Source organism: Aulonocara stuartgranti (genome assembly GCF_965226115.1).
Source record: "Aulonocara stuartgranti genome assembly, chromosome: 1".
Taxonomy (NCBI): Eukaryota; Metazoa; Chordata; class Actinopteri; order Cichliformes; family Cichlidae; genus Aulonocara; species Aulonocara stuartgranti.
Window position 1 is genome coordinate 672,549 of NC_138939.1, and position 72,089 is coordinate 744,637.

General features: G+C 45.1%; 1 protein-coding gene across 6 annotated transcripts; it reads left to right on the forward strand.

Moving 5' to 3' along the window:
• The first annotated feature begins 20,558 nt into the window (after positions 1 to 20,558).
• tshz3b (teashirt zinc finger homeobox 3b) lies at positions 20,559 to 50,024 on the forward strand. Of its 6 annotated transcripts, none has more exons than XR_014278614.1 (2): positions 20,559 to 21,100; positions 21,306 to 21,477. XR_014278614.1 is itself a non-coding variant. In XM_082545369.1 (2 exons), the coding sequence occupies exon 2, from the start codon at positions 46,222 to 46,224 to the stop codon at positions 49,813 to 49,815; it is 3,594 nt and encodes a 1,197-aa protein (XP_082401495.1). In that variant the 5' UTR covers positions 20,566 to 21,100; positions 46,190 to 46,221; the 3' UTR covers positions 49,816 to 50,023. The 6 variants fall into 6 exon arrangements, 5 of the variants coding, with proteins under 5 accessions (XP_082401495.1, XP_082401494.1, XP_082401493.1 ...); XM_082545369.1 differs by lacking the exon at positions 21,306 to 21,477 and adding an exon at positions 46,190 to 50,023 and having other exon boundaries at positions 20,566 to 21,100; XM_082545368.1 differs by lacking the exons at positions 20,559 to 21,100; positions 21,306 to 21,477 and adding exons at positions 21,487 to 21,648; positions 46,190 to 50,024.
• The last annotated feature ends 22,065 nt before the right edge of the window (positions 50,025 to 72,089 follow it).

Sequence of the window (72,089 nt, forward strand, 5' to 3'; positions counted from 1 at the left end):
AAATTCAAACTTTCTTTCTCTGAGCATTGCACCCCGTGCCACCCATCCCTCCCGACACACACACCATAAAAAATTTGTTTTCTTTTAAGGGCAGTTGAAAACAGGCAAGGGCTGTGTGCTAACTGAAGCTACACATCTGGGATTATTTGCTCCATCCCAGTTACAGTTGTTTGATGAGAGAGGTTCACCAGTTTTGCTCTATGAGTCGGAGAAACGAGTAGATTCAGGCTGAAAAAGACAGCTAAATGTTGAATGATTTATAAATAGCAATAGGAATAAATGATTCTTATGTTTAGCTTTCTAAAAGAATCAATACGATTATTAACGACGGTGCCATACCAGACAGTGAACGGCATGAAGCAGCAGCTGAGATAAAAGCCTATAATATATAAATATTATATTATATATTATATATATTATTATATTATATTATAGTATAAATTCTATTCATATTCTAATATTTACGTCCAACTGGAAAATTACTTATGTGCTGTTATTTTTGTATTTTGTAATTTGGTAATGAAATTATATTTGGTCATTTGTTAATGTGTTTATGTGGCTTCTTTTTGCTCCTTTTTTTAATGATCATGTGCACTGAATTACCCTCTGCCTTGTTTGTGTATATTTCTCTTTTAGCCCAAGAGGCCGGCAGACAGCGCTCACACTGTGAGTTTCATTTTTTCTCCCTGTCATGAAATTTGACTGAAAAGCTTCACATCTGTCGGGAAGACAAATACTTTCCTCTTTTAACTTAAATGGGTTGATTTTGACATTATTGTAGCTGTGTGATGTACAGGACACAAACCGAGATCTCGGACTCACTGAACATTGGGACATTTTGTGAATTTCTTGTATTAGTTGTTTTAAGCCTTTATAGCCAATGGGAGCGCCCGTCTGTGTAACTATTTTTAAATTTCAGTAGAATTGCAACCAAATACATTAGAATAATAATGCCTTTTTGCACACAAAATGGGAGGAGCCGCACTTACATATCACCCGTTCAATAAATCCCAAGTCACTGTTTCCTTCCACTAATGAGTTTGCGTTCATTGACCTCCAAAGCCTGTCACACCTCCACTGGTGCTGTTGAAAAATCACCTTTGACTTTCTGTGAAGCAGTTTTTGGGACACTGAGAATTTAGATTGTATTGTTGGAAATTGTTTGTTTTCAAATTCAAATTCAAATTCAAATTTTTATTTGTCACGTACACAGTCATACACAGTACGATATGTAGTGAAATGCTTGGACAACTGCTCGTGACCTAAAGAAAACAAAAAAGGAAAAGGCTATGAATAAGATAGGAAATAAATATGAAAAATTAAAAAGGGTAAATTTAACTAGGAAGGAATAAAATATAAATTAAGGTTAAAAATGAAATAACTGTACAACACAAATTAGAATGAAGGGTAAATTTAACTGGGAAGAATAAGATAAAATATATAAATTAAAGTTGAAAATAAAATAACTGTACAACAAAATACACAATATAGAACTATATAAGAATGTATGAAGAAATATAAATAAATATATACACAATAACAGCAGCTGTACAAGTATTAACCAGAAATGAAGAATATAGTGACCAGTGTTGTGCAAAACCAAAGTCCAGAAAGTCCAGTGTGTGTGTAAGAACCATATGTGTGGGTCAGTACTGTGTGGTGGTGTGATTGAGAGACCGTATCGCCTGCGGGAAGAAGCTCCTCCTCAGTCTCTCTGTGTTGGTCTTCGGGGAGCGGAATCGCTTTCCTGACCTCAGCAGAGAGAACAGTCTGTTGTTGGGATGGCTGAGGTCCTTCACCATCTTCCTGGCCTTGCTCCAGCACCGCCTGCTGTAGATTGAGTGCAGGTCAGGGAGCTCGGAGCGGATGGTGCGCTCAGCTGACCGCACAACCCTCTGTAGAGCTCGTCTGTCCTGCATGGTGCTGTTCCCGAACCAGGTTAAGATGTTTCCCGCCAGGATGCTCTCTATGGTGCACGAGTAAAAGTTCCTGAGCACCTTGGAGGGCAGTTGGAAGTCTCTCAAGTCTCTCTCAACTACATCAAGTTTTGATGTAGTTGTTGTTGTTTTTTTCAAATTGTACACAGTTATACCAATTTTAATTTTTGCTACAGTTTATAAAAATGAGTATTTCTCAAAAAAATGAAAATATAAAAACGCTCAAAATAAATCTCCTCTGATTTAATGCTATCTCGTGCAACCTTTTTTCATACACTTCAGTATTTCCTGTATCTAGAAAAAATATGTGTTAACAAAACAAATAAGATTTTCAGTGCCTTTGTGGTTTATTGCACTTTTAGTCATTTATGTAGTTACTAATGGACTTACATATATATATTAATAAAATCTGGGACATAAAGGTTGTATTGATGCATAGCAAATTGAAATGCTCCAAAAAAATAAGCTCTGGCAGACTTTGATGGTTTACAGTATTTCTGTATTCTGCCATCTTTATCATATATATGCACATATGTGTCTGAAAATAAGCAAGGTCACATCTCTTAAATTGAAATTACTTAGTTTGTACTGTGTTAGTGTACCAGTATAGTGTATGGGGCACGCCAACAAACTGAGCTCTGTAAAGCTGTAAATACTATTAATTAAATAAAATCTTGGCCATCCTACCATTACATCACTTCTGCTAAACAGAGGTTGTAAAAGGTGCGGTCTAACCTTAAGGACCTTTGCTCCGGTGGGATTTATGTTCGTCAGCAGAGTTTTTACTGCGACGGTTGCCGAGTGCTCAGATCGGCTTCTTTGGGAACATTTTCTCTTTTCATTTCACATGGTAAATTTTTTTTTGAGACTACGAGTTTGTGCACATTTTCAAGCAAAAGTGTGAATGGTGTGCTCGAGTCATGTGATTAAAGAACAGAATAGGAGGCGGTTCACTCTCGCCTGGTTGCTGAAACCTATTAAATCAATGACCTGCGGGAGGTCGCTCGGACCGGCAGACAGACTCCTCGTTTCTACTGCTGCAGACTTTCTGCATCAGTGTGTGTTTGACTTGTGTTCTGGATGCGTGTTGAGTGTGTCGGTGCGTTCTGCTCATGTGTAACTGCCGCACCTCTGTAACGCACACACCGTCCAGGAGTGTCAACTCAGGAGAGCTGTTGGCTTCCTCTGACCTTTATAGCTTCCCCTGCTGTGTGTGTGTGTGTGTGCGTGTGTGTGTGTGCGTGTGTGTGTGTGTGTGTGTGTGTGTGTGTGTGTGTGTGTGTGTGTGTGTGTGTGTGTGTGTGTGAGTGTGTGTGTGTGTGTGCAGCTCCAGTCAGATGCAAACATACATGCAGGCATGTGTTCGCAGCGGATTCTCTGTTTCTTTTATTTGCTGTAATTGGAAAATAATTCAGACCATGTCAGCGAGAATCGATTAATGAAAAGACAGAGGGAGTCATTAAAGGCAATAAAGAGGGAGAGGTTATGATGAAGATGGCATCATGGAGAGACACAGAGGAGACTGTGTGTGTGTGTGTTCATGCTACAGTATTTTAATGTGAAAAGATCAAATAAAGCTGAACAGAAGTGATTGTTTCTCTCTCTGGAAGCAAAGAAACAAAATGCATTTTTAAAGCTTTAAAGACTGACAGAAGTATTTTAATATTTCTTTCTCATAATGTTTGGAGTGAAAAGTGCCCGGCGGCGACGCGCTGAATCATTCGGATCATTCAAAGGCTGATTATACGACAGCGCTGCGCTAAAATACCTGCAGTCCTTTAATAGCACAGGAGCCTACCACTCATCTGAGCACCATAAAGCTGCCACGGGAAACAATACTGCTCCTCTCCTCAGCGCCGAGGTTAATGGCAAATGGGGCTATGGCTGCCGGTGATATTGTTGGATAAATGATTATTGATTAGGTAAAGGTTGAGCTAATCATTAGGCTTCATCCATTTTACGGACTCTCTCCATGACCTTTCTACCGGGCCTTCTTGGATCACCGGGATATCTCCATGCAATGATTTGATAGGGCACAGAGGAGGAGGAGAAGGAGGAGCAGCGCTGATCTGATGGAGGACAGTTACTCCACCTGTTCACCAAACATCCAGCTCCTTAAAGACCTGATATATAAATACAGGACAGGAAATGTGATTTTTACGCAGAGCTGATGCACACTCAGGTTAAATTAATTAATTAATAGACTTTAGTCTTTATTGTCATTGTCACAGGTACAACGAAACTGAAAGTGTTCTCCGATCAGTGCATCATGCATAAAAATATGAAATTTAAATAAAATCAAAATAAAATACTGTACTAATAAGAATACTATACCTAGACAATGGCCTGAGCCCCATGCACAAACAAACATTCACAAACCTTGGTCAGTGCATAGATCATTTCAAGAGCGGCGTAGTGATCAGTATTTTGTAGCAGCACTCAGACGTGTTTTTGCAGTTGAGTAAAAGCTGTGTTTGAGTGTATTTGTCCTTTCAATGATTGCTCTGTACAAACAGGGAGTGGCTGGGTGTGCGGTGTCTTTTGAGACAGCGTGGGGAGAGGGCAGCCAGTGACCCTCTGGGTGGTGTTAATGACCCTCTGGGGTGCTTTCCTCTAACAATCCTAATTTTTTTTACCTTTCAATAAAGAATTAGTTTACAAAACTGGCACGAACAGCTGGATGTTTGTCTGTTTTTAAATTAAGCAGCTCATTTTTTATCTGGTGTACCTGCAGAGGTGGAAACTGTTTCTCTTTTGAGATGTTTTAATACAGAGTAAAAGTAATATTTAAAATAGTTAAGAGCCTTTTTCTTTTTCATTTTATGCCCTTCTTTAATACCTGACTCTTCACAATAATCTAAAGTATTTGTGCCTCGAGTCCTCGTCGGACCCACATGTGCAGCTGTGAGTCTGCAGCTGTTCTCCAGTGTTTTCTGCAAGCGTGCAGCTGAGGGGAAAACACCCGACGTGAAACATCCGCTCTGAAACCCCGACATGGTGACGAGGAAATGCTTTGCTCCTAACAGCTCTATTTATTGAATTGAAGCAAATATTCCTGGCAGCGGGATGCTAACGAAAGCCAGAGTTGAGCTCACATCTGCAGCCAATCAGAGCCCTGCGTTCCTTCTTCCTTTCATTTGTCCACAGAGCCGAGCGCCGGGAAACACACTGTTTATTTGAAGTAATACTTAACTGCGACTACTGCATGCAGGGTTTCTTCTCCTGCTCTCATGACTACACCCATGCACATTTATGAAAACGTCACTCTGAGACGCAGGGACTCCAGAACATCAGCGAGTAGAAGAAGAACAGCTGGTTTGTCTTTGATGATGTCACTGTGTACGCAGACATTGAGAACATCCACGAAGACTGGGACAGTGAGTGGAAGTCAGATTAAAGGTTCCTGAATAATGAACTTGAATATTTGAAGGCGGACACCTCAGTCACAGCACACCTGTCTGGATCCATCCATCACAGATTATTCTGGTACCTCCTGCTGAAGTTACCTGAGATCAGGTGTGGTGTCTGTCAGGTGGCTTCAGCTGTTCTGCAGTAACTGAACCTTTTTTTTGTTCCGTCTCCCTCCCTCCCCTCCCTCTGTCAGCGGGTTCTTCATGTTAAATAGGGAGTTCTTCGTTCCCCACTGTTGCTTGCTCACAGGGGGCTGTCTGTTTGTTTCTCTCTATTGTTGTCTTTACCTTACAACATGAAGCACCTTGAGGCGACTGCTGTTCTGATTTGCATGTGAAGTTGAATAAAGTTGAATGAGCTTCGATCTGCAGTCAGATAAGAATCTGTTTCACGTTGTTGGATATTACGCTTCATTCTATCGCTCACCTGCTCACAGAGAGACAAAATCAGCTCAGTAACGAAGACCTGCAGCTGAGGTCACATGACTGCGGCACACTGCTGACTTACGGTGGGATTTTCCTGCTTTGTCTTTGATCCTGGTTTATAATATTTTCACAGCTTTAAGAAAATAAGAAGATATTTAACTGTGTAAAACACACACACACAGTTTTCAGTAAAGAGGTTTCATTTTATTGTTTTTGATTTTTACTATTCCTGCGCTCAGGGCACGCTCACTAACACAGTCCAGCTTCACTTCCTGATTAATAAAAAACTATGAATTATTATCAGATTACTGTTTTTCTGATCTCCTTCAGCCTCGGTTGAAGAGCAGCGGGAAACAGATGAATGTAAACTGCAGCTCAGAGAATAAGGACTTTTATTGTGAGATCATCACGTTACCCCTCACAGGTCCTGACCCTGTCCTCTGAGTAAATGTGCAACTTGACATAAAAACATAACTAATATGAAAAATAAAACTGACCTTCTGTATGACTGTTTGAATCAGCCTACAGACACACGGCTGCAGAGGAGGGCTGCGGCCTGCAGTCGCTCACCTCGAGACGACAAGGGGTCGGTGACGGTTCAGGTCAGGCTGTTTGACCCGTGTGTGCTACAGAGGAACAAGCAGATTTTTAACGCTCCCCTTGGTTCTCCTGTAGCACCTCCACCCAAGCGTATGTGGCGCTCGGCTTCACTGTGACTGCAACGGGAGACGAGGCCAGGCCGTCTGCTGAGTAGTTAATGTTGCTGATCAATTTCAATTTTGTTTAATTTTATTTTTCTGAATCAAGTCGGTCAAAAAAATGTTTATAGTGTGAATAAGAATTTATTTTTTTGATTTCAGACAAACTGATGCTCTTTAAGTGTAGTAGTAGTATTTTAGAGAGTTGCAGTACTACTACATGCACTTTAAATCTGTTACAGACTAAAAAACAATCTTAATAAAGTTATTCTTTGTTTTTTGTTTTCTTTAATGTTAATAAGGACACAATGTTATGCAGAGATGCACGTGTAATAACAACTTTATAGACAAATGATACTATTTACAGTCTCAGGGGGAGTGGGGGAGGGGCGTAACAGGAAGTGTCAAAGTAGCGTCACAAAGGAGCAGCAAGCAGGGGCGGGCCTCGGGCGGTGCTACCTGTGATTGGCAGATCTCCACCTCACTTGTCTGGTTTCATAAAACTAAGGTTGACACAATGACAGGACTGCACTTAGGCCCCGCCCATCTTTGGTGCCACGCCAGCTTCCGTACAAGCACCGAGCCCGGGGTCAGAGCCGTTATCCGGTCCATCTGGACTGCAGTGCTGCTGCCTGAAGCTGAAGGGTTCAGACTATCCTCTGATCATTCCAGGACACATTAGTGTGAGCTCATACAGTTATACCTGTGTCTTCAGGCTACACCCGGGTCAAAGCCAATTCATCTGCACTTCCCATCACTTCTCCGAGCCAAGAAAAGAAATCCCTGACACTTGGAGTATTGTTCCTCGGCTCGTTTTTTCTTCTATCACTTACTCCTCATCCTTTCTTCACCTCTCATACCCCTGCCATATTTCATTTAAATATTTCATCTAGTTGTCTTGCGGCTTCTGCGGCTTGCCAAGTGTCATCTGGATCGCAGCGACGACATGAAAGTGGAGCAGAGAACTGCGAGAGCGGGAAGAGCGGCGGCTCGGTCGGCTCTGAAACGTCTGCTGGTGATAAGAAGTGAAAAGGTGGAGAAGACGGGGGAGTGATAACTAATGTACTTCCTGTGTACTTCCTCCTCTCTGCTGTCATCTCCACCCAAACACACACACACTCACTCAGACTGAGAGATTTAACGATGTGTGTGTGAGTCTGATGTGAAAGTGGAGTAGTGCGTGATGCGCGAAAATTCTACTCAGCAAGCAGCAGCGTGTCCGCTGGCCTTACAGGTTTGCACGTGTGTGTGCCCTCATACCTCCAGCTGAGGTCTCCCAAATCTGTGCACACCACAGAAGAAGAAGCCAGGGCGGTCCTCGTGCTGTAGTTGAACTGCAAGAAAGACAAACACGCTTCAGCTTTTAACGCGTTTCTCCGCGCTGGCGTGTAGCTTGCCGGACGCCTCGACATGCACCGCCTCCCTTTACAGCGCCATAAAGCGAGGTGTAACAGGGCAGCAGCTGTGTTCCTACAGAGTGTGAATGAAATTCATGTTGCTGCTGCAAGGTGTGTTTCATACACAAGGAAGCAGAACGTGTGTTCAAAGGCAGACGCCCCCTTTATCACCCAAACATGTATTTGTATCAAATAAACGTAGAACAGCTCAAACTGACGTCTTGAGCTTTGACCGAACCGGCGTGCCACTGCCTCCTGAAAACCTGATGATCCAGAATCTCTTTGTTCCTTTTGTTGTTCAGAAACGTCAGGACCAGCTCATTATTGCTTCAGTTTTGTCACAGTGAAGAATTTTCTGCAACATTTCCCGTGAGCATATACGTAAAACCAGTTTGTATCTGAAAAATAAAGTTTTAGATCCAAGGAGACATCAGCTCGTCACTGATGTTTGATTTATAACACACAAGCTGATGTGTCATCCTTACAGAGAAATCATGTTTTCTAATGGTAATATAACAGTAATACCACGCTGTGTGTGTGTGTGTGTGTGTGTGTGTGTGTGTGTGTGTGTGTGTGTGTGTGTGTGTGTGTGTGTGTGTGTGTGTGTGTGTGTGGCAAATATAAACACACACACTGTGAGGTTTCTGTTCCGCTTGCCAGGCTGCTCGCTGACCCCCCACAAGTGTGTTTGGCCTTTCAACTTTGCACTTCCCCCTCAGGAGAAAAGCTCTGCTCTCTGCAGAAGCTCTGAACATCCCAACACACACACACTGATCTGGCCTTTGAGTGAGTGGATTTAGCTTTGCGGGGTGACTGCAGTCAGACTTGTGGTCACCGGAGTTACAGATAAAGGGATGTGTCACTGCCTCCGTGTGTGTGTGTGTGCGCGCGCTACTGGACGGACACGTGCACAGAGCTGGCACTGAGCTCCTGAGTCCTCAGCTTAGCACTTGATCCTCTCTCTGGGAGGCTGACACCTCAGACAGAAAGCCTTTACAAACTCCTCTGGACTACACACACACACACACACACACACACTGACACACACACACACTGACACACACACACACTCACACACTGACACACACACACTCACACACACTCACACACACTCACACACAGCACATCACTGAGCGTGGTCAGAGGCATGATGATGGCGATCTGCTGGTCAGCACATGTCTGCCGTCTCCGCGCTTCGTCGCCGTCTGTCCGCGCAGATCAAACTCAACCTCTGAGCATTTGAGGAGCAGGCGGCGTACGGAAGCCTCCGCGTTCCTGAACGTGCCAGAGCTACGAGTCCTTGCTCTGTGCTGAAGTGGAAAATCATTTGAGCAGATTGACCTCTCGTCTTCTGGCCCCGGGGCAGGGCACACCGCTGGCCGTTTCAGCCCCAGCGCCAAAGCACTAATTCAGGCAGGCGTGGAGCAGCCGTGACACCGACGTAGATGTCAAAGCAGATAGAAAGCGCAGAGGCCCGAGGGCCCCAGCTGCCCGTCACTGAGGAGAAAGTGTGGCCGGTGCACCCCGGGGTGCCTGCATTTAACACAGAGACAGGGTATCACTTCAGAGTGTGTGTGTGTGTGTGTGTGGGGGGGGCAGCAGGCTGACGTGCAGCAGAAGATTTTCTCACTGGCTGAGAAACGCTGTTGATAAATGTGAGGCTGGATTCACTCGGTCTCTTTAAACCTGTCGATATTTATCAGAGGCACTGTGATGAGTCCGTGTCTCACAGCTGTGCTCAGCAGTATTCATAGTTTCCAGTATTCCAGTCGTAGATTTCAATCTTGACTTTTTCAAATTTGTGGCATTAAACTGAATTTAAAAAAAACTTTTGTGGGAGCTATATTGCAACCAGTGGTAATTTAACCAGAACTGGTTTTTTTCCCCAATTTATTCTGATCATGTAAAAAATACAGAACAAAAAAGGTTTAAAAACCTTAAACACACTCAGCTGTCTTCAGAGACAGAGCAGAACCTAACACCGTCAGGTGGAGGGAGGAGCGCCGATGTGTTAGGAGCGGAGCGCTCTGCAGTGTTTCAGGTTTTCAGACACATTTCTACAAAATTCATATATTGAAAGATCATCAGTGTTTCCTTCATAATATTGACATTTGTGTCAAAACGAAGCCATTAATATGCCTCAGATCTGCGGGAACACAGTCCCAGCTTACAGCAGTGATTTTTCCTCCATTTACACAAGTTGTAAACACAAGAAAAGTCACCTCTGGATTTAAAGCACGAGTCCCTTCTGAACTCTGTACTGCACTTCACTGGACTCCATTTTCATTATGCTGTAATGATGCTGTCTTCCCTTCAGGAAGTGACTGGTGCCTCTAAACGAGGAGGGAGGGCTGGCTGAGAGTGGCACCACCACCGTCTCATTGAACATAATTAATAAAAGCAGCCTGTTCCAGTTTAAGAGGCTGATTAATGCCACAGTTACACGACAGCACAGAGTGCACACACAGTATGTGCCTTAACTGCCATAATGTAATAATAAGAATAACTGTATTTGTACAGCACTGTTACAAAGTGTTTCACAGTTTGACAAAAATTACACATTAAAATTAAGCGTACACAATCAAACATACAACACACATGGTCTAATACACATTCTCATGCACACACACACACAAACATTAGAAGAGCCAAAAAGCTAAGAAGCTAATGTAAGAATAGGTTTTCAGAGGTCGTTTAAAAGATTCGACCTGAATGGGGTGAGGAAGGCTGCTCTAAGGATCAGGAGCTACAGACTGAAAGTGTGATCACCTCTGGATTTAAAACCACAGTGTGAGACAGTCAGGAGACCTGATCAGAAGATCGGAGAGGCCCGCTGGTGTTTAATGACATACAAAGTCCATGAAGAGCTTGTTATGTCATTAATAACAGTGTGACACGATCGTGCAGGGAGGTGAAGAAAGAGGAGGGGCGATGCCATGAAGGCCAGAATTCTGTGATGTTTCTTGAATGATATGAAAAAAAGACTGGATGAGCTTTGAGATGTGAGATTTCAGACGCTGGTCAGAAATAATGCTGAGGTTCTGCGCAGATGATCAGTCCTGACTGACCTCCTTGGAGAAGCTCTGAGGGCTGAGTACAAGAACTTCAGCTTACCAGGACTGAGATGGAGGAAATCTCCAGGCAGACCCGGACCACCGGCACAGAGGTCAGAGGTCACTGTCACAGTCCTTTCGGAGACCCAAAGAGTAGCCAGGTGTCATGTTCCTGGGTCATGCGACCCAGTGTTTCTGAGTTTCATGTTGTGTTGATATTTCATCTGTATTCCAGTTTCTTTTCAGTTATCTAGTTATTCAGCCATGTTTAGTTTGCAGTTTAGTTCATGGTTTATCAGGTTCCCCTGTGTGTCATGTCTACGTCTCCATGTTTCCTGTTTTACTTTGAAAGAATCCAGTATGTTCTTTGTTCATTGTATTTAGTTTCCCTTCCCCTGCCCTGTCATTAGGTTCATGTGTGTCAGTGGTGTTCCCGTGTGTTAAAGTTCCCATTGTTGTTTATTGTGTCTTGTGCAGTGTTGGTCAAGTTACTTGAAAAAAGTAATCAGTAACTAATTACTGATTACTTCCCCAAAAAGTAATCCCGTTACTTTAATGATTACTTATTTTCAAAAGTAATTAATTACTTAGTTACTTAGTTACTTTTTAAAAACACGATTTACAACCTGAATAGGTGATAAAGCGATAGATCTTTCAGCCCAATTCTACTTTTTCTACATAATCCATCATACTAGGGCTGCTCGATTATGGCAAAAATGATAATCACGATTATTTTCACTGAAATTGAGATCTCGATTATTTGACGATATTTATTTAACCCTTTAAGACCTACTATACAAACAAGTCCGCCAGAGCTTATATTATTTTTTTACATGTTGTAGTGCCATTTGTGGGAGCATTTCAAGTTGCTATACATCAATACAACTTTTATAGCCCATATTTTAATAATATGTATGCATTAAGTCCATAGTAACTACATTAATTGCAAAAAAGTGCAATAAACTACAAAAAAATTAAAAATTGTTTTTGTTTTTTTTTTACATATATCTCTACTTGGAGAAATTTAAGAGGTTTATCCCTCAAAACTTAAAATACAAAAAAGTTGCAAAAAATAGTTTACAACAACAGGAAATTTATTTTGAGTGTCTTCATAGTTTTATTTTGGAGATACAGCAATTTTTATATACTGCAGGAAAAACAAAAAAACAATCCTATGATGCAAATTTGCAAAGAAAACAGTAGGTGCATCAAAATAAACTATTTCCAGCAGTGCAATTTGAGTTCTAAGCATCCCAGAAACTATTGAGAAAAGTCAAACATGACTTATAAAAGCACCAGTATAGGCTTTTAAGGCCTACAAGTAAAAAACTACATTTTCCGCGAAAATGACGTCACTTCCGGTTTCGGGCAGGAAATGGCGGACATGTGCGAAGTGTTACGAACAGCTGATCGGATCGGCAAAACGTGTTTCTGGAATATTATGTTTTTGTTCATGCAAGCGCTTTTTATGCAATTTTTGCAAAGCTATATGTGGAAGGAAACTGTGACCTAGGACAAGCTGATGGCATAAGATGTAAGTACAACTCCTCCAGTTTCATATGCAAAAAAAAATTGCGCTAGCTTACGCGGTTCAGGTTCTACAGGGATTTAAAAATAGTTACACAAAACGGAGCGTGCTGCTCTGACCGGCTTTAAAGGGTTAACAATAACAATGTATTGAATAATGACTTTTAAAAATAATATAAAATAGTGTGCAACACCACTGAAGTTTTTTTTTACCTCTCTTTTCAACCAACGGCAGTCACTCTCCTCTCCAAATAACTTCTGCTTAGCTTTCCGAGCTTCCCTTGGGTCCTCTTAATCAGCGGTCTCCAACCTTTTTTGTGCCACGGACCGGTTTATGCCCGACAATATTTTCACGGACCGGCCTTTAAGGTGTCGCGGATAAATACAACAAAATAAAACTAGTACCGGTACCGTAAAAAAGAAGATTTATTCATAACACACGTGAAAAGACCCAGGAAAACCGACTTAACAATCAAAACGATAACAAAATAACGCTGAAAACCGATAAAAACCCTGAAAACCAGACATTTCATACCTAAGCCTCAACTCTCGCGGCCCGATACCAAACGACTCACGGACTGGTACCGGTCCAAGGCCCGGGGATTGGGGACCGCTGCTCTTAATTGTTGTGACACGTGTTCGAAATGCAGAGAGGTGCGCTCGATTTGCCACACGAAGCAGCGCGAGAGTAAAGCATGAGGGAGGGGCTAATAATCGGCTCAGTCATTTTTAATGATCGTTGAAAGCCCAGATTGTAACCGTGATTAAAATTCGATTAATTGAGCAGCCCTAATGTGTGTATGTGTTAGTCCCCATAGGGAAATAGTTCCTCTGCATTTAACCCATTCACCCAGTGAAGCAGTGGGCAGCCATCAATGCAGCGCCCGGGGAGCAGTGTGTAGGGACGGTACCCTGCTCAGGGGCACCTCAGGGTAGCCATTCAGTGGAGTCGAACCCCCGACCTTCCGATCATGGGGCCACCACGCTTCCTACGGAGCTATCCGTCATGCTGGCCTCCACCAGCATGATGGGCAGCATCATGCTGGTGGAGGCCAGCATGACTGTTGGCTTCACCCTCAACTCTTCAACCACCCTCGTCTTTTCTCCCCTTTTCTTTTTCTATTCCTCTGCTTTTTTGCATAATGCAGGTAATAATGTGAATAAACAAATAAATAAATACAGTGCTCATACTGTCAAAGCTGATGTGCTTGGCACAACAAAGCATGCGGACCATGATTCTGCTTCCAAACGTGCCGGACAAAAAGAGATGACGTTTGGATGACATCATTATGTCGTTAGATGCTTTATGAAGCAATCTGTGGTATCTTAGGTCTTCTGTATCTGTTTGTATCACCCAATATGTGCAGAGATGATCGTTATATCATACTTAATATTAGCGATGGCTAGGGATGGGTACCGGTATCTGTTGCCATTATGGCACTGGTTCTGACATAAACGGTAGTAACCAGACCGAAAAGCAGCGCACATTTCGGTGCTTTATTTCGGTGCTTTTTTTTTCCAGTGATGTCATACACTTTGGATTCTAGCCAATCATTTTACCTTTTCAAGGATAGTAGGCGGGCCCAGGTACGTACGTTCTTTTAGAGCAGAGCTACAGATTAAAAATGCCCAAAGCGAAGTGGTCAAAGTCTGGCTGTACTTCACAGCAAAAGATGCAAACTCAGCAGCCTGCAACAAGTGCTTTAAGGTGATACTGTGCAAAGGAGGTAACTCCTTGAATATGATGAAACACCTGGCGACGCATAGCGTTTTTTTAAAAGCCAAGAAATACACCGTATGTGATAGCTTGCTGCGAGACCTCACACCCTGCACGTCTACTGCGCTTGTGGTGCCTGTTATTGGACCCGGAGTTAGCAACATCTCCCAAGAACCCAAAGAGGAGAGTCCTGGCCCCTAGCCCTGCCAGTGTAGCAGAAATGATGAGGATGATGATGCAGCAGCAGCCGTTCCTCTCTGCGTGAGTAGCTTAATGTTGTTTGTGTGTAATTTACGTTGAGTAGGCTAACCACGTTATTACATTAATGCATGTAAGGTGAACTAGCAAACATCATCATAGCTACATGCGGCTGTCTTCTTGTTTGATGGCAGATACTCCCTTCACCCTGGCCAAAAAGGCTAAAATGACCAAAGAAAAAGTGGAAAAAAGCTAAATATGAGAGGTTTTTGGACAAAGTTTGTGTTTTTTCCATTGATTAAGCACTGCTTCCAGCCAAGAGTGATACTATATAACCCCTATAGCTGCAGAAAAGGCTAACATTATTGTCTTTTTACAAAAAAACAGCTACACATGAGAGGTTTTTGGACAAAGTTTGTGTTCTCCATTCTTTAAGCACCGGTTCGAGCACCATTTAAGCACCGGCACCATTTCAAAAGTACCGGTTTGGCACTGGTATCAGATAAAACCTAAACAATACCCATCCCTAGAGATGGCTGGTGAATATTAAGTATGACAGTGGGAATAGTGCACTCAGTGTTGTCGAAGGCTGCACCAGCTGTAAGCAGTTGATGGGCCACAGTTTTCTCTGGGATTTAAGAAACGAGTTGAAGTTTGCAAAAGGACCTGCAATTAGTAATGATCTAAACCAGCGGATCACCCAGATGATCGTGACTGACTGATAACGGAGAAGTCAGGGGAGATGACCAGTAGAAACTCATGAAGAGCTCTGGGAGGAATAGTGTCCAAGGGGCAGGAAACAAGCAGAGTAGGTTGAGCCACACTGAACCTGTACGCACTGAGGAATGTAAACTCAAAATAAATAAGTATCTTACGTCTGCCTTTAAAGCCCTTAAAATGAATCAAATCTAAGTGTGTGCGGATGGTCAATGGATGTTTGATAGTTGGTCAATGGATGTTCGATAGTTGGTCAATGGATGGTCGATAGATGGTAGATGGACAGTCGATGGATGGTCGATGTATGTTCAATAGATGGTTGATGGACGGTCAATGGATGGTTGATGGATGATGGACAGTTGATGAATGGTAGATGGACGGTTGATGGTAGATAGATGGACGAGTGATGGATGGTTGATGGATGATGTATGTTCAATAGATGGTAGATGGACGGTCAATGGATGGTTGATGGATGTTCAATGGATGGTCGATGTATGTATGTACATCTTTCAGCGCAGTTTTTAAAACCTTAAACCTGGTCTCGTGGTTTGCCCAGACACTGAACGTTTTAGGGAAGAATGCTTCTTCTCATTTCATTTTCAAACACTTAAAATGAAACGAGAAAAATTTTGACGTAGACATGGCTAACCCACATCAGATCTAAGAGGCAGACAGTGTTTGATGGGAGGCGTTTGGGAGGAAGAGATTTCCTTTCACCTGTCAGCCACACTGGGTATTTGAGTTTTTCATTAAATTGAAAATTGAAACATTCAGCTGGAAAAGTTTAATCAGGGAGGGACGCTGCAGTATCTGAACATCTCTTCATCGCATGTATGAAAAATAATCTCTCTGCATTGAACTCCAAACATCCACCTGGTCAGCAAATGGAAAGACTGTGTACAGGTGTACGAGAAACAGTAAATGGTTTTTAAATAATCTGCTTGTTTAGTGAGCGGACAAAACCAGCCAAACCAAATGGTTACTGAAAGCTGGAGTAAGTTATTGTGTTACACTCACTCAAAAAATTATTATATATTTTTACCCCTCAGTAAACATGTGAGTAAAATGCAACTGAAATATATAATATCAAAGTTTATTTATTCCAGTAATTAATCATTAAAGTTTATTTGATATAAACTGACTGCACACGAGTCAAGGAAATTTATTTTACCACGATTCATTCAAAGGAAATTTTTTCTCAGTACTTTTACATGTAATTAAATTACCAAAAGCCAGGGTTTTGGGCAGATTTTTTTGTGCTGTGGCCTAAATCACCCTGATATATTAGAATTAGAGAAAGACCTGAACTGTTTTAGCAAACATCTGAGCTTTTTTTGACGCATGTGAGACAGAGTGAATATTTCCTGTTTTGCAAAAAGAATATATTTAATAATAAAAATGAATTATCCGGGTTAGTCTTCGGATTTTGGTCGTATTGTGTCTAACGGCGACTGAGACCTCAGGGGGTTCATTTAGGCCTGTGATGGAGCCCCTGAGCATGGCTTTGAGAAACCCCCCATGTTTGCAAGCGGCTCAGTAATGGAGCACAGTGGCCTGAAGTCTGTCCTAATGACTGTAACACATGTGTGTCTGGCTCTCAGCCCTCTCATTAACGTCACTGGACACTGTATACTCTGACTGTGTGTGGATGATCTCATCTCCTCTCAGAGTGCTCCGCCCGTGGCTGTGGATGTGTCTGTATTTACGTGCGCACCCACTCACGGCACTGGTGCGGACGCTGTGTCGAGGAGGCCGCTCGTACCCGGAGACAGCGATCGCGTCTCCTGCAGGAGCTCCATTCATGTTTTAATGTTTTTCTCAGTGTTCCACTCCACAGTGAAAGGAAACAGAAATGTTTCTGTTTCCTTTTGTTTTGCTTACAGATGTTGAAGCTCCACTTTATGAATATGTGTGTGTGTGTGTGTGTGTGTGTGTGTGTGTGTGTGTGTGTGTGGTAAACAGGGTGGCTTGCTCTGTGGAAGAAGGAATTTCCTCCAGCAGTCCCCATCAGTAATAGTGCCTGTAATGAGCTGCAGCTGTCAGCCTGGTTTCTGCACACACACACACTTCCACAGAAAACACACACTCGCAGTGAGGAGGAAGCAGTGAGTCACTCAGCGGTGCGCCGTCTTACTGTACGCTGATAAAAACAAAGTCATCAGACACACAAACTCTTCCTGAGAAATACCTGCAGCCAAAAATATCCTCACCGCACTGCCGTAAAAACACACATTTTCCTGCCTGTTCTCCATTGTGTGTGTTTGTGTGTTAAATGTTTTAACGTCGCTTCATTTTTTTACCTTTTAGCGTGAGCGTTAGAGGAGTCAGAGTGACGGCTCGGCGGCTGCAAGGACACAAAGAAACGCTTCAGATGATTTTCCTCCTCTAACGATCCTCGTGCAGCGAGCAGATTCTCATTTCACTAAATTTTTAATTCTCCGTCCTGCCAGAAAAAAACCCAGCACAGCTGACTGAAACGTGCTCTGAAGCAAGGACGCGTCTCTGCTCGGCCGACAGGAAATCTGAATGAACGCGTCCCGTCCTCTCTGAGTTTCAATCGAGTCCAGTTTATCCAGTTTGATTTTTTTAAAAACAAGTCAAAATTTGAAAAAAAAAACAAATGCACCTCTGCCACCAATAAACCAGAGACAAACAACGAACAATATCACTTTTAAATATTTGTTAATATGAAAATACAGTTTTTCTCTCATATGTCTGGCAAGCAGGAGGCTGAGACTGGTGGTGTATTTTTCTGACTGGTTTCCAGTTAGAGCAGGGAGAGAATCCCGGGAACACAGATCCATATGACACGAGCAGTAACCTCTGACCCCTGTCCACGACTGAGAGGGACACCCAGCTTCATCCTCAGGACCTGCTGCCTCATTTTTATCACTTTTCTTTGCATTCATAAAAATTCATGTTCCTGGGGGAGGAACCCTCCGCCCAGCAGCAGTTGTGAAGCTGAGATGTGGAACGGCGAGGAGCTTTTAAAAGCTGCCGAGGGGTTTAACAAGTTCCCAGTTTGTTTCTGATCAGGTCTGTTAGAAAAAGCCTCTCTGAGCGCCGCTCGAGCATGCTTCCCCCGATCGTGGAGAGCATTTTTTCTGTTCTCAATGCCGAGTTCACAGTTTGGATTTGTGGGGAATCATCTGAAGGCTTCAGCCTGACCTGCACCCTCCCCCCAACAAACCAACATAAAGATGATGAAGACGATGAAGACGATGAAGACAACGATAAAACTTCGAGCGGCGACTTTGTGTTCCCGCTGAGCCTCGGCTCGGTTTGCGACCTACCCGGCCCTCCGTCTGTGACCTCTGCCGGGTTTTATCTGGTTCCAGTTGAACGTTGGAGATCAGACTTTAATTTTGAAGGCGCAGCGCGGGACAGTGATGAATAGGCTGCATCAAGGAGGGCTTAAATTACCCCACTCCCTGGTGGCAGCACTGACCAGAGGAGAGCAGAGGGGTGTGTGCGTGTGTGTGTGGTGACCTAATAACAGCAGACAGAGAAAGAAAGAGGGCTGGTCAGCACTTGCCCCCTCAACCCTGCTAGCTCCGCAACTCACCCACAGAGGAAGAGGAGGAGTGAGGACAGTGTGGGTGGGGGTGTCTGTGTGTGTGTGTGGGGGGGGGGCTACCTGCCCCTTCAGCTCCTTCTGTGGGAGTTAGGGAGCTCTCAGGTGGAGAGCCTGTCCTGTTTTGGTTTCATGCAAATGTGATTTTTTTCTCTTCTCTGTAAAATAAAAGCACAAGCTTGCCAGGTTTCTTTTTTTTGTCTTTTATTTTGGAGGCGGCGGCCGAGACGGTGGGATGAAGCAGCTGGTCTCAGACTGCGAGGGGCCTGCAGAGATTATTGGTCTCATTTTTAGGAACAGATAACGAGAGAAATTCCATCTGTGCTGAATTTAAGTTTCCTGATTTTTAACCATTTTACTGGGAAAATGTTTGCAAATGGATCTACCAGAAACTGATCAGTTTACTAGAAGATCATTAATAAACTGATCAATTTGATTTCTGTGTGAACATTAAAATTATTTTCAGTCTTTAAAAATATCAACAAACTGTGTTTGAGTCATTTTAAACTGTGAATACTAAAAAACTGCTGAGAGTTTTGATTTTGGATGTCAGTTTAAGTGAGCTCAGAGCTCCGTGAACACTTTCGTCCGTTGTTTTTATTCATGTATCATTTTCACCCAGCTCACAAATCTGTGTGTGTGTGTGTGTGTGCGCGCGCGCGCGCGCGTGAATTAACAAAACAAACCCATAAAAACGTCACCTCCATCAGTGACCCCGGACAGGTTTCTGAGTTTTTGCGTTGTTTTAAAAAAAGAACAAACTGGAATCTGCGCAAAAACTGCGTAAAATCCGACCCGTACACACACGCGCACGCAGTAAGGCGTGTGTGTCGGTTTTCCCCGCATGCTTAAAAAACCATTAAAAAACTTTTCTGTCTCTAACTTTGAAAATCATTTCCTGTTTTCCAAATAACTGCGGATGTTCCGCACACTTATGCCGCATTTTTTCAGAATAAATCTGTCACGTGCACGCGCAGCAGAAAAGGCTGCGGACATCTGACGTTTCCTCACAGATGAACCCGCCGCGATACATGTCCTCACCCCCCCCCCCCCTCCACAACAACAATAGTAATGATTATTATCATTATTATTATTATAGTTATAATTATTATCATTAATATATTTAATAATAACTATTATTCTAATAATAATTATTATTATATCAATAATTATAATTATTTTATACTGACATTATTACTAATATTATGAATAATTTTAGTATAACAATAATTATTGTGATTGTTTGTATTATTGTAATATGTAATTAATATTATTCTTTTTTTTTTTGTTGTAGAGAGAGGAGCAGGCAGGCGGCTGTGCGGCGCGCGCTGATGTTTTCACGTGAAACAAAAAGTTTAAACCAAATTAAAAATAAATAAAAGTCCAAATTTAAATGAAGCTGCTGAGAAACTTTAAAATCAGAAGAAAAACAATCTGAAAAAATTACTTTGATTTCAACATCTCACACACACACACAGTGCACAGAATCAGCTAACATCTGTGTGCACATCTGCCGCAGTTTGACTTGCAGACTAAAAGTACCTTTAAAAGTGTTAAGGCTACGCTTTCTACAAACACACAGCTGATCGGAGTAATCAGATTACTCTCAAACATGTGAAATATCTTTGAATAAAATCTAAAAATGTGTTTGTTCGCTTTCAGTTTGGTCAGGTGAGGGTTAAACTTTGTTTCCCTCATAAACACGCGCGTGTTTAGTGAGTGTGTGCGTGTGTGTGTGTGTGTCCTCTCCGCGTGGCTCCGTGTTTCTCTGATTCACAGAAGAAGAAACGCAGCTTTGATTTCCCAAAGTGGACCGTGTCAGTCAGCGCGTGCGCGTAGTGGGAGTGGTGTGTGTGTGTGTGTGTGTGTGTGTGTGTGTGTGTGTGTGTGTGTGTGTGTGACACTGATGGATGCGCCAATGGAGAGACGGACAGATGCTGGGGCGGATCTAACGGAGCAGCAGCAGCTCGCGCTCAGTCCGACACACACACGGGACACTCACCGGGTCTGCGCGAAGATCCGAGCGCCGGAAAACCTCCTCCTCCAAACTTTGCTCTCGTCCGCGAGCGGCTCCGCGCCTCCTCACCGTGGCCTCACCTGAGGGAGCTCACCTGCGCGCGGACACGGCTCCTTGTTCTAGCAGGAGCGCAGAGGGAGGCGCTCCTGGGCAGAAGGAGCAAGTCTCAACGGCAGCCCGAGCCTCCTCCTCCTCATGCACATTATTGCAAGCAGGGAGATCCAATCAAGCACGCATCTCATCGATTCACGCGCACACGGTGAGTGAGGGACTTGTCTTCAGCGGATTTTTCAAAGCGGACAAACACCTCCTCCGGTCCTCCGGTCCTCCGCTCCCGGTGCAGAAGCAGTTTTCTCTGGATGTTTGTTCCCGCTCTGAAGAAGTGCGCGTGATCACCGGGAGGCACGCGGCGAAGTCCCAGCCCGCAAAGTAAGTGTGTGTGTGTGTGTTTGTGTGTGTGTGTGTGTGAGAGAGAGAGAGAGAGAGAGAGAGAGGGAGAGAGGAGGGAGCTACGTGACGCCGCTCAGCGCGGAGCTTGAACCGGAGACGAAGCGCCGCTCAGTGCGCGCGCGGCAGGTTTGCGGACTTTGACTGACGCAGTCCTCCGGTCTGTCCTCCGGTTTTGTCCCCGCAGCTCGCCTGTTGCAGCTCGGACTCATCGGCGACTCAAGAGGCGGAGCTGCTCCTCCTGCTGCTGCCGGAGCGGCGCGCCGAGGCTCGGCCACGGACCGGGACTCCCGCCGGTCTTCCGTCACCTCTTTAAATCTCCTTTCTGCAGTTTTTGCCCCCCCCCCCCCGCTCCCCACGCACCCTCACCGCTCTATGCGGGAGTCCTGAGAGCAGCGGGGGGGCACATTGCCGGAGCTCCGCGGAGCCCCCGGGCTGCCTCGGATCAGCGCCGACTCAGAGCGACTCTCCGCCGGACTCCTGAGCCGACATGCCGCGGAGGAAGCAGCAAGCGCCGCGGCGCGCCGCAGGTAAGCCCCGCTGTTTGCCCCCCTCCGCTAAGCAGCTACTTTTCATTAATATTTCCCCACTCTCTCACACACACTCGTTCTCTCACACACACACTCCAAACACAAACACACACACTGTCATACACACACACTCTCACACACACGCGCTCTCACGCACACACAGCATCTCTAGTTAAAAACAGACAGCTGGATTTATTTTTCAGATTTTTACCGTTTTAACCCAACGTGTGTTTGGAGTGTGTGAGAGTTTATTTTGAGTAAAATATTTTTATTTTGACACACACACACACACACACACACACACACACACACACACACACCTGTAGGCTGCATGTTCGATGAAGTGAATTTTCAGAATAAACCTTCAGCTCTTCACACATGTGACCATCAGCTTCCAGCAGAGGTCAAAGGTCAGTATGAGCTCTAGGAAAAGGTTTGGTCGGGCTCAGTGTGGACCCAGCACCTTGGGTCTGCCGACTCCAATGGGTTTTTTGAGGATTACCAAATAACCGACAGAAAACAAAGTCAGATTTATCTTGTTCTTTTTTAGTTGATGGATTTTTAAAACATTTTTCTCATTTTTAGTGTCGTCATATTTCTGAGTTTCTCGTTGTTCCTCCGGCCGTCGATTTATCCTCGATAATCGGGGGCCGGTCATTCCCGGCCCTCAGATTTTTCCACCTCTGTTTTCTTTCCCTCCTCTTTCAGTTTCTGGGAAAGACTTCTCTCCCCAAGTAAAGATTAGTTCACGGGCTGCAGAGCGAGGAGGGAGTGATGCTGGAAAAGAGCTTAATGGACAGTCGCCATCTTTGATTTGACGCCTGATTGATCACCCGTCACCCGACCGGGCTTTTGATCTGTTCATTCCCAATAATCTCCTCCTCCTCCTCCTCCCCCCAGACAGGCTGAAGTCACGTCGACCTCACAAACTTCAGCGCTCACCTCGTTCTGTTGTTAGCGCTCTGCTTAACATCTTGCTGAATCACAGATCATTTTACGATGACCTTTAACCTTTGGTGTTTGGCTTTAACTGGAGGATTGCTGAGCGCGCACACACACTGTGGTGTTACAGATGTGAGGCTTTGCTTCATATTTGATTCAATCGTCTGAACGCTGACAGCCACATTCATCAGAGGCTCTTATGGTCAATCAGTGCTGGGGGGTGGGGGGGTAATGGACATGCCGGGAGGGGTTAAAGCCGCGGATGGATGCAGAAGCTAAACGATGGATTTCTTTCTTGAGAATAAACGTGCCTGCTGAAGGAGGAGCTTCATTTCAAACTAGCAGCCACGTCCTATTTTTTCTCCTCCTCTCCTCGTCCTGCAGCTGCGAGCTGAGCGGTTTTGGAAGATTGAGTTTGAGAGGGTGATGTCAAACTGGTTGCCGTGTGGTGACAGAGTTCTGGGAGGATGATTCGGAGTTTTGGGCCGAGGAGCCTGCTTTTCCTTCGGCGTGTTCCGCCGTGACGCTGATCTGTTCCCTGAGCAGCACGTGTGCTCAGGACACGCTTGTCTGAGGTGAAAGTTTGGTCGTGCACGCCACAGCAAGCTCACAGCACGCGCTCCACATGCGCAGACTGTTTTTACTGGACGCCATGTTTCTCATCTAAAAGCACATTTGTGTGTTTCCGTGTCAGTGTGAGGATGTTCAGAGGATTGTTCCTGCAGGCCAGGGCGGCGCGGTGGCGCAGCAGTTAGCGGCGTGGCCTCACAGTGAGGAGGTGAATCTGATGCTCCTTCTCTCACTCACATTTTCTCTTTGTAACCAAACCTTGCCGTTTTCTTGGCGTTTACATTTTTGAGTCTCTGCTGAGCTCTTCTGAACATTAGACCCGTTTCTTCTCCCCTTCACCACCCGACACACACACACACACGCTTCCTGCCGTGGTGACGGAGCGCGCTCAGCTGTCTTAAGAGGAGTTGTTTTGCCAGCTTCATTAGCGTTGTGCTAATTAGCCGAGCAGCTGATGGATCTGTGACAGGCCTAATGATTGGAGATGACAAGCTCCGCACATTGTCACGCTCGCCAATTAGCTCTCCACCATCGCTGGATTTAATCAACATGATCGTACGCCGTCCTCATTTGCCTCCCGTCCACCCCGCCGCCGGTGAGGGTTCATTCGAGGTGACCGTCCTGAGCAGGAGGCTTTATTTTTTCCGAGCTCGTGACATCAGCGGGCTTTTGTCCCCAAGCTTCAAAGTCACACTTCATTGTTCTCACACAGGAAGTTCCACCATCAAACAGCACAGCGCCGTTATTTATCCCCAAACAAAAAAACGCCATCATCAGTGAGGCGCCTGCACGTCTTACATTTGAATTACAAGTCCTCACACACACACACACACACTCTCGTGTGAGGACAACAAGTCTTAGTTCATAGGAGTGTGTGTGCGTGAGTGTGTCATTGTCTCCGTGATGTAACGAGATCCATCGTTAAAGTTCAGCTGGTTGAGTTTGTTTAAAGTTTGAATGATTATCTTCCAAACTGCAGCTTTTCATCATAATTCGGTAAAATCAGGTGACGATGAGGCTGAAGATCATGTGACTCGTGATGTTATGGGTGAGCTGATCACTGTGAGGCTCAAACGGAGGGAAGGTTGGCGCTTTCCTCGGTGTGCGACGTCTTTCAGTAGAAACGATTCAGAGACTTTTTGAGCTCCAAAAGTCACGTCAAGGTTTGTCAGATGATCTTTGAGCTCTGGTTAGTCGTAGAAACATGCCACTCGTCTCTGATTTATTTCACCTGTTAGTGAACAGCACACACACGCACACAGACGCACAAACAGACACACACACATGGCTGCTGAAGACGCTCAGGTATCAGAGGTCGGCCTTTTTCCTCGGGTTAAGGCGATGTTCACAAAGAACCCCGCGCCGTTTTCGTGCCCATGCGCTCAGCTGCTGCATGTTCGGTCGCCGGTGAACCAACACGGGCCACACGCACGTTTTCCCTTCAAACGAAGCTGCTCCGGGTCTCTTCATCTCTGGAACCGCTGATGACTGTTTTCTTCTTTTGACTTTGTTAAAATTAGATTTTAAGCAAAAAAATTGAAAATGCCAGACGTATACCACGACTCGGATGTTCGGCGTCCTCGACGGCTCGGCGGACGACTGCAGCAGTTAGAATAATAAAGTGTTGCGTTCTCAAACACAAACTGTTGAGCTGGTTTTTTGCAGGTCTTAGAAAACAATGTGAGGAAGGAAGCCTGTCTCCAGCCGATGGTTTCCTGATGTCACAGAGTTAAAGTGGGAGTGGCTTCCACCGCCTGCTCCAACATGGCCGATCTGCAGCAGCTTCAAAAAAGGCCGTAAAAGGATTTTTAAGAAAACACGATCTGATCACGAACCAGCGTTATTCTGGTGACTCGATATCTGAGGGTCTTTTTCACGTCCGGCCTGCCCTAATCAGGCGGTAACCACGGTAACAATGCTACAAACTGCTACATATGGACATTTGATCGCTGTTTCACAGTCGTTACGATGTTTCCACGTCATTATTTGTTTGACTCGCACACTGTGATTGGTTCCTTAAAGCTGTGATATTATTGGTTCCCCAGCCTGCAGGGCGCTCACTCGTACGTAACCTCGTCTACAAACCGTTCGATTCAAATCTCAACAACAGTCACCTGAAGGTGTTTATAAAGTAAAGACCTGGCAATCAGAAATGGGAAGCAAAGAGACATCCATCAGAACAAGGATCATGGGAATCCCCCGGCAGCCTACGTCTATTGCAGCATAACTAAGGGAGGATTCAGGGTCACCTGGTCCAGCCCTAACTATATGCTTTAGCAAAAAGGAAAGTTTCAATCTTAAAGGCAGAGATAGTGTCTGTCTTATGGTGAATGTGAGTGGATCTCAGCTGAGAGGACACATCTGAAACCAAACAGGAAGTGTCACCATCGTGACACCATCAGTTTCAGGCGGAGAACTTAGAAGTTTACCTGAAAAATAAAAAGCACATTTCCGGAAAAATAAGGAAATGATGTGTTGTGCACAAAGAGAAGGACCCAAAGCAAAGCAGGTTTGGTGTTTTTGTGGTTCTCAGACTCAGAGACGTAGCCCTAAAATTTGATCTTTATCTGGAGTAAATATATGAGGTCAGATGAGCTGTGAGGTCAGAGACGTGTACGGGAATACGCCACGGTCTCTGAAGCTCGTTCAGCGTGAGGCTGGAACACCAAGGCCGTCGTCTGTGACCCGCTGCGGTTAAACTCGGCCCCTTAATGAAGCATTTGAAGCTGGCGGATGCTGTGATTGTACCGTAGTTAAATATTGGATCACAAGGACGGACAGGAAGCCATTGACACTGTAAAGCAGATTATGCGCACAGGCGGGAGGAAGCAGAAAGGAACGAAGAAGCCGGCGAGCAGACAAACGACAGTCACGGGGGGTCCCCCCCATTCCTCCAGGATAAGTGGCTGATGGTTTCTAAACAGTGTTTCTTCTCCTTCTCTCTCACAATCCTCCGTCACGGCTCCCATTAGGTTGACAGCTGTCAATTAGCCTCCCTTGGTCTGGCGCTCTGCACTTTATTGCCGGCAGTTGATGCTGTCATTCGCTCCCAGTTTCGCCTTGAGCGTTATCACGAGCGCTCAAACAGTCGATAGCTGATGCATCAGCAGTTATTTCTTAAATTGGCTCACAAGGCTGCATCCGCTCCTCCTCATTTCTTCTCCCCCCTCTCCTCTGTCTGCTCCCTGCTCACCTCCTCTTCCTCTCCAAACACCCTGGTGTGTGTGTGTGTGTGGGGGGGGGGGGGGGGGGGGGGAGTCAGAACAACAGCAGCTAAAACATCAGCAGTGTGTGTTTAAAGGGAAATCGTTTTCATTCTTGAAGCGACACAGAGAAGACGTGACGGAGGGAAGAATGGCAGGTGTGTGTGTGTGTGTGTGTTCAGGATAAACAAGGTTTCTGTGACACACACACACACACACACTGGTCTCACAGATTATTACTGAGACAGCTACACAGCCTGCTTTGAGATTTTCTTTGCTCCCACGCTCTTCATCACAGAGGGTTCCTAATCATCGTCATCATTTCCCTCAAACTCTGAATGATGCTTTGAGTCTCTTTAAGAAGCTCGGCCGTTCCTCTCCAACTGCTGCCTTTATTTTTACGGCCCGTTAGACTTCCTGTCATGCTCAGGAGACACATCGAGAGACGAGAGGCCCAGTTGGAGGATGAGTTAGTGTTGAGACAAGGTGTGTGTGTGTGTGTGTGTGTGTGTGTGTGTGTGTGTGTGTGTGTGTGTGTGTCTGTTTTGAGTGTCATCTGGGCTCAGCTCCAGGTCTGGTTTCTTCTTACCCTCAGTGGGGGTTCCCTTTATGTCTGCGAAATGTGTGTGTCCTTCGCTTTCCCACGGAGGCTTTGGCCTAACCCAGACGAGACTGGCAGCCATCAGTCTGTGTGTGCGTGCGTGCGTGAGTGTGATGAAAGGCAGGAGAGCCGGCAGCGAGGACCCGTCTGAAGGTCTGGTAATCAGGGCCAGCCTAAGCTGACATCCTCCTCAGGCTGACAGGGCCTTCCTCTTCAGTCCACAGACACACACAGATCAGAGCCTCTGAAAGTTTTGATCTGAGTGCCGTGTTTGTGAGCCAGCACTGAGCTGAAAGCAGGCAGGAAAAGTGCAGCAGAACTTTATTTAACTTTAAACTTATTAATATATCAAATTTATTGAGCTTTAACCTGCAATCAGGTCAGAGGGCAAAGGTGAACCTGCTGCGAGTTTTACTTTCTTACCTTGTTGGAGGGCTTTGATCCTCCATCAAACAGAAATCTGTACTCTTTCAGATTTCGTCCCAGAACAGATCAGCAGCTGTGGAGGACGTCCGATCATTGTTATTCCAGTTTCGTCCCTTTAAGAGTGATTCCAGGCTGTGGATACAGTTTCTTTGTCCGACAGTGTCTCCACCACGCAGTGTTTCGCATCCTCTCTGAGGATGAAGCTTGGGTCGTTCACAGACGGCCAGTTTTGGTCCAGAGTAGCTGATCACTTCCTGTTTGCGGGTTTGTCTTCGGGCTCTGCTTCTTTTTTTTTTTTAGTTTTTAACCATTCAACATCCCAGAAAACCCCACTGTACGCTCAGAGCGCCACACACAACGATCTGCATGGAGCAGATGAGTGTGTGTGTGTGCGTGTGCGTGCGTGTGTGTGTGTTTGTGTGTGTGTGTGTGTGTGTGTGTGTGCGTGTGTGTGTGTTTGTGTGTGTGTGTGTTTGTGTGTGTGTGTGTGTGTGTGTCTCTGTGTGTGTGTGTTTGTGTGTGTGTGTGTGTGTGTGTCTCTGTGTGTGTGTGTTTGTGTGTGCGTGTGTGTGTGTGCGTGTGTGTGTCTCTGTGTGTGTGTGTGCGTGCGTGTGCGTTCGTGCGTGTGCGTGTGTGTGTGTGTGTGTGTGTTTGTGTGTGTGCGTTTGTGCGTGTGCGTTCGTGCATGTGCGTGTATGTGTGTGTGTGTGTGTGTTTGTGTGTGTGTGTGTGTGCGTGTGTGTGTGTGTGTGTGTGAGTGGAGGCAGGTGAGAGAGAGAGAGTCGTCCATGCTGAACGCAGGGAGGGGGCGAGGAGGAGGAAGGCTGTTTTATTTTCTACTGTGAGGGCCTGTTGCTAATTAATGTTTCTTGGTCGGTTTCTGTCGGAGCTGAGTAATGTTTTTGATCTTTATGCCTGATAACTGCATACCTAATGAGATTTCAAAGCTGGTGGAGATGGGAGTTGCTGCTCCCTGCAATTATTGACAGATGCCTTTTCTCCGCCACTGGCTGCCGCGCCATAAATCCTTCCTCAGTAATGAGCTTGAGAAGTGCCACCCTGCCAGTGAGCTAATGAAACCGAGCAAGGGGGGCCGTGTGTGTGTGTGGGGGGGTGCAAAAGAGTGCATCACACTCCTCTGACACATTTTTTTCTCTTTAAATGCACTCTGCAGATGTCAGCCACCTTGGCTGCCAGAGAGAAAAGAGGCAGGGGGAAGACGGCGAGCCAGGAAAAAAGCGAGACAAAGCCAGAGTTTGGGTTCAGGTTACAGCCCCGTGTTCAGGCCATTTGTCTGCGTTTGCCTGTTTTATTTGAAATACTAGCATCTCTGTTGCCAAACAGGACTGTGATTGATACCCCCACCCCCTCCCCGCCTGCGATTGATACCCCCCTACCCCGCCTGCCTGCCCACATCCACCAGCAGCTTCTCCACCTTTAATTCTCAATGAACTCTTCTTCTTCTTCTTCTTCTTCTTCTTCTTCTTCTGTGTCAATGAAAAAAAAGTCAGCTGCATAGATAAACACCTGATACAACCAGCAGCCCCCCACCCCACACACACGTGATGCTGGGCTTCAACTGAATGCTGGAAAACCAGCTTCACAAAAACTGCAGACGTGTTGGCCATGCTCGGTTTGTAGAAGTCAAATGTGACTTTTAGTCTTGAATATTTTCGTCACCCTTGGATTCACTAACCCTAAATCCAGCGCCCAGTGTTCAAATCCAGTGAAACCAAATCCAGAAATCTGGTCGTTCACAGGAAGACCAGGATTATGTGATCGTAGAAGATCAAACTGGATCCAGTCGGAGTTGTTCTCTGCGTTTCAGCAGGATCAGGATTAATATCAGTCCTGATCCCAGCAGAGGACTGGATCCAGACTACGTAACAGGAAAAATGAAATAAAAACTGGAAGTGTATCAAACGACTTTGTACATGATAACTGTTTTCATACATTTGTCAGTTTATTTATGATGCTCTGTACTTACAGTTCATAGATAAATGTAAGATACCACAAACTGTGAGCTGTATGGTAAAATCAAGGTTATGAAGTAAGAGTTTAAATGTGATCACAGCAGTTGAGTTTGATACCCACATAGCAGACATAATGACTGTACAGGGTGGCCATTTATATGGATACACCATAATAACATGGGAATGGTTGGTGATATTAAAGTCCTGTTTGTGGCACATTAGTATATGTGAGGGGGCAAACTCCTCAAGATGGGTGGTGACCATGGTGGCCATTTAGAAGTCGGCCATCTTGGATACAACTTTCGTTTTTTCAATAGGAAGAGGGCCATGTGACACATCACACTTATTGGTAATGTCACAAGAAAAACAATGGTGTGCTTGGTTTTATAATTTATAATTCATTTTGTTAGTTTTGGTGCCACTGGCATTGAAAGTACAGATGATCCAGATTTCTTGAATCCTTAAAGTCTGTACCTGGGGCAGATTGACTCTTTGAGCAATCGTGGCTCAAGAGTTGGGAGTTCGCCTTGTAATTGGAAGGTTGCCGGTTCGAGCCCCGGCTCCGACAGTCTCGGTCGTTGTGTCCTTGGGCAAGACACTTCACCCGTTGCCTACTGGTGGTGGTCAGAGGGCCCGGTGGCGCCAGTGTCCGGCAGCCTCGCCTCTGTCAGTGCGCCCCAGGGTGGCTGTGGCTACAATGTAGCTGCCATCACCTGTGTGTGAATGGGTGAATGACTGAATGTAGTGTAAAGTGCTTTGGGGTCCATTGGGACTAAGTAAAGCACTATACAAATACAGGCCATTTACCATTTGACGTTTTCCATGGAAGCATCATTTTTATCCGGATTACACCTGAACAGTTGCGTCCTGGACTGCCAGCACTGGATGGTGCTGACTAAAGGTAGCGTGGTCTGTGGCATCAGCAGCTACTTTCAGACACACATAAATCTGCATGTGAATAATCAGGGTGCATCATGGGTAAAATTCAGTCGGGTCCAAAGTGTTTCTCTGGTTCTGAAATGATGTAAACTTAGATTTCAGCTTAAAACACAAAAGTGTGATTTTCCTGCAGAGACCGTGTACAGGTATGTGTGTGTGTGTGTGTGTGTGTTGCATGTATTCGGAGGCCTCTGAGAGCCGAGTGGTGTGTCGCTGCCAAACAGTCGATTTCCCCCTCTCGTCGTCCGCTCCATACATCACAGACCCGCCCTTCTCTCCTGACACAGTGACGTGTGTCATTTATCAAACACGGCCTTGCCAGGCCTCGTGTGTGTGTGTTAGAGTAGGGCGGAGATCTCCTCCAGGAGAGGAGGAGGAGGGTTTGATTCCTCTTGTGGTGATCAGAGAGGAAACAGAAACGTTAAACGCTGTTTTACGTGCTTGTGTTCTTATTGAACATCATGAATAATTACAGCTTGTAGCTATGTAAACCTCTGTGTGTGTGTGTGTGTGTGTGTGTGTGTGTGTGTGTGTGTGTCCAACACACACACACAGAGCCTGTCCTCTGATTCAAAGGGAGGCCTTACAGGAAGAAGATGGATGCTCCTTAAAAAGAGCCTGTTGATGGATATGAATCTGGCCCCTCATTCATCACTGTTACATTATTTAGACTGCAGAGCTGTAACCCGACACGCGGGGGTGGGGGGGTGTATATGAACTACAGGAAGAGCGAGATTAAAGGTGTGAGCAACCACAGCAGTCACGATTGTGATTGGACACTGCGACCTAATGCTAGGCTGCATGTTCTCCACGTGGCGGTTCTCTGGGTTCTCCGACTTCCAGTCCAAACACGAGCTGGGTGGGTTAGCTGGAGACTGTGAAGCTGCTAATGGACGAGAGCTAGATAAAGAGCTTGAAGTGAATGTCAGTCTAAAGTGCTTTGACTGGTGGGTGATTCACTTGTTACTGGGGTATATCGCCACGGTCACATGGATACTGCAGACTTGAGCTACTCTGGAGCGGGAGGACAGAAGCACCAGCAGGCCCATTTGAGTGTGTGTGTTTCCAATCCTGGATGCCTGGCTGTATTGTTTGCGTCCTGTCTCTGTAGGCTCTGATTGGTCCCCGGGTTCAGGCTGTGGGCTCGGCCACCTCCTGGCCGCTTCTGTAGATTCACCGCTAACCCCGCGAGAGTTTTCGGTGAGAGAGGAAGTCAGCACGTAGCCTCCGTGGATCCTCCTCGCTGCTCCTTCCAGTGTTTTTTGGAGCGCCGCCTCCTCCCCTGCCCTCCGTCGCTCCCTCTCCTCCCAGGTTTCTATAGCACCGAGGCAGACGTGCTGATTTATTGTGGCCATCCGTCTCTGCTCCTCATCCATCACGGGCCGTTGCTAGGCGATCATGGCAGCAGCTGTTTGCTTTAGAGTTCAACAGAGGGGCCGTCAGTCAGCGGCGGCAGGTGAAAAGCATTACCGACGTGCTGTTGTCACGGCGAATAATTAATCAAAGGCGGCAAAGATAATTAAAAAGATATGACCCTTGCTGCTGCCGCTTGGTCCCAGGTTTGTCCAGGAAAGAGGAGTAAAAAAGAAAAGGTGAGAGGAAGAGGAGGACTCCTCATCACTGCTATCGCTCAGTAGTTCTTTAAGATTCCTCCTGCTCTCGCGTGACCCCCCCTCCTCCTCCCTCAGACGAGTGGAGTGAGTGAATGCTGATAAAACAGGCTCTCCTGCTCTTATTAATTAGGAGGAGATGGGCTGGAAAAACCAGAGAAAGGGTTTAAAAAGGCTTCACGGAGGGATGGAGAGTGCTCTCAGAGTGCTGAAGATCCATCCGTCACCTCCGGTTCAGAGAGCCAACTGAGAGTTAGTCGCTCTGCTCAGAAAAACATGATGTTTGCATTTAAAGATGGAGTCACGTGACCCAGTTGATTTATGTGGATTCGCTGTGAAGGTGTCTGCGTCTGCAGGTCTTCTGTCTGCTGCTCGTTTTGTTCTTCGTTAAATCCTCAGAGCCCGTTTGTATCTGCAGGCAGCAGAGCAGAAACGTCCACCGTGAAGCGAGATCACCTCGGAACATCTGGAAGCACATCTGCCGTCCGAAGACGAGCCGTTTGGTTCTGAGTCTGCTAGGTTTCCAGAAAATCAAGAACCTTCGCTTTTCAGCGTCAACCTCCGCCATACTCAGAGGACCCGTGCAGAAACGGCGCTTTGCGTCCACTTTCAGACGTTTCTGTGCAAATTATTCTTTAACTGTTTAACAGCCAAAAAGCTTCCAAACATGCACACCTGCGGGCTGTGGGAGGAAACTCACCTGAACCTGAGAGACCTGAATTTGTCAAATGTGTTCAAAGTTTTAGCTTCATTTACCTGATCTGTTATTTATTCCAACACACACGGCGTGGAGCGCCCACAGTTTTGTTGTACATGTACAATAGCAGGCTTTTCTATTCAGTTAATATTCAACCTCATTTCTATTTGTATTTATTTTCTGATACTGAACTTTAAAGCTAGAGGAAGCTACTGTAAGTACTATGTGTACCTTGTTGTACCAGTGTAGGGGTGATACAGCCTTAAAATCAGAGCTGTGTAAGTAAAAGATGGCGGTTTGCTTCCCTCTCTCCGCCAAGCTGCTGTCACTGATGACGCTTCCTAATTTGAATCTGCTGAAATGAGGATCCTCCGTGCAGCAGTCCTGACTCAGCACGCATCAAATGTGAGCGCAGAAGTAGCCTCACTAGCTTTTATTCCCCCTGGAAATTCAAAAAGCACAAAATAATATAAAAATAAGTTTAACAGGAAGTAAAGTCAGTGGATGTGCAGTTTCAGTAACAACTCACAGCTTTAAGCAACAGTTCCTGCCACCATAGCAAGTATGATGCAAACTAAAATGATTATTTCCGTTATTTCATGGTTCAGGCTCTGCAGGTCACATCGAAGGTCCGGATTTGTGTTTCGTGCACGTTTAGGGACAGACATGAAGCCTTTCCCTGAGCGTGTGGGCTCACTCATCTGGAAACGTCACTCCGTCACCGTGCACATGAAAACCAGTAACAATGAAAATGAATCGAATCATTCAATGTTTGAATGTGAACGTTTCCCTCAGTGTGACCTGAGAGGAAAACATTAGTCTGATTTTAGGCTAGGGCTGAACGATTATGGAAAATAATCTAATTGCGATTTTTTGCCCCAATATTGCGATTGCGATGCGATATGCGATTATTTTTTTAAGGTCTTTGTCTTCTGTATTATTAAACAAAGACAAGCAATACATCATATAGTATGGCCAATACTATATTACATTAATTTTAAACTGTTCTTTCCTGGAAGACAGACCTCTGTTATGATGACATGAGGTGATGCATGAATTGATGACTGACATTTTTATTTAACTTCTTCAATCACAACAGTATATTTGAACATACACAATAGTTTATTTTTAGCTTACAAACATCTGAGCATAAAGTGCTGACAAGGAACCCTGGTGTAAACATTAAAATGAAAGTCAGTACAATGTGCAGATTGCAGAAATATACATAAACAAAATCAGTGGCTTTACCACACTCAGTTTTTCGACATCTGTGAACTACTAGACAGTCATTCAATTAAAAAATAATATTAAATAAATAAAACTAATAAATAAAAAATACACACATCTTACTGATCTCTGCAGTCAGTAACATTACACATAAAGTGCAAACATAATAGCAATTGTATAAACACACACACAAACACGCCTTTAAAGTTTAAAGGCGTGAAATTGGACGGTCTAGTTCTGATTAGCGTCACCGCTGTCTCGGTGGAGTTTAATAAACTCGGCCGTCTGCTTCTTGCTATCTAAAATATAACCAGACACTGGTGTAAATTCTCGACTGTCTCATACTTCTGTTTAATAAGTTTTCTGTTTGACGTTTAGTCAGCTGTGTGAAAACCAAGGAGGAACCCACCCGGGGGATTAATAAAGTTTTATTTTATCTAATCTAATAACTTTAATCTCAGCCAAACCGATTTACTCACGAACAAACAAAACACTGAAAAAAGCCCAACAATAACATTTTTAGGTTGTCTAAGTGACTTATATATCACGTTTAACCCGAGCAGCGAAACTCCGCGGTGATCTGAAAATGATGTGCCGGGAGTTGTGCCGTTCTCGGCCGCATCAGTAACCCTCGAGCTCCCGGCTAGCTGTCGAGCTGGTGGGTAGCAGACGCCTCTGAAAACGTCGAAGCACTTTTGCAAATATGGGATATCTTGATAAACCGAGCAGATATTTGATGTTTACACAACTACTTTCTCGCCTGAAAATATTTTAAAAGTTTATTTTGTGACCCAGAAAGATTAGTATGAGTAATTTTAAAACTTAGTAGCGGCCGCCATTGTTGGAAACTGGAGTTTGGCTGGGCCGCGCTATGAATTCTGGGATATGGTAGTCATTTGGACAGCCTTCGGCACGTCGCTGTGACGTAATCGGTCTACAAATGCGGCCTCAGGAGGATGCAGCCCATGAATTTAGACATGTCCAGAGTATAATCGCAGCCTTTGCGGTTAGAAAATTGCACTTGATCATGTCGCGATATTATCGCAAATGCGATATATCGTTCAGCCCTAATTGCTGGTCTTTGTGTTGTTTCCGTCGGAGCTGACGTGTCCGTGTCAGGTCTGTGATCGGCGTTTCCACAGTGTGACGGGAACCCCCGGGGTGTGTTCGTGTCTGAAAGAGATTTTGGGTTGACTGAAAGTGTTTCGTGGAGTAAAGTCAACAGACTGTAACAAAGTGGGTGGATAGATGTTCACAGTGGGCTGGACAATAACTCAGAATTAAAGTTATGATTTGTTGTATCTTCATCCGTAGAAGCTCAAACTAAGATGGCCTTCATTCAGAAAGGTGGATGTAGAAGATCGGGAGGTTTTGTGTAAGTGAGCCTGAGGCTCGTCACTGAGACGGGAACGAGCTGCCGCCTTAACAACAGGGTCGTCCACCGCAGACGCACCCACTACTCTGACTTAAGCACAAGCCTGCGTCCTGCCACGTAGTTTTTTTAAAGGTATTTCAGTTTTATTACATTTTGAACTGTGTTTGAGCTAGAGGTGAATGCTCTATAAGAAGTGGTCACATCAGCAGGTGACCTCTCTGAGAAGGTACTGCTGTGTCATGGGTGGGACTTTGTGGCCTCGAGGTGAACCCTCTGCACAGCAGCGTGTGATTTTCTGCTTGCAGTCAGTCCTTCCTTCTGATCCCGCCAGCCTGCTGCCACGAGTCAGGCAGACGTGGTTCATGTTAACTCAGCAGCGAACACGTGTCAGTAAAAATCCTACAGCAGATTTTCTTCATATGCAATCACAAACCTGTCTTTGTGCAATAAAATCTTATCGGCTTCAGGCAAAACGCCCGTGTTTGGAACGTTTGTGGGAGGTTCCTGTGACCTTGCAGACAGAGGCCGGGAGGCGGGGTTAGAGCCGAGCGGCACACGCTCACACAGGAAGCCCAGAGAGCACGTGTAGAAATGCAGCGAGTGGCAGAGGTGGATGTCAGTTGCCGAGCTTCAGTCAGTGTTTAACGTTTTGCTTCCTGCCTTTCTGTAACTCCACCAGGAATGATTTCGCCTCGAGCTTCGCCCTGGGTGCTACTCGGTGTCAGTGAACGCCACACACACAGAAATGACAGTCTGCTCTGCTTTACTTAGATGAGCACAACCCAGTCAAAGGACACTTGATTGATTAACGAGCAGCCATTGAGTTATTGATCAATCGTTGGGTGTCTCCACATGCGGCTGGTTCTGTCTGAACACTGAAAAAATCTAATCTGGACTGAACCCAAACCAGGAATGTTTCTCAGGAATTACTGAACAATTCTTATCATATAGTTCAAATTACCGCTGGTCCTGTCACATCTTGAACCGGGGGTATGCGGTGAGCTGGTGTCGGTCCAGTCCTCAGTCCACGGCATGGATGAAGCTAAGCGTTACTTGGTTTTTCATGCTTGGGCACTGTCAGGTTTTCTTGTTTGAATCACAAACTGTGGTCAGAGTGTGTGGACTCGCCACCGACGATGCTTCCCGCGTGGGCTCGTTTCACTAACGTGTGGATTGGTGTTATGGTGAGCACGATCTGATATCCTCGTGTCGGTGTTGTTCCCACATCATCATAATAAATGTTGTTCCAGGTTCAACATTGCAAGTGACCAATCGCATTGTTGTGACGTCATACTTTTGCGACTTCAGAAAAAAGCGCCGTAAAAAAAAAAATCTACTTAACTTGCGAGAAACCACCTCTGTCCGCCGATCCAGCAATTTGAATTCTTTGCATTTCAGGATGCTGTTCTTTAATAAACGGTAAGCATTATGCATATTGTCCTTGCAACACTGGAATTTCATAAATGAATGAATGGCTTGGCTTGCAAAAGTACATCACAACAATGTGATTGGTCACTTGCAATGTTGAACCTGGAACAACATTTATTATGATGATGTGGGAACAACACCGACACGAGGATATCAGATCATCTGTTATGGTGAGGAGGTGCGCAAGAAAAACTCCCACACTAAGCTCCAATCACACACATTTGTTTTGGCGTCTCTGTGTTTTCCTGCTCGTCTGTTTCTTTCTTCCTGTTAAAAGAGAGTTTTTGCTTCCTTCTCTTGCTGAGTGCTCAAAGGGTTGTTGGGGTTTCTCTTAAAGCTGTGGGGTTACAACGACTTAAAGGCGAGCAAGCCCTGATGATTCAGACCAAACCAACAGCATATTTTGGGTTAAACTGATTTGGTTTGACAGATACACAAACTTTAGAGGTTTTGGTGGAGCATATGACCAACATGTGACCACCTGGTGCTGAAGGTGGTTAAAACCCACCCACATGAGAGGGCAGGTACGGCGCTTGTTTTCCTTCTGTGTGACATCTGTCAGCAGTAATCTGATTGATCGTCTACTCTGACATCCAGCGGGAGAAACATTGGAGTTACGGAGCATCTGGAGGCTTTAAGGCCTCATAACTTCACACTGGATGTAAATATTTGTATATAAAAATTAATGAGCATCGTGGAGGAGATGGTTTTGTTTGGTAGAGCACAAAGCATAAAATTAAAACTACTTACAGCAGTCTTTTTCCTGTAAATGAAGTCCAGCTTTTCAGTGAAACGTCTCATTCATCAGCATCACAGACACCAAATTAATGATGCCGTTTCTTCAGTTTGAGCACAGATCGTCTCCTGATGGTGCAAATTTAAAAATCTCTGCATCCTCTGGACAAATGTGACCCAGTGTTCCGAGGTGCAGTTCGATGTGGACGAGCCTGTGAAAGCTCTTTTCTCCTTTTTAGGACACCACAGCAGCAGGGTTTGGTGAAAGAGAAGGGATTTCAAGGGAGGGGAAGCATTAATGCTGGCGCCGATATATCACAAACACATCGGCGTGGCTGTGGCAGGTCAGTTGTTTTTCAGATATTAAGTAATCCCACGGTAGCAACGTTCAGACAGAGAAGCCTGCAGTCACATTATCACCTGACTGCAGGAGCGATCATCGTCCTGACAGTGGAACGTTGGACCGAGGCCTCCACGTGAGCGGATGTGTTCATCGTAGACGGCGTTTTGTTTTCACATGGTGCTCGGTTTAATTCGTATGGAGCTCTGCAGGAACAGGTCCGAACACCTTAGGCAGCTCCCCTGTCCCTCACCTAGATTTCTGAAGTCAGGTCTTTGTTTAACACGAGCCATAGAAACAGTAACTCTGAATGTTAAAGCTTGTGTTGCTAACATGGGGCTAACTCAGAGACAGAGGCTCCGCAGTTCAGAAGTCTAACTTCCTGTCAGCTCTCTGAAGGTGAGCCACAGATGGTTTTCTGAAGACTTGTGGTCACGGAGAGACGAGGACGTCAAGCCCAGCTCACCATTTCTCACAGCTGTGTGTTACTGCTTCACCTGCAGCCTGGTCTCTCTCTCTCTCTCACACACACACACACACTCTGGTCCCACTCTGACATCATCTGTGTGACATTAAAGCACTCGGTCTGGTGTTTTCTGGTCTTCGGGGTCTCATTACATGATTAAAAATGGCGCTCTGCTTCCTGACATCATTCATGGCTGTCTGTGTATTTACCACCACGCTGGAAACTACACACACACACACACGCACACACACAGCGCTTTGAAACTGAAACCTCACACACACACACTGATGAAGAGGGGCAGCGTGGACCGGAGATCCATCACATGAGATGTTAACAACATGCTAACGTGTTTTTAAAGCCGCAGCTCAGGTTTCTTTTTAATTGCTGCATACGATGAAGGTGTCAGTGAACAGATCTGTTGATGTTCTGATCAGCAGGTGAAATCGTTTCAGTTTGACGGCCTCCATGTGTTTCCATCCTGCAGAGGAAAGCTGCAGATTCAGAGAGAAACTTGAGAAATCCGAGCGGATTCAGCAGTTCGTCCTCCTCTGAGACTCACCACCAACTGTAACGTGGCCCCAGCTGCTCTCTGCTGGGGTAGCTTTGCATGACTTACAGTTCAGAATAAGATGATGTCTGATTTCAGCTGATCATAAACATACAGCAGCCATGCTTCGGTTTCTGCCTGAGAACAGGAAGCTCACTTTCTGGTGACTCATGGTGGCTTTAGTTTCCTTTGAATCACAGGGACACGTGTGTGACAGACGTGTGAGAGTAAAATGAGTTGCACAGCTGATGTGAGTGATGGAGATGTTGTTTAGTCCGTATCGATGGCGTCAGGAACTCATGTGTAGAACAATGTGTAGCACAGACTTTTCTAAAGGAAACATGTTGGAGCTGAAACATAATCAGCGTTCGTAATCATGGCGCCTGTTTGTTGCTTTGAGTCATAGCAATGATGTGTCAACATGTCTGCAGCTCGGAGAGGAGCACAGCGTGAACCTGAACTGTATCTGCAGACACCTGCAGAGCTGGAGGAGTTAAACTCAGGAGAACAGAAGAACATCAGAACCCGTCACGATCAGGGAAACGAGCTGGGACCAGATCAGTCTCCCACATTATCTGCACAAACCAAACTGCTGGAAAATCAGCTGTAAATTCAACGTTAGGATGACGTTTAATCATGCGCTGCCCTGTCGCTCATGCACACATTCACATGCATGACCCTGTGTCTGTCATATCAAAGATGGACCTTCCACCATGGTGTCACCTCCTAGTAGCGAAGCCTCCGTTTGTTTTTGGGGTGAAGAGCTTAGCTCTCCCCTGATGCTTGCTAGCTTAGCCATAAAATCCTAAAACTAGAGCTCCGTCTTCTTGGATGGTCTGTTAGTCCAGTGACCTCACAGCAGCCATGTTATTGGTCACATGATGTCATTAAAAATGCTACAAAAGCTCCAACAGCATAAACGCTCTGACTAGGAGCAACAGCCACCTGTGTCACCATCTGCCTGTCAGTCAGAGAGGCCACGCCCCTAATAATGCAAACTGACCACACTGTCTCTGTAACAGGCTCTAAATGTTTCTGCTTTAACATGAGGACCTGCTCACTGCTGCCTCTGCAGAGAATTAGAGGAACTGCAGGCTCATGTGTCAGCCCTGGAGGTCGATGGCTGTCAGCTCCAGCAAACCCCTTTTTTTCCACACTACGTCACGAACACGTACGATTCTGTAATGTGCGTAATTTTCTTTCCTGGTCAGATTTAAAATTATCTCTGTTGTTTCACAGTGTGTGTGTGTGTGTGTCGGCTTCACTAAATGAGCCCGTACACGGCGTGATGCTGTAAACATGCTAATATTTCTTAATGGCACACTCCTACATTGATATGCATGTAAACTGTAGACCGTTAACCCTCTCCTCCTCACACACACACACACACACACACACACGTTGCTTGGCTCTCTGTTTTTCATTAATATCAAGTGATTGAGCGTAACATTAGCAGATAAAGCGCAGACTAAGATGACACGTAAGCCGCGGACGGAGGAATTAAAGTCTAATATAATCAGTCGGCCTGCGTGAGGAAAAGCCATCAGTCGTCACACGGCTGACATTTTGATTTCCGACGTTTCTGCAGAGCGAGCGCGTTGGATGGAGACGGATTTCTCTTTTAAGTAAAGAGATGCATACGTGATTGTTCAAAGGGTTTTCTCGCACGGCTTTAAAGTCACACACATACGTGCGAGTATCGATCTCTCAGGTGTTTGCGTGTCCGTCTCGCTGGTTATTTTCAGAGCACGTCACTTTTTATTAGCTTAATAAATCACATTTGTTGTCAATCAAGCAGCAGAGAATAATTGGATATGGTTGAAGCCTTGCGTGATGGATTATAAATCATTCAAGATTAAATTAAAAGATAATGCACAAACTTAATGGTTTGTGTTTTGCAGTCTAAATTGCCTCGGAGCAGAGCTGTTTTCCAGTTTTATTGCGCACCGTTTTTCTTTTCTCCCAAACTCGGCACATTTTACACCTTTTATTGCCTCCGTGGAACTTCTTTCAGCCTCTTTACATCCACGTTTGCCGCGCAGATTCATTCGAAGGACTTCTTTTGTTTCATGCCCACATTCAGGAAGATGTCATTCTGTGTGTTTACATCCAGCCTGTAAGTCGAGCTCTACTGAGCACCAGAGAAAGGCATTATTTCTGCGAGGCGAGGAGGACTAAAGAAGAGCGGCGGACGCGGAGAACAAGCTCCGCCGTGGGTGCGATCCCACGCCCGCTGAATTTAAGTGTGTCCGTTTGCATTGGAACAGAGCGGGCGTTATCATAATCGCCTCCTGCCTACTTGACAGAACCTTAAAGTGATCCTGTCATTTTGTTTACACCCAGGCCTCGCTGTGATTTACTCGGCAACACACACACACGTGCACGCACGCTCCCCCGGCGAGCCGGGTCGAGTGGACTGGATGACATCTTTTGATCAGAGCTGTCCAAAGAGATCAGAGCAGACTGGCAGGTAATAGATACCAAGCAACTTCCCACACTCGCTGTGTGCACGTTTCCACTCAGAATGCAAAAGCTCTGAGATCACCGCTGAACCGAGAGCACGTTAGCTACACAGCTTTATCAGCTGTGCTGTCGTCATGGCAATAGTCAGCTGTGAAACCTCCCAAGCTGACGTCCATGCAGGTGAACGCTGTCGCCAATGCTGCTCCAGACTGCTAGCAGCTATGAGGCCACACGCCTCATAGCTAGAGGAACTACAGCACCCTGAGTGCACGTGCAGAAGGGCTATCCCACCAATTTGTCTGTGCATTTCAAATCACTATAATTAAGCGTTATTGATCGTGGATTCAATTAACTTCATTAACGTGGCTGCTCTGCTGACTGCGGAGGGACAGACGTGAGGCAGGGAGAGGACGTGATCATCATGAAGCAGCGCTCCCCGAGCCGTGTCTCGTTACCGTGTCGTTAGGTGGTATTGTTCACTGAGAGACAACACTCCATGTCAGGAGGCTAGAGGGGGCTAAACGTGCGGCTGGATCAGTTTTAGGCATTAAAGCCGCTCGACGTGCTTCAGGAAAAGATGGTTAAAGTTCCACCCTCACCACATTAACCTCCTAAGACCCGAACTCTTCCACGGCAGCATTTTTAATTTCTCTTTGATATTTTGGCTAATTGGGGCCCGATGAATGTAAAAACAAAGAATTACCAGATTTTTTTTTACCTAATTTTTTTTTTAAAGAAAATGAGAGCCACATATGAGGATATTTGTTTAAAATTTTGATAGAACAGCAGCAGTATAATGTCCTGAAAAACTGGAAAAAAATTTGTATTTTTTCTCCTCTCAGATCAAACCAGCTTCTCCACCCTGCTGATCCTTCATCTGCAGCTTGCTCTACTAATTAAAAGAGCACCTGCATACCTGGTGTGTTTGACCCTGCCTCCTCGTACTGCAGCGTGGTATATGTGTGTACGCGTGCGTACTGATCTCAGTATCCTGGGTCACAATCGAGCCCGAGCCAGCAGCGTTGGGGATCATCTCAGCGTGTGTGTCCTCATTTTTTACTTCACTCCTCCCCCCTCATCCTCCCTCCTCCTCCCTCCTCTCTGGTGTACATGGCTAATTCACCTGCAGTAAAATCAGAGCTGCAGGATTTTTGACCCCTCACACATGCCGTACACACGATGAAAATATTACAGTGTGATGTCACAGAGAAGCAGAGTGACTGGAAAAGTCTTTCTCAGTATACATGAGGAAGTTTTCAGATGCTGCATTTAAACTTTGGTCTTCTTAAGAAAGGTGAAGGTCTTTGTGAAGGTGAAGGCCTGAAGGACTTTGGATAGTACAAATCTGAATCGACGTCATGTCTTTAAACATCTCCTGCTGAGAAATTTAGAGAAGTTCATAATTCACTTCCTGCCACTGAGATGATGTATCATCTTAGAGCTGCTCGCCTGTCTCCAGCCTTTTCATCAGAGCACAGACTCAGCTAACTCATCAGAGGTGCTGCACGAGAACATCTGGACCTCCTGCAGGCTGCGTGTTAGGATAAAACTCGGGCTGACAGACTGAGGGACTGCTCAGAGACTCCAGGAGAATCCAGGAGGAACCGTTGGAAGAACCACAAACATTAGCAACACAAAGCCTTTAAACGAGGAAGAACCACTGATCTTCAAATCTCATTGCCTTTGTTGCAGTTCTGCTCTTTGTTCCACACTTTCACCACTAAAACGTGGTTTCCAATAAAAGCTGTGTACTTTACAGAGACGTGGATTCTCTCAGAGGCGGCTCGCCGTAATGTGGTTTCACGTGCTCACGTTTGGCCTCGATGAGCGCTCTGGGCTGCTGTGGCTCTGCACGGTTCTCTTACACAGCTGTCGTTTGGGCTGATTCACAGCAGATGGTGAGTGCTCGTATGCACGGGTGGCGGCTCGAGACAGACGGAGGGAGAGCCAAGGAGGCTGAGAGACGAAACGCATTCAGATACACAGCTGCTTTATTGCAACAAAGGGCGCCGTTACCGCACGTAGTGTCGGTGAGAGGTCAGATGACCGTACGGGTTTAAAGCGCTCGCCGTGACGCGTTTAAAGCTTTTCAGGTGGACCCTGAAAACAAACTCCAGAGATCGCCTCGAGGCACAGAGCTGTTACACTGCAGTGCATACAGTACATACAGGAAGTGTGTGTGTGCGCGTGATGGCTCGGGGATATCTGTGTCTCTCTACATCTGTTTATCCCACGGCAGTGTCGTATCATCGCCGACGGCAAACAGGAGCCTGACAATGACAAAGACTCCTCTCTCCGTTTCACTGCTGATGCAGTACACACACGTACATTACAGACACACACATACACACACATGATGCCAGCAGGTCGTGCAGGTATTCCAGGCAGGAAGTTTTGTTTGTGTCACTTTGCTCCGGTTTCAGTGGTTTTTTTCCTGCTCAACAAAAACCTGTTAAAACCATCTGAGCTATGGCAAGATTCGGTTAAAGCACGACCGACCTCTCAGCGTCATTCCCCCACTGTGTCCAGTCTTTGCCGAACAGACAGCATGGGGACGTAACCTTATTGGCTAGAATAATCAGCTCAGAGACAGTGGGACCAGACCTCTGACGGTGTCTGCGGCAGCTCGTTTCTTTGGCCACATTCACGCTGCAGGTCTTAATGCTCCATTCCGATTTTTTTCATCAAATCCGATTTTTTTGTCTGCTCGTTCACACTACAAACAAAATGCGACAGCCAACGCGCTCTAGTGTGAACCCTCAAAGTGGCCGCATGCGCAAAAGAAGACGTCACACACAACGCGCTCTGTTTACACCCAGAGCAAACAGTATGTTTGACTGATGGCCTCAATATAAAGACTTCGGACTTTACGTTTCCCAACTTTGCTTTAAGTTATAAAGTTATTGTGTTATCTACATTTGTCCTAATAATGATCCTTACTGCTGTTTTAGAGGAGCAGTGCTTCAGAGGATAGCTGCAGATTTCTGTCAGAATCTGCAGATTATACAGTACAAATAAAATGTTCACGTTTCTCCAACGTTGTCTTCCCAACAGTTGTACTGGATGGAAGCGTTCGTGATGTCTTCTCCGGCGCTGATAATTGGCGTCTGTATTGTGTCAGTGACATAAAAGACGGATTTAATGCGACATGACCATCAAACAGCAGTCCCTTTCTAAAACATCAGATATGTATTGGATTCAGGACCACATACGAAAGTGACCCAGATCGGATTTAAAAATATCGGATTTGTGCCGTTCACACTGTCACACCATGATCGGATAGATGGGTCGCAGAAGGTCCAAAAAGTCGCTTTCGCCTGCAGTGTGAACGTAGCCTTTGTGTCTGTGAAAGCGGTGGATTGTGGTTACAGATGCATTTCCTGTGCTTACACGCCAGGTCAGATGGGCGAGTGACAGCCCGTTACACACACACACACACCCTCTCCTTCTGTATCTGTTGCATGTGCGCGTGCGAGCACGCTCAGCTCGACGTGCACAGCGCGAGCGTTGCTCATCTGCTTCCCCTCTGATGGACTTATTAACCAAAGAAAACATTGGTAGTTGCACGGAGAGGCGACAGTGTGATTTGTCTTGATGCATCTCTTCTCTGTGTGATTTCCACTGTATTCTTCTTAAACTGGAGGGATTTGAATATAAATGGAGATCCTCGAGCCGTCTCCCTGCAGCTAAACTGTAAATAATAACTCTAAACTTTTTTCTAATCTTCTGTAATTGAAGCAAATGGGTTTTGCGGGGAGAGATTTGTCGCAGGGAAACGTACATACATTTTTTTTATTTACGAGGAGGCGAGGGCTGAGCGGTGTAATGAGTGAACATGCATGCTTAATTTAAATGGCGAGTGTGTCTGTTAGGGAATGCATTAGAGTCTGCAGAAGAAGCGTAAGACATATTAATTGACAGACAGGAACCGCTGTCTCCGAGGTTGATACAAGTAATTTATTACTTCAGAAACGAATGCCACCGCCAGAATGTGCTTCATTAATTTCAAATTTAGTTTTAATTTCAAGCTGTTGCCCCTTGAGAAGAATAAGGTGGCAAGTTGTGTTTGAAGAGACATTTTTCGCCTCTCCCTCACTTCATCTTTCTCTTCCCATCCTCAGTCTCTCTCTCCGCCTGTCTCCCGCTGATTTTGTGCAGAACAAAGACCTGAGGGAGGAGGGGCGGGGTGCTGACTCGGTTCCAATGAGAAAACAATGTCAGTGCGAGCACGAGTCCCGTTTATGGGAGTAAATCCTTCATCTGTGAACGATTGCACAAAGTGTGAAGCCCGTGCCGTCGGCTCATGCTGCCTCTCAACAGGTTCAGAAGATGTCCTGAAGATCGAGGCTGTTTCACTCACAGATACGCTGCATTTATTTGTTTGCTGCTTCAGAGAAAGCAGTCAGGCCATGTACACGATGCAAACATTTCATTTATCCTTATTCAAAGCAACACGCGCCCGTCATGATGCATGTGCCCCTCACACACACTAAAGCAGGGGTGTCAAACTCCAGTCCTCGAGGGCCGCTGTCCTGCAACGTTTCCATGCATCCCTGCTGCAACACACCTGAATAAAACTGACTGCATGCTGGTGTGGCAACCCCCAACCTGCTCATTTAAATAAATGTGTTTGGAAAAATGTACTTCTAAAAGTACTTTTACTGCACCATGTTCATTCACTCGTGAGCTGCTGTAACATGAATCAAGTGGCTGAACTGCCACCTCAGCATGCAGTCAAGTTCGTTAGAGTCTTGCTAATGACGTACTAATTTTATTCAGGTGTGCTGCAGCAGTGATACATGGAAAAGATTCAGGACAGCGGCCGCCGAGGACTGGAGTTTGATCCTTTAGCTGTTCAGGGAAATATTAGCAACATGTTTCAAAAATCACATTAGTCAGAAGAGTTTTCATCATGATGAATCAACTCTGAGACTAATACAATCCTCCTCCTGTGGTAGGTCTAACCGATCTCTCTCTGTCTTTGTTCTTCATTTCGCAGCATACGTCCCTGAAGATGAGAAGGAAGCAGCTATGTTGGATGAAGACCTGGATGGAGACGACTCGGCCCAGGACGGGGAAGAGCCCGCTGCCAAACTCCTGTGTCCAGACAAGGACTTCCTCTTCAAGGACCGTCCGGGCTTCCGTGACTCCCCCAACGCCACTGACTTCTCTGGTCAGGAGCTGGACAGCGAGTCCCATCTGAGCGAAACCAGTGACAGAATGTCTGACTTTGATAGCTCCTCACTTAAAAATGAGGACGAGATCCTCCATTCTAAAGATCCCTCCAATGCCCTGTCGCCGTCCTCCTCCTCTACCATGATGGCCGCCGCCAACGCTGCCGCCACTGTCGCTGGCGAAGAGGCCATATTAGCAGCAACAGGCTCTGTTGCTGACAGCCTGGAGAAGATGAAGGCCATTTACACCTCTTTTCTGACCAATTCCTATTGGTCCACCCTAAACCTGAACCTGAGCCAGCCCCCAGCGGAGAAGCCCCCCCGCAGCCACAGCAGCAGCAGCAGCAGCAGCAGTAGCAGCAGCTGTGGGAGCGGAGGCTACGACTGGCACCAGACAGCCATGGCTAAAACCCTCCAGCAGGTCTCCCAGAACCACCACAACAGGATGGCGCTGGTCCAACATCCTACAGTGGCCGTGAGCACCCCATCAACAGAACCCAACCTCTTCAGTACCGTCCAGCTCTACCGGCAGAGCTCCAAGCTCTATGGCTCCATATTCACTGGTGCCAGCAAATTCCGCTGTAAGGACTGCAGCGCAGCATACGACACGCTGGTGGAGCTCACGGTGCACATGAATGAGACGGGCCACTACCGTGATGATAACCACGAGACGGATGGCGAGGGAGCTAAACGGTGGTCCAAACCTAGGAAACGATCTTTGCTGGAGATGGAAGGGAAGGAGGACGCGCAGAAGGTTCTGAAGTGCATGTACTGTGGACACTCTTTTGAATCCCTTCAGGACCTGAGTGTCCACATGATTAAGACGAAACACTACCAGAAAGTGCCTCTGAAAGAGCCTGTCACACCTGTGACAGCTAAGATTATCTCTTCTGCTCGAAAGAGAGCCCCTCTTGACCTGGACATCCCCAGCTCGCCAGACTCTAATGGAGGCGCCACACCAAAGCCCACCTCCCTCAGTGACTCTGGCGATATACTCCAAAAGGTCACCAACCCTTACATCACGCCCAACAACCGCTATGGACACCAAAATGGTGCCAGCTATGCCTGGCAGTTCGAATCCAGGAAGTCACAGATCCTCAAATGCATGGAGTGCGGCAGCTCTCACGACACGCTGCAGGAGCTCACGGCTCACATGATGGTGACAGGACATTTCATCAAAGTCACCAACTCTGCGATTAAGAAAGGCAAACCGATCATAGAGGCATCCGCCCAGGCACCGAGGTCAAACTCAGCAGCTGAAGAGAAGGTGCAGTCGGTCCCCCTGGCTGCTACCACCTTCTCCCCTCCACCTGCCCCGGTGCCTCCTCCGACCAGCATCTCCCCCACTCCTATGGTTATGGAGATAAAGAAGGAGGCGAAGGAGGAGGAGTGCACTGCAGAGTCCATTCTGAATAATGTTAACAATGTGAGCAAGGAGAAAAAGGCCGTAGGTGAGGAGGAGGTTGAGGAAAAGTTTGATATCACTTCAAAGTATAGCTATCTGACTGAGGAGGATCTGGAGGAAAGTCCAAAGGGGGGTCTTGATATCCTCAAGTCCTTGGAGAACACAGTGACCTCAGCCATCAACAAGGCCCAGAATGGAGCTCCCAGCTGGGGAGGATATCCCAGCATCCACGCTGCCTACCAGCTACCAAACATCATGAAGCTTTCACTGGGTACCTCTGGAAAGAGCTCCCCACTGAAATATATGTTCCCCGGAGGGGAGATCCTCTCCCCCACTGCCAAGAACCAGCCGCTGATCTCGCCTCCTAGCTGCCAGACCTCTCCACTACCTAAAAACAACTTCCATGCTATGGAGGAACTCGTCAAGAAAGTGACAGAGAAGGTGGCCAAGGTGGAGGAGAAAATGAGGGAGCCGGCTGCTGTTGTGAGGGGCTCTCCTCTGAGGCGCACCACCCCTTCACCGTGCAACAGCGAGGCAGAGGAGTCAGCCCGAGGAGAGTCCCCCAAAGAAAGCCAACCAGGAGGCAGTAAGACCCCTGAGAATGCAAGTGCAGAAGAAGAAAATGGACCCAACCACAGAGATGCAAACGGGGATGTCTCTACAAAGGAGACGGCAGAGAATGGTGTAGAGTCTGCTGCCGTGACCTCACCCCCACCCACCTCTGCGTGTGGCAGCACAGCCATCATCACTGATCACCCGCCTCCAGAACAGCCGTTTGTGAACCCTCTGAGTGCGCTGCAGTCCGTCATGAACGTGCACCTGGGGAAGGCCGCCAAGCCGGCCCTGCCCTCCTTGGACCCAATGAGCATGCTGTTCAAGATGAGCAACAGCTTGGCTGAGAAAGCAGCAGTGGCCGCTTCTACACCACCAGCACAGACCAAAAAGACCGGTAGCGAGCACCTCGAGCGATATTTCTACCAGCAGCATCTGAACAACGACCAACCCATAGACCTTACCAAAGGAAAAAATGCAGACAAAAGCAGCAACTCTTTGGGGTCGACATCTCTCTCCTCCCCCACTTCCACCCCATCCTCGGTGTCTCCCTCCTCCACCATCAGCATGACCAAAGCCTCAGCTGCAGTAGCTTCCTTCATGTCCACATCACCTCTGAGAGAAAACGCCCTCTCAGATATCTCAGACATGTTGAGGAACCTGACAGAAAGCCAGGCTGTGTCCAAGTCCTCCACGCCCACCAGCCAGTCCGAGCGCTCTGATATCGACGGCGTCACGCAGGAAGAGACCGAAGATGTTTCGCCTGCCCAGAAGCGTAAAGGCCGCCAGTCCAACTGGAACCCTCAGCACCTCCTCATCCTACAGGCCCAGTTTGCTTCCAGTCTCAGACAAACAAATGACGGCAAGTACATGATGTCGGACCTGAGCCCACAGGAAAGAATGCATATCTCCCGCTTTACGGGTCTCTCCATGACAACCATATCCCATTGGCTGGCAAATGTCAAGTACCAGCTGAGGAGAACCGGTGGCACAAAGTTCTTGAAGAACCTGGATTCTGGTCACCCTGTGTTTTTCTGCAGTGACTGCGCCTCTCAGATTCGCTCGCCGTCCACCTACGTCAGCCACCTGGAATCCCACCTGGGCTTTCGCCTGCGAGACCTGGCGAAGCTTTCTGGGGAGCAGCTGCTCAGCCAGATCTCCCAGCAACACCACCACCAACGCCATACCAAAGGACTGTCTGAGAAACTGTTCTCCAACCTCCACCCGTCCAGCCACCCTTTGCCGTCCTCACTCCCCACATCCATCCCGTCCTCCTTACCCATCTCCCTGTCCTCATCCTTAACCACATCTCTGCCCTCCTCCGAATCGCCGTTGCCCTCTCCCGAGGACGACGACAGCGGCGCCCTTTATCAGTGCAAACTGTGTAATCGGACATTTGCGAGCAAGCACGCGGTCAAGCTTCACCTGAGTAAGACTCATGGGAAGTCGCCAGAGGATCACCTCATGTATGTGTGCGAGCTGGACAAACAGTAGCACCGGCTTGCTCGCCGTCTCTGACAGATGAGAAACGATGACGAAGGACGCCTTAAGCGTTAGGACTGCACAAAGATGCCATGCAACTACTGCTCTGAGTTTCGGCACATGGTTTTACATTTTGTGTTGTAGAAGATTTTTAATTTTATTATGTATGATGTAGACTGACTTTTCACGCAGACGTTCATTTTTTTTAAGGGCGGGGATTGGGTGGGGGCTGATGGGGCAGTATATGAAGTAAAAAAAAAGAGCTCTAAAACAAAGTGTTTGTATTTTGAGATTTGTGTAAATGGATTTCTGTTGTTTTTATATTTTGGCATCACTGAGGTGTGATAAGCTGCATGCATAAAAAAACAAAGTTTAGTTGAACCTTCTGGAGCTAAACCTGGTGCCCTTTTCATGGTTTGTTTTCTCTTTTCACTCCTGACTGCTCTGTCTTCTGTTTCATTGTTTTTGGTGCTGAGGCAGCATTTAAAATTTAACCCTCTGAGTACGTCAAAGCATTTCTGCACCGGACATCCAAACACTGTCGACTTGAGATTAGAGATTGGAAATTTATCGAGGCCCTCGTGAAAATTAGACACGCGTCACGTCCCAAGCAGAGAAAATGTCGAGTCAAGCAGATCCTCCGCCCGATGCGGGATCCTCGTCTCACAGGATGTGACACAAATATCGCAGCTTTGTGAATAAAAGGGGAAAAAAAAGATTTACTTTCATTGATCAGGGGCCGCTATTAATTCAGGTCTGTGTAAAATATGTACATAAGACATATGACTTATCCTGTCTAAATTATGCATTGTTTCTATATTTTTAATTTAAAGGACTATGACTATCTGCTGGTGCACAGTATATGAAGACATAAATAAATTGTTTTGCACAATAGTTTTATAAATGTGTTATTTAATCAAAGGATACAGAAACAAAGGGAGAAAGCAAACGAAGGACAACAGGTGAATCTTTTTATTCCTGACTCGTGCTCAAAGGGTTAAAGACTCTTTTTATCCGACACGTGAACGAACAGTGAGAAGATATTTGAGGCTGTACAAAAAGATGTTCCTTTATGAAGATGTTTCACATGTAAACTGTTATTTATAAGCACTCTGGGTTGTTTCATATCGCTGAATGCCTTTTCTTTTTTCCTTTTTTTTCTGTCTAATTAGTCGGCCATGATTCCTCTGCAGCTTTATCTTTTTGGGATATGAAAGGTAACCATGGCTACGCTAACCTCCTGAGTGACAGGTTCGGCTGCATTTTTGGCAGTTAATTTGCTGAAGTAACTGACAGCTGCCAGAGTGGAGAGAGAAGAAGAAAAAATACTTATGTGTAAAATATGGGCATGTAAACAGCACAGACACCGTTATGCATTCTGTGCCGGTCGTCTTTTCACTTCCTTCTGTTGTTTTTTGTTGTTGTTGTTCTTGACAATGAACCCCATTATATGACTTCATATAACCTTGTTTTCTACTGCAGCATTAAAAACGGAAACTGTTTTTTGCAATAATGCGCGTGTGTGTGTGCACTGTGTGTGTCGTGGCTATCAATTATGTGTGTGCTGTGCAGTCCCTAATGAGCACATTAGACCGGGAGTGTGTCAGCGTCTGTCTGTGACGAACTGCAGACTAGTTTACAGTGAGTGGCAGCAGCGGGCGTGTGGGAGACAAACACACACACACACACAGTCTCAGACATGCAAACAGAAACCATGGTTGTGGCGCTTCCCTGTAGCCTCGTCTGTTATCCTGGTGCCTTAAGGAGCTCGGTCTCATGGATCACAAAGCCGCTGAAGGAAACTGGCGCGGCGATCTCCTGACTTCGGATTGTATCTGCTATCGACAACGCTACCAAGAAAGCAAGGTTAGCCATCGAGCGCAGACTTAGCAACGCTGGCCATGATTAGTCTGTAACGTTAGGCCATAAAGTCATCTCAAAATGGACAACAAATACCCTCCACCCATCAGTGCTGGGGTCATTATCTGTTTTACATTAGTCGTAGTTTTCTTAAAAGTAATGCAGTATGTTACTTAACTACTTGCCAGACAAAGTCATTTGTTACGCTGCTTTCGGGTTTCTCTGTTAAACAAGCTGAAACGCATTGTGTCATAATTACCAATGAACAATATAGACCTACTGGCTACAGTCGCACACACCAACGCAAATCTCTATCCTACTTTGTACACCTGATCTTCCTCTTAGTATGAACGCTTGTAGATCCACAAAACAAAGATGGAAACCAGCGCAAAGAGACTTTAATGTGGTCATCATGGTGATTCTACTGTATGGCTGTACTGTACAGCTCTTCAGTTTGTTACCTGTTGAAGTTCAGGCTCTGGCTGCTGGGCTGGAGTCTGCATATGCTCGGCTTTAACATCACTCTGGGCTCTTGGCTAGCATAGCGTTAGCTAGCACAGCATTAGCATGCTGTCTATGATGTTGTTAGCGGTATAAATATCAGTTTCTGTTTCCACATAACATCACGCTCTTGTCCTTTTGTGCATTTAAAACAATAGTCATGGTCATGTTACCGCTCCTGAAAAGACCAAACTGAAATCAGCTGATTGTAGCGTGAGCGCAGAAAGAAAAAAATCAGATTTCTTTTGTTCTTCCTATCCACCCAGCGTCAGATAACAGAAGAACCTTTGTAATGTGAGTACCAACCTACTGAATTTAGTACAGAAAAACATTACATCATTACCGCGCTAGTAAAAAATGTAGTTAAGGGTCGTGTCGTGGTGCTTTATGAACATATTTGTCGCTGTAGTTTTTCCATGTCTTAGTACATTTATGTCCATTCTAAGCAATCTCCATCGAGGAATCTGCTGACAGTTGCGAGTTCTTATATTAATGTTCTTCTTATTATTATTACTTATATTGATGATTGTTATTCTCTCACTGATAAAATCAAAGAAGTAGCTGGAAATGCACAGGAGGAATCAATGGAGCCGAAAGTGAAGCATCTCCAAACTTAAGGCATACTCAGACATTTCATTCCCGAGTCCTTCACATTCAAATGAGTTGTTACACTACAGTCTACTAAAAAGACATCTAAGTCAAGTTTATCTGAAAAAAGCTCAAAGCTGAAGTTCATACTTCCTGTCATATACAATTTATTAGACCGCCTGTCATAAAAACACTCATATTTTAGAAATCTGTCAAAAACAGGTTTAAGACTGAAAAATATATTCACCACATATAAACTGAATTTGTGTCTTTATACCCAAATTTGAGCTGGCACGCTGGAATTTGTCCTAAAATGTAATAAAATGAATCAAGCATAATATTTGAGCACTAAAACAGATTTTTCTGTTCAGAAATGTAGGTAACTGTAATTAAATGTAATTTGGTTAAATAATATTAATGCACTTGATTATTTTTTCTGCTTCTTGTCACACATTAAATATGAAAATTCACAGATAAAGACAGTAATCACAGTTAAAAATATGATTTTGGCTGAAGAGCTCTCACAGACTGGATTAACCATTACAGAAACATAATTAACCAGTACTGTTAATGTAGAGCAGCTGTGGTATGAACCTGACACTGGGCGGTGGTCTGCTATGTCTCACCTCTTTCAATGGCAAATATTCGTGTAAAACATGACCAGAGATTCTAATAACGAGGCCAGTGTACGTGCAGTGAGCTAAAAGCTAAGGCTGCTTTAAACATTCGATCTTTGACTGTTTTTTCTACTCTTGGATCTGGATGATATCATAGAGAGGGGAAGCCCCACCCACCTGCTTTTCAAAGCACTTGTTTGTGAGCTCCAGCCAATCAAAACAAAATCAAAGGCTCTCCTCCACAGTCCTCATTTATAAAGTGCTTTACATACCCGAACATTACGGCTAACAGCTGGATTTTCCTGTATGAGTGCAGCTAGCCAAACAACGAACAGCTACTTCCTGCTAAAGCGACAGACAGTAAAGCGGACAGTTTATCCTGGTTTAACATAAACTCATTGTTGCAGCACTACAGTGATGTTTAGTTTCAGTGTCCTTATTTTCCTCTGAGTTATCGATCCTGTCACTAGTTAGCGAACACAAACTAATGCAGGTCTATTAGCCGCAACCAACCAACCACATGACGTCACGTACTGGCAGAAGATGGTGCTACGCATGTTTTTTTATCCATGTCAGTCCATCAGAGCAAGGCTCAGTGGGGTAAATTAGCCTTTATAATTTCAGTGTTTTGTGTCCCCTTTAAGGTCTAATAACAAAAAAGCAGATAATGATGATGATGATGACAGTCTCTTTTAAAACATGCTGGAAAGAAAAAACCTGTCACTAATAGCATGAATAAAATCTTTCAAGTGCTCTGCAGATGACCGTTAACGCAGAGATGCGCGCGTTCTGTCACGCGGCAAACTGAAAATCTGTTTCATCCACTCAGTGTTAGATTAAAAAGCAGAGAGCAGCGGTGCTCCATCCTCTTCCTCCTCATGGGATATGAAAGTATAAAGAGCGACACTCACTCCCACAGAGTTTCCCTTCCACGTCTGCGGCTCTATAATTACCTCGGACGTCCATTTTGTGACACCTCTTGGCGAGGTAAGAAACCTGGCAGGTATATTTGTTTAAGCTTCATGGGAGATGACAACAATGCTGACAAGATGTGCAGCTCCTTTCAAGTGTTTATTTAGGCAGATTTTTTTGTGGATCGAGCGTGATTAAATAGGAACTGTATCACCATCAATCTGATGATGTGCAGCAGGAACACGGGAAAAACACAGTGAAATTACGCTGAGAGGTGAAAGACCTGCAGCCCTACACAGGAGCAGAACCGGTTCAGCACAGGTAGATATCAGCTGAAGACCCAAGCAGCATCTAAATGTGTTCATAGACCCACCGAGCACACACACACAGAGGCAGGTAGGATTTCATCCACAGTGACAGGGTGGCACTGTGTGTGCAAATGTCAGCCTGAAGTCTGGCTGTGTTTAAGGCTCTCATTAGCCTCAAAGAAAATATGCGTGAAATTGAAGTGTGAGAAGCCATTTTCTGTCTTTCTGCCAACACGGGAGCTTATTAAGGTTCGAACCCGGCGTGCGGGAGACGATGGAGACCACCACCGGGCTCTGCGTGCTCGCACACACTCACTAACCACATAACTGTGTGTAAACATCATGTGGACTGAAGCCCATCAGCTCCACACTGAGTGGAAGAATTTAGCTAACAGATCCTCATACACACAAAGCTTTCACTTCAGTACTCTGAAAAATGTGAACAAAGTTACTGGATTTGTACGTTTACATGAACACGCTCTGCCTTCTTTATCGAGGTGTATGAGAAGGTGTATCAGAAGCCTGCTCTGTGATTGGCTGGACGCTGCGGTGGAGTGACCTCCCTCTGCACTGAGGCCTTCAACTGTCACGTGACAATAACACAACCTCATTATGTGTCGAATTATTATTATTACTGCTACCGTTAATATTATTCCTGTTATTATTGTTGCTTTTTCAGCTGCTGTAAATATGGAATAACTGAATCATTTATTAACTGAATATTTTATTGTAACATCATTATAAGGGACTCGTGAACTTTTACATGAAGGGCCAATTTGTGGGCCAAAGTGATGAAACTCTACTTGTACAACAGTGTTTAGCTGCACATTTAATTCTTCAGATATCTGATTATAAGAAAAAGAAAAGAACAGCACATCTCAGTTTCTCTCATGATAAAGAAATGCTGCAAAGAAAGAAATCTGTCAGCATGACTCTTCGGGCTTAAATTATGATAAATAAATGTGTAAAATAACAAACCGTCCTGGTAGCTCATTGGCCAGACGGTGCCGTAATTACAAAACATTAACGGTGTGTTCACACCGAATGCAATAGACGCGACCAAAGCGTCAGGTTTACATGTAAAGTCAATGGAAAAGCGTGATGACGCGAGTGCGGGTCCTGCGAAAATTCAGAAGCGTTTGACGCGATGAGAAAACGTGCGTCAAAGTAGAACGTCGGGCGTGTTTGACGCGCGTATTTTTATTCGCCAGTTTTTGTGTTGCATTTTGTGCATACACGCGTATCGCGTCTACCGCTCGAGTTGGAAAAATCTGAACTCCAGCGTCAATTCACGCCGCGACAACCAATCAGGAGCCTGGTGACGTGGCTCTGACCTAGGTCAAAGGGGCAGATCCAGCCAAAGCCCTTCATACTTCATTCAATATGGAGGAAAGGCTAATCAACTGGCACAACTTCCTCCCACATTTCCGGTTCACGCGCGTCAAAATATGCAATATGCAATTAATTTGCATTGGACACGCGTCGAGGTGCGAATTTGCACGCGTCAAGTTAGGGGCGTCTGGCGCGTTTTTGGTTGTGTCTATCGCGTTCGGTGTGAACACACCATAAGTTTCTGTTAAGTCACAGAAAATGTCCTTTAATTATTTATATTTAACTATAGTCCAATTAAAAAATATTCATATAGCAGTAGAAAAAACACAGGAACCTTTTCATCATTTGACTGTTATCAGTAGGAAAAACAAATTTAAAATGTTTTCTTGTTTTCCAAAGCTGTCAACTCGGCCAGATTAGAGTCTTCGGCAGGCCGATTCTGGCCCCGGGCCTCATGTTTGACAGCCCTGTTTTAGAAGAAAAATCACGGGAGTGATTCTGCTGTCTGCCGTCTGCTGGTCGTCCCCGCTTCCTGTCGATGTGAGCCATTTATTTAAGTGTTTGTAGGTTCATGTTTTCCACGTTATGTTTGACTGATGTTAGCTCGAATCGAAGGTTGGGATCCCGTGTCCTCACAGCTCACATCTTCTGGCTCTAAATATCAAAACATATTTAGAGCCAGAAGGAAGGTGGTCCTGGTTTCAGATGAAGGTTAAAGGTTAAATAAATGTGAATTTTTATGTGTTAATTTAACCCTAACCATTATTTTAACTCCAGCAGTGAGACACTGACAGTTAATGATAAATAAATAAATGCACATGTCCACAGGCTTGTGCATAAAAACCTGCATGCTCTCTAAGGTTTACTGGGAGGTGGTCTTCCTGGGATGTACTGTAAATCTGTAGGCCACTCAGTGCAGATCACAGAGGAGCGCCGTAAGCTGCTGCGTGCACATGAGGCGGTGTGTTGCACATCCAGACTTCTTGATGTGAATCTGGGCTGGTGGGAGGGTGGGAATACAAGCTCAGTGGAAATGGTCCTCACAAAGGAATCACACAGCATAACGCAAAGAAAGCGGGAGTACAAGTACAGGCGGCCTGTCCATCTCTTTTCTCTTTCTGCTTCTGTTTGTTCTCCCACCATTCGATTCTTCGCACACAGAGCAGCAGGCTGCTGAACATCCAATTATTTATTGTCCTGCTAAACATAACAGCTCCTGCTGGGAGGGTTTTATTACCTTTAACTTACCTCAGACTGCAGTTTCTCAGGTGAGATGTCAATTGAGTGCAAGCACACTGGGCTGGCTGATGTTTGTGTCACATCTTTGGTAATGATGAAGACGATGACCTTTCTGAAAAGAAAAGAAAATATATTGAACAGCAAAGTTGAAACAGATCCTTTACCTTCTCAGCAGTGGAGGTGTTTCTCACGAGGATGAATCGTAGATCTTACGACTGACCCATTTCAGATTTTTTTTTTTTTTGCTGCCAGTAATTATGAAAACAAGCTAATCTGCACCCATGTTGCATACCCGCAGGAACAGAGTCAACAGAGTCAACAAGCTCTACATAGAGAAAGTAAAATTCACAATATTTCCGTATGAGACCCCGTGGAAGATTTATTCAGTGTTTCCAGGGCTGTCATCTGGTCCACTCTTAGGAGCTTCAGTTCTTTTTCAGTCAAACAGCTTTAGTCTCACCAAACTGGAAGGAGACCCTGGGGCAGAACCAGATCGCACTGAAGAGATTCAAATCTCATCAAGCGTAGGAACACCCCAAGATCCTTCAGGACAAACTGCAAAGGACCTCTCTAAACCGATGGATGGATGGATGGATGGATGGATGGATGGATGGATGGATGGATGGATGGATGGATGGATGGATGGATGGAAAGATGGATGATGGATGGATGGATGATGGATGGCTGGATGGATGATGGAAGGAAAGATGGATGGATGATGGATGGACAGACGGACAGATGATGGCTAGATGGATGGATGATGGATGGATGGATGGATGGATGGATGGATGGATGGATGGATGGATGGATGGATGATGGATGGATGGATGGATGATGGATGGCTGGATGGATGATGGAAGGAAAGATGGATGGATGATGGATGGACAGACGGACAGATGATGGCTAGATGGATGGATGATGGATGGATGGATGGATGGATGGATGGATGGATGGATGATGGATGGATGGATGATGGATGGCTGGATGGATGATGGAAGGAAAGATGGATGGATGATGGATGGACAGACGGACAGATGATGGCTAGATGGATGGATGATGGATGGATGGATGGACAGATGCATGCCAGTAATATAACCCTTCAGGTCTTGCAGGTAGTTCAGTTTTAGAAAAATGAAGCTAATCTGTTTGAAGTTGGTGTAAAATTGAAAAACATCCATGTGGGCCAACATGCTTCACCTGCAGCAACAGCATTCACTTCCAGTGAGCACAGCAGAGCATTGGTACGACAGTAACAAACCAAACTGAACTCATTTGGCTGTAAAAGATCAAAGAAGCATGTGAGAGACCAAAGCATCGCTCTGTGAATCTCTGTCTGCAGCCTCTTAGTATGCTAACATTAGCAGGGCCTTGATTTGCTAATGTCTTGATTTGGAGGAAGTTCTTCATTCATAGAGCTGCTGATGTCTCAGATCAGAGCTATGACATATGGAAATTCAGCCTGAGCAGGTTCAGTTTCTTAAGAAGACTACAGCGAGTGTGCCGAAAGACCGAGAAGTTGCACATCAAAGTCAGACATCAGAGGCAGCCCTGACATTTATTTACCTTTTAGTAAAAATTTAACAAGTCCTTACAAGGGTTAGCGTTCATATTCTTGCCTTCTTTTCTATGCATACCGAAGGAAGACGGACACTAAACAGTCTGCATTCATTTATTACTACCAACACACTGGATGTGACCTCTTACAGGGATCGGGGATTTGAAAAAAAAGAGGTTTGCACTTTTACTGCTCCGGAGAACAAAAGTCACATCATGAAAAACTGAATGCACTGATGTCTGTTCCTGTTTGCATCACAGCAGCATCGCTTTTTCATCTCCACGAACATAATCGGAAGTTTTTCACATTTAAAAAGCGAAAACATCCAAATAAGCAGGATAAATTGGTCTGTAAAGGATTCCTTTGCTTTATACATCAATAAAATCTACTCTCCGAGTTCAGGCACAGGGCACTACTTTAGGAAAAATGCAGCACTTGTCCATTTTTTGTCCTTGTCCATCCTTTGTTGACGGTAGACGCATCCCCTCAGAGGACTTGCAAACTTGACCTGCAGATTTTTCAGGTTGAAATTTGTCAGTTTCAGTTTCATGTTGACTGAAATAAAAATGTCCGTGTCCATAACCACAAACAGCGCGCTCCTCTGTGCCTGTTTTTTGATGCCATAACAGTGAGCAGGAAGAAGCTGTCAGGTCTGGTACATTGTTGTCTCTGAGAGCTGGCAGGTGCATGGGGTAGGTCGCACCTGAATGGTCTGTGTGTTCGGGGTCCCCCCCCCCCCCCCCCAATTCGTAGTCAGGATGTCTGAGTTTTTTAATTTCCTGTTTAGATTGTTTGTTACCCCACAAATGATAAAATGAGAAATCAGTGGATGAGAATGGGGATATCCCTCAGATGGATTTGGCAGGACAGAAGTGTTACGGCTGAAAGCTGAAATATTTGTACGAAGCCGTCGAATAGACTCAGTCTGTCAGAGACATCGTTAGCCGGAACGCTAGTCCAGCTGTGTTTGTTACCTGAATGCGGTACATCTCCTCCCCCTCCCCTCCACACATATTTCCAAAGTATCTTAAAATAACGCTGTGATGAATGTGCAATTTCCCTAATTTACGGCTGACTGGTGCACTCTGGGCGGCAGGCTGGATGGAAATCTTAAATGGGGCTTGAACAGCACTGCTCACAACAAGAAATCAATATGGCGTGCAGCCTGGAGAGTCGACCTGCTATCTGCTGCGGCCGAGGCATCGCTCGCAGGGTAATTTCCTCTAAATGCTGCAAACACAGCTCAGCCACTTCACACACGCGCGCGCACACACAGGACCGTGCTGAGTGTGGGTGGGTGAGTTCGCAGGTGTGTGTGCAGCATTTTCTTTGTTTTAAAGGGATAAAACGTCACACATTATTCTGCTGGTTATGCGTGTGCGCCCTCTGTTAATCTCACAGCGTGTGCTTCACATGTTCTATGTGTGTGCTTACTTGTACTTAACATACAGAGTTTTATGGCTTGTATCTCTTACTAAGAAATTCAGTTCTTTCACTCATTCATATATACTTATCGTACATTGTTACATTGTAAAATAAAAAGGGAAACTAAGAGTTCACCAAAAAAAAGGCAAAATTATAAAATTAGTGAAAAAGGAAAAATTTAAAAGACAAAAATGAACTCCTCAGCATCCAAAATAACTTTCCATATTTTGTCAGAAAGGCTGATTTTCTCTGAGTTTCTCTTATTTTCTTTATCAGACGCACTTTAAAAAACTGATTTAAGTTTTCATGTGTTTTAACAAATGAATACATCTCTCCTCTTCTCTGCTGCTTTTATCATTTATATAAAGAGTTTAACAGTATGAAGGCTAACTGTGATTTATTTAGTGTTCACTCTCAGATTATATAATAATCAGAAGTGGCAAAAGTATAGACTTAAGTAGAAGTACAGATAGTCATGCTGAAAATATTCTAGTAAAAGATGAAGTACTGATCGAACTTCTTTACTCGAGTAAAAGGGAAAAAGTACAGGCTCTGAAAAATCAGCAGATTCATTTGTTCAGTTCAGCCTTTCTCCTCCTCCAAGTAAACACTGTACATTATACTGAATGAAACCAGTTTATTGCAGTCCATTCTATTGTATTGTCTTTTTATACGATATCCATTATTTTTAAATACAGTTTTCTTATTTCAAAACATGTAACAAAAGTAAATAAATAAAAAATTGTGGTTCTTTGGAGTCCAGAACGGATTAATGGCATTTGAAATCATTTCAATGGATTTAACATACGTGAAATTCGAGTTACAAGCTCCATCAACTCGTTAATCAAGGCACCGCTGGGGAGTCAAGGGTTAAAGTGGGATTCAACAGGTGGGGAACCTTAAAATCCGCTGCAGTGGCGGAGGGAGAAAGAGTCACAAGAGCTCCAGTACAGGCTGTGATCATCTGACCTGCTGCTCTGGACTGAACTGAACTCTAAATTCAACCTGATGTCAGAGATGTTTCATGGCTGATTTTCATCCTTCACACTGACCGTACGGTGTTTATGCTGTTTCATACTAAACAGTATGAAGGTGGAGTTCAGTGAATGGATCTCAGCATCATCAGCTTAACTTCAAATTCATCTCTGCTACACTGGATGTGACCCAACGCCTACCATGAGTACCACAGCCACTGTGCACCAGTCACACACAGCAAATCCACCACTGTGCAGCAAGCTAACCAGTTTATCCAGCAATAACCTGCAGAGGATTTTGATGCAGCCTAGGTTTCATGATATAAAAAACATAATGTCACATGCACAGACCCAATATGTGGTTTAAAAACATGAGGACTTACATGTGGGCTTTAAATGAGCACCCTTCCCTTTAAATCTAAGCTCTCTTCTTCCTCTCCTGCCCTGTCTTTCTTATCTTTCTTCATCTCTGAGTGAAGTTAGCTCTCTTTCTTTGCTCTCCTTGTCAAATACAGCAGCTGGACCTTTAGCTAAACTATAATTTAACAAAATGAAATGAGGAAAGTGAAAACACAGGCGACACAAAGGAACATGACGCTACAGGGGAAGCAAAACTAAACACACTGAACATGGAAACATGAGACTGTCAAAATAAAACAGGAAACATAATGAGACGAAGACTGCGACAACGTGAGCTTGACAATATGACATGAAACACATAACAGACTGGGGAGAATGATACACCAGGAGAGGAACATGGAAACAGGGGAGAGGAGCGAGGCACAGATGTAACTAAAAATCAGACTTACACAGGAAACAGAAACCGACACATAAACAAGGGAGATTGAACGAAGCTTTAACTAAACAAAACCTAACTAAGACTAATAAAAACTTACCATTACTTTAATATGTCATCAGAAATCAGACATACAAAATAAACTGCTGGGTCACTGTTACATCCCCCAGGAGGATGTCTCTTCTCCCTACTAACCCTTTGTTTTGCCCAGGCTCCACCTCCTCTGTCCTGATTGGATGCTGCGCAGAGTCCGGCTAATTGGTAATCAGCAGAGCACTATTTAAGGCCTGTGGACTTCTGTGCCCTCGGGCTATTTTGGTTGCCATACTTGTGCAGGCTTGCATGCCTTTGTAACTTGTATGAGCATTGTTGTTTTCATGTTCAGACTGCTTGTAGGGGAGAGCTGCCTTTTGTTTGGACACCCTGTTTTCTCCTGTTTATGTGTTGTTGGGTAGGTTATGGTTATAGGTTGTATATTTTGTTTCTTTGGAGTTAGGTAAGTTTCTTTTATTTCTACGTCAGGGATGTTTTGTTTGTTATGTTGGCCTTGGCTCTCCCTGACGTTATACCTCAGTCTGATCCCATCACCAGTATTAAATAAACTTTCTAACATTACCATCTTGGCTCCTCCTTCTCTATCCACCTTTATGTTCGTTCCTTCAACCTCCTAGACTAGCCAGGGGACGTAACAGTCACAGATCCGCGCCCTGACACTTTGTGTGTTTGTTGAGCTGCATTTCAAATTACCTTAGAAAAAGAAGTTACTCCCTTTATGTTCACTCCCCTTCTGTAACGCCAGCTAGATGCTGAAGCACGGCGACCCCAACTTATGGACACCTGCAGTCTTTCCAGTGTTGTGCAAAAAAAACCCAAAACAACCCATGTTTACCCCTGATTATGCCGCACGGTTTAGCCTCTTTCATCTCCTTTTATGTTACATCCCTGTAACTGGGATGCCTTCTGCGTGTTACGCTTTAGGCTCAAATCGGTTTTATATTTAAAGGCCCGCCGTGATGTGAAATAAAAACTCCTCTCAAATGTGTTCAACCAAAAGTAACAAGCTTGTTCTGAAAATGTAAGCAATAGAAAGTACAGATATTTGTTTAAAAATGTAGCGAGTAAAAGTAAAAATTGGACAGAAAAATCACTGCTGAAGTACAGATACCTAAAAATTCTACTTAAACACAGTAACAACGTTTATACTTTGTTACTTCCCACCTAATAAATATAAATACTGTATGTAATCATGCATCAGTTGTGAACATTTGGTAAATGATTTCAGATGGCTCCAGCATTATTTTGGTGCAGTTGGAAGGATGCAGGTGTCGTATTATCTGCAGAGCAGCAGATCAAACAGCGTCTGTATTGTTCTGCAGGTCGTGATAGCGTCCCCTCAGAGGGGAACAGATTATATTTGGTAATGGATTCTCACTCAGGAGACCTCCATCTCTGATCTTTGCTTAAATAATCTCTCAGATCATATTTTACAATCCTGTGTCTGTTTGGAGTATTAATGTCTTTAATCAGATCGTCAGATTCTCAACGCCTCTCCAAAGACTTCGGCCTCCCTGGAGGGAAACTCACCAGGACTGTAATAAAAATGTGTTTAACCCGTTAAAGCATGGTCTTATTTATTTTACTAAAACACATACCAGATAGTCACCCTTTGAGTGGATAATTAATTAATGAATGATAATTGTGCATTAATTGGTATGACTTCACTGAAATCACTGCCTGCTATTGAGTTCCTCGTATTATGTGTGTTTTCATTTTTCAGTTCAGATCAGTTTTATTTATTAAGGTGCTTTATATTGTAAAGAAAGACCCTACAATAGTACAGTGAAACTCCAACAGCACAACAGCGGGAAGGAAAAACTCCCTTTTAACAAGAAGAAACCTCCTGGTTGAGGGAGGGGCGGCCATCTGCCGCAACCAACTGGCGCTGAAGGCAGGGAGTTGTTTAAACTTCACTTTGGGACGCTGAGACTCTGACGTCACCTGCAAAAAGCAGAGAGATGAGTCTGAGACCACCTGAGAACCCCTCCACCTCTTAGCCGCAGCTGAAAAGCCAGTCCAGAAAGTTCTGAACATAGTCACTGACACACAGCAGTCCTAGGAAACTCAGATCAAGCTATGGATAAACAGAAAATGGATAATGAGTAGGATAGTGAGCCATAATCATCAAGTCCCAACACGTGAACTTCACAGGCTGACAGGGAGGATAAAACCACGGAGCTCCAGGTGAAGTTGAAGGAGGATGCTGGGAGGTTCGGACGACTCTGTCATTTCCTTAATTGAACAGTGGAGACTGTAACATTGATGATTTCGTGCCTTATAAATGCTGATGTTGTGGTGTTCGTTAGAGTTTGGATGGCAGACATTCCAGAGATCACACCCCTCTCACTGCTTCTCTTCAAGCTAATTATCACGGTTAAATTATTTCCTCCCACAAGAGCGTTAATTAACACACATGTCCAGACCACGTCTGGCCGCACAAATTGATTACAACATCTGAGCTGATGTGCGTGCGGCTGCAGGAACAAAAGGCTGAGCGGAGCTGTAGAAACACGCTACATGTACAGCGCCGCATGCATTCAGTGCAGCGATGACCGCAAACACTCGGACAGCATGTTTACATTTAATATAAGAGAGCTTCATTCACCTTTGTCAAGCCTGAAGGTTCCTCAGAGGCTTTTAGGAGAGAATTGAATTGTTCTGTTAGGAGCAGAAGAAAGAGAGAGCAGTAACGTCCCGACAGAATCAAACAAATCACTGCACGGTTAGAACTACACACTGACTCAGCGTTATGGATATGCCGACAGCATCAGAGACCATCGAGACCTCAGTCTAGTACAGCGAAGCCTTCAGTTTAGGGCTAGGGTGGCTTCTCCTGTGTAGTTTTGGGCTGATCCACCCTCTTTCTGATGTGCATCCTCACCCTGAGATGCAGGGCCTTTCATGGAGCTCCAGACTGATGGTCACTTTCTATTTCTTCCGTTTCTGAACAATCATGACAACAGCGGTTGCCTTCTCATCGAGCTTCTTGTTGACGGTCTGTACATCCTGTCCTTGAAGTCCTTTAACAGCTCATTGGGACAAACTGTGTCTTCTAATAACTTGAGATCTGTAATTATTGATTGACTGGCCGATCAATTCATACTTATTTTTCATGTACGTCACAAGTGCCAGCGGGGGTGCTGACCACCATCGCTGGGAAACGCCTTTGTGTTCCACATCCTATGATGGAAACTTTACCCACACCACCGGCAGCTTTCAGATCATTCACATCTTCAGCATGGGCCCACGGCCCACACTCAGACATACTTATCTCACTGGAAGACAACACCACACGTGGACAGGTAGAAGCTCTTTACACGATGTGTATTTTTCTTCTGAGGGGACGTGCGCTGACGGGCGCCTTGGCTGAGCGCCCCTGAAACAGAGTTGGCAAAAAGCTGATGGGGAGAAAAAGATCCCTCCATCCCCTCTCCCTGTCTCTCAGCCTCTCTGCAGTACTGAAAGGCTCATCAGGACTTGTCATCGCTCTAATGAATATCATTTAAATTGCTTTGTGTATGGGAGTGAGTTTGGATGTCGATTTAATTTGCGCATGTGTTTGAGCTCTTGTGCTCGGCGGGGCGGACGGACGGAGAGCGGCAGCCCTAATGAAACGCCGGCCTTGGTGACAGGCTGACGAGGCCCGACCCGATCAGGCAGCTTAGAAAGGAAATTTTGACAGCGGCGGAGGTAGGGGATGCACACACACTCACTGACGCACACACACAGATTAAGACACGCGATACACACTCGTGCAGGAATATTAATGTGTGCCTCTTTGCATACAGACTCAGCTAAACACAGAGACAAACATCAGCACGCATCACATCTGCATTTCAGGAAATAAACCGACTTCACGGCACGTTTGTGTTATCAGGCCGCTCCAGTGCGTTGTGTTAGCTAGCCGAGCACCTGTCCTCATTTGCAGATGCTATCCCCTTTTAGCGCTGCCGCGCTAATAACTGCGCTTCAGTGTCCCTGCGCTGGGAGAATATGTAAAATAATGCTGCTTCCCTTTGCTACAATGAGCCGTAGCGGGCCATAAGCACGGCCTTATCAAAATGAAATTACAATATATGCTGATACCGTATTTCCGCAACCCCAACCCTCACACAACCCCCACGTGTGCACTTCCACCGCCGCACACCCGGTGAAATATTACAACCTCTCCCAAAGCAAAAGATATAAATCCACATTGAGGAATTGCAAAAACAGCACAAAGCATTCCCAGGCTGGCCTCTATCTACTGAGGCAGTCATGATTTAGCATTGCAGGTGTATCGAGAACCCCCTCCCCCTTTCTCGAAGCCTGTGGAAAGTGGCGAGATCGGTCTCACCACCGCTCGCTCAGCCGCAGCGCCCTGTTTCATTACTATCACCCAGAGGTTTTTTAATTGAGTCAGACCCAATTATGAGCCAGCAATTAGCTATTAATGTAATCAATTACTCCTCCACGCTTGTCACATCAGGATGTGACGCCGATGTGGAATGTGTACGCCGCATTCAGCGAATTACTGGGTTTATCGCAACAATGGTGGGGGAGGGGAATAAAAAAGAGGCATAATTAATTAAAGAACTATGAAAACTGGTCCTCTGGTCGGTCTGCTGTCACGCCAACACATCCCAGCTGCTTCCTGTCCTCCTCGCGGTGGGGTAAGTGAGGACGGAGCCTGCTTTGCTGAAGGTCTGAAAGAGTGCTTTTAGTGAAGGCGCACATTTATGTGCAGGAAAAATTTAAATCAGTGTGTGTCATAAGTGCACGCATCAGGTCAGGGATCAGATTATTCCCAGTGCCGTTATAAAATCTACTGAGGAAGAAATCAGGTCACACCGCGTTCTTTCGTGTCATGTTAATTAAGTAATTTACTCCTTGGATTACGCGAATAGTCTTAAAATATCTTAAACATACATAAAATAACAAAAGGCCTTGAAGCGCCTCACTGTAAATTAAGATTCTTATTACTGTAGTCTCTGCCTTACAGCATGAAGCACCGTGAGGCTGTTGTGATTTTGGTGACGAATAAATACAATTGGAGAGAATTGTAAGAGTTTATAAAGCGAAGAAACAACCGTGGTGAGGTCACACCAGAAACACCTGAGGTGGATTCAGGTAAACTTTAAGATCTTTAAGAGGAAACTGAAAATAACTGATTTCAAACTATTGCCACAACAGTACCTGAGATGTAACATTTAATTTGTCCACAGAATAAATTTTTCACACCATGTTCAGAACCAAAGAGCTGTCAGAGGATGTAAGGGACAAGACTGCAGAACTGCACGAGGCTAGGGTAAGCTATAAGACGATGAAGCTTGATGAGAAGGTGACCGTTTTTTGTGCGATTGTTTGGAAATGACCATCTACCATCCTCAGACAGGCCTTCCATGCAAAAGGGGTCAGGATGATCATGAGAAAGGAGGCGGGTCAGCCCAGAACTACACAGGAGTAGCTTGTTATTGATCTGAAGGACCACAGTGACTGCCATTAGTAACACACTACACTGGACTGAAACCTTCAAGAAGGGGCATGTAAGTCAAACATGACTCCAAGGTTCCGCACAGTGTTACTGGAGGCCAAGGTAATAGTGATGGTAAATTTGATTCTTTTTACTGAATCGGATTTTAATGAGTCACTCACCAAAGTGAATCGGGTGTTTTGAGTCATTTGATTCACTGAGTCAGTTGACCAGAGAGTGCAAAAAATTTACATTTTCACTCAAACTTAATTTGTTTCTCTTTTCATGTAAATCCTACTGCTAAGATGAGTGATTCTAAAAAAAACAACTATTTTATAGAGCAAAAAAGAGCAAAAACATTTCTAAAATTAAGCAATTTCCTATCAAAATTGCTTAATAAACATTTATTTTGTTTATTTTTATTTTATTAGTATTTTCCTTAAATGTGTTAAATATATATTTTCGCATCTAAATGTCCATTGAGCTGTGCGCCAGGGGGCGGTAATGCGCCTTAACATTGGTTGCCAACCAAGAAGAAGAAGAAGCTGTGAGCCAGGAGGGAGGGGGTGAGTGAGTCCTGAGTGATTCGCTTACGCTTACGATTCAACACAGGAAGGGAGGGGGTGAGTAGCTCAAATGTGCTGTTAGCATGTTAGCAGAGCGATGCTACTGTGAACCGAGGAGCTATTTTCTTGATGTGAGCTTCTACTCAGGGTTTTTTCTTCCAGTTCAGAGCAGAAATGCTTTTGTTAAGAAACTGGCTGTTTCTTAAGCTAGATATATTTCTACTAAGCGAATTAGTTTGCTAACAGAAACAGGGATGAGTCAGTGAGTCAGTTGATTCTCGAGTCTTGAACGATTCATTCACGAATCAAACATCACTACAAGGTAATGCCATCCAGAGTAAGAATCGGCTTAGATACCATATTTCTAAGATTTTCAGGGGCCGAGTACAATAACCTCAGTTTGATCTGAATGAAGAAGCATTGAGTTTTTCCTTTCCAGTCACCTTTCTCACTCACTATGTGTTAATAGACCTCTCTGCATTGAATCATATCTTTTATTAACCTCCGGTTCACTACAGTCCGGTTCCTTGGGGTACATCTGGCTGAGGATCTTACGTGGTCAGTACACATGAACAAAACAGTGAAAAAGGCGCAACAGCGCCTCTTCTTTCTCAGGAGACTGAAAAGATTCGGCATGAGCCCCCGCATCCTCAGGACGTTCTATTGCTGTGCCATTGAGAGCATCCTCACTGGATGCATCACCACCTGGTATGGCAACAGCACCGCCTACAACCGCAAAGCTCTCCAGCGAGTAGTGCGGTGCTCTGAACGGATAATTGGAGGTGAGTTTCCCTCCCTCCAAGACATCTACAGGAAGCGCTGCCTGAGGAAAGCGGGGAGGATCATCAAGGACTCCAGTCACCCCAGCCATAAACTGTTCAGACTGCTTCCATCAGGAAGGAGGTTCTGCAGCATCCGGTCCCGTACCAGCAGACTGAGAGACAGCTTCTTCCACCAGGCCATCAGACTGCTGAACACGTCATAGACACCTCAGCTTCACTACTGGAACTTCAACATTATGCACTCCATACTGTACAGTAATGCCACTGTTTTGCACATGTCTCACTCTGTATATTTTTATATATTTTATTTATTGTTGACTCTATTTAATCTGTAAAATATGTGTACACACACACACAGAAAAATATTTAGTATACACATCCAGAAACTTTTTTTTTTTTTGCATATACTATTATATATTGTACATATATTTATTAGTTTCAGATTTAGCCATTCGTATATTTTGCCTGTTTACATTATTGTATTTTGCACAACTCTGTTGCTTGTGAAGCTCGCACACAAGAATTTCACTCACATGTGCTGTACCAATGTACCTGCACATGTGATGTGACAATAAAAGTGATTTGATTTGATTTAATCTCTGTCTCTCTTCCACAGCATGTCTTTATCCTGTCTTCCTTCTCTCACCCCAACTGGTGGTGACAGATGGCCCCGCCCCTCCCTGAGCCTGGTTCTGCCGGAGGTTTCTTCCTGTTAAAAGGGAGTTTTTCCTTCCCACTGTCGCCAAAGTGCTTGCTCATAGGGGGTCATATGATTGTTGGGTTTTTCTCTGTATCTATTATTGTACAATCTACTGTACAATATAAAGTGCCTTGAGGCGACTGTTGTTGTGATTTGGCGCTATATAAATAAAATTGAATTGAATTGAATTGAATTAAAGAGTTCCACTTAATAAATCGGTCATTCTTGATTGATTGATTTGTAAATTTGTTATGTGTTAAGCAGTAACCTGTGAACCTGCAGTTCCTCTAACGTCCAGCAGAGGCAGCAGTGAGTCCATCTCCATAGACTTCGATATTAAAGCTTCACAGCAGAAATAAACACATTTACAGTCTGATACACAAAGATTTGGTTCTCCATAACACCTGTACAGGGGAGGATGTTTCTGTAGCTCATCTGTTTAAATTGTATTAAGACTTTTGCACTGTTAGGGGCGTGACCTCTGTGACTGACAGGTGGATGGTGACACAGACGGGTGTAGCTGCTAGCTGATTCCTATGCTTCACCTGAGCTAACTGGAGTCCCTGAACTGGACCTCTGGACTGTGTTTGAATGACATCATGTGACCTACAAGATGGCTTTTTATTTATTTAGGATTTTATCTGAATGTTACTGATCCTGATCTGTGTCTGATTGATGCTCCTGTACAGTCTCCTGACTGATAACCAAGTTATCAGCCAAATGTGGCCAGCTGTGGTTACTTAAACCTAAAGTGGCGGCATGTAAACTTTCAGGACTTGTATGGCTCCAGCGTGAATGTCGCAGTTGGTGTGCTTTCTTTTTTAGTGAAGCGCCTCGTTTTAGGGTTTAAAGAAAGAGAAGTTACCGTTCACGCCGCTATTATCCCGAAATGTTCTCTTTCTCATCAAACGCTCTTCATTATTTCAAGTCACTTTCACACATTCAGTCAGTTATTGTGTAATATTTTCCATCGCTCAGCTAAGAGCTTATCTGTAGCTGCACACTGGAGCTGTTTTACATATCTTGTAATACACATCAGAGGCTCCAGACTCAGCCTTCCTAAGTGACACAGATCGTACCCCGGAGGCTCAACATGTCAAATGAAAAAGCAGATCTGAGCTGTTACGGATGCCCATAAGCTCTGGAAAATATTGAAAAATCTCAGTGAGCGAGTGACAGAAGAAAAAAAGCTTGGGTCCCTGACAGTCCAGGCAAGTTAAACAGACGCGCATAATAGGATATTAAACTTTAACCAGCCCATATTCATTCCAATCATCTAAGAGAGAAACTCTAAAACTTCAGCTCCAAATTTCATTTGTGTCTTACTGGAAAGGTTGGATTTATGAGGCCTTTTTGTTCACTCAGAGGTATGTGCTGGCCTTTTTCTTCTCTCTTAGCGACATATGTCTTCATTTGCGAAGGCTCGGTTTGTGCCAGGGTGGAACTTTCACTGGCAAGAGCCCGGTTCCCTCAGGAGGACCGTTAAGCAGTGCACAGGAACAAAAAGGAATGCCAAGTTACTTCCTAATGCTGTGAGTGATTTCATTACCTCAGACTCTGGACTAATTTAGGGCAGGAGGAGGAATGAGATTTCAGCATGCAAAACAGCAGAAACCTGGCCACGGCCAGACCGCATGGCCCTGCATTCACAGACGGAACAACGGATGGCGGCGGCACACGGCTGCACGAGGGGAGGGTTAAACACTTGTCACCTGCTTATATATTGACCGTGTCTCTGCGCCACTCATCCTTTATGTTTTAATAAAAGCCTTTGGTGGTTGCGAGCTCTTCATCAGCTCTGGTCGAGTGTTTTAAAGCTCACGGACGGCAAATTTCTGAGTGCTTCACAAAAGTTTCACGGGAGCTCAGTTTGGAAGTTTTAACTCTCAGGTGTGCCTCAGACTTTAGGAACTGAAGGAGTTTATGAAGAAATGGTTCATTCAATTTTATTTATACAGCGCCAAATCACAACAACAGTCGCCTCAAGGTGCTTTATATTGTAAAGTAGACCCTACAATAATAGATACAGAGAAAAACCCAACAATCATATGACCCCCTATGAGCAAGCACTTTGGCGACAGTGGGAAGGAAAAACTCCCTTTTAACAGGAAGAAACCTCCGGCAGAACCAGGCTCAGGGAGGGGCGGGGCCATCTGCTGTGATTGGTTGGGGTGAGAGAAGGAAGACAGGATAAAGACATGCTGTGGAAGAGAGACAGAGGTTAATAACAGATATGATTCAATGCAGAGAGGTCTGTTAACACATAGTGAGTGAGAAAGGTGACTGGAAAGGAAAAACTCAATGCATCATGGGAATCCCCAGCAGCCTACGTCTATTGCAGCATAACTAAGGGAGGATTCAGGGTCACCTGGTCCAGCCCTAACTATATGCTTTAGCAAAAAGGAAAGTTTGAAGCCTAATCTTAAAAGTAGAGATAGTGTCTGTCTCCTGAATCCAAACTGGAAGCTCTGCCTCCCATTCTACTTTTAAATACTCTAGGAACAACAAGTAAGCTTGCAGTGTCAGAGCGAAGTGCTCTAATAGGGTGATATGGTACTACAAGGTCATTAAGATAAGATGGGGCCTGATTATTTAAGACCTTGTATGTGAGGAGCAGGATTT

Excerpts from the sequence above, each read along its gene's own strand:
- tshz3b (XM_082545367.1), top strand. The coding sequence starts at position 37,673 with ATGCTGGCGCCGATATATCACAAACACATCGGCGTGGCTGTGGCAG. Across the intron at positions 37,719-46,189 it reads CATCGGCGTGGCTGTGGCAG|CATACGTCCCTGAAGATGAG; the intron begins GTCAGTTGTTTT and ends TTCATTTCGCAG.